Consider the following 72089-nt stretch of genomic DNA (forward strand, 5'->3'; position numbering starts at 1 on the left):
AAGGCATCCTGAAGCCTGGAAAGTCATTAATTTGATTGTCCAGTATTTCCTTCATGAGATATTGCAACACTTAGAAAAAGTGTACAGCGCCCGCAGACAATGAATTTTCAGCACTAAAAAAACGAAACTTCATTAACAGCTAAACCAAACGTTTCCAATGTAAATTTCCACATTTATATAGTGTAAAAAGGCATCCTGAAGCCTGGGAAGTCATTAATTTGATTGTCCAGTATTTCCCTTATGAGATAATGCCTCACATAGCAAATGTGTACAGTGCGAGCTGAAAATGCATTTTCAGCACTAAAAAACCAAACTTTTATAACAGCTAAACCAAACGTTTCCAATGTAAATTTCCACCTTTATATAGTGTAAAAAGACATCCTGAAGCCTGGGCAGTCATTAATTTGATTGTCCAGTATTTCCCTTATGAGATAATGCCTCACACAGCAAATGTGTACAGTGCGAGCTGAAAATGCATTTTCAGCACTAAAAAAACCAAACTTTTATAACAGCTAAACCAAACGTTTCCAATGTAAATTTCCACCTTTATATAGTGTAAAAAGACATCCTGAAGCCTGGGCAGTCATTAATTTGATTGTCCAATATTTCCCTTCTGAGATAATGCCTCTCATAGCAAATGTGTACAGCGCGAGCTGAAAATGCATTTACAGCACTAAAAAACCAAACTTTTATAACAGCTAAACCAAACGTTTCCAATGTACATTTCCACCTTTATATAGTGTAGAAAGGCATCCTGAAGCCTGGAAAGTCATTAATTTGATTGTCCAGTATTTCCTTCATGAGATATTGCAACACTTAGAAAAAGTGTACAGCGCCAGCAGACAATGAATTTTCAGCACTAAAAAAACGAAACTTCATTAACAGCTAAACTAAACGTTTCCAATGTAAATTTCCACCCTTATATAGTGTAAAAATACATCCTGAAGCCTGGGCAGTCATTAATTTGATTGTCCAATATTTCCCTTATGAGATAATGCCTCTCATAGCAAATGTGTACAGCGCGAGCTAAAAATGCATTTACAGCACTAAAAAACCAAACTTTTATAACAGCTAAACCAAACGTTTCCAATGTAAATTTCCACCTTTATATAGTGTAGAAAGGCATCCTGAAGCCTGGAAAGTCATTAATTTGATTGTCCAGTATTTCCTTCATGAGATATTGCAACACTTAGAAAAAGTGTACAGCGCCAGCAGACAATGAATTTTCAGCACTAAAAAAACGAAACTTCATTAACAGCTAAACCAAACGTTTCCAATGTAAATTTCCACATTTATAGAGTGTAAAAAGGCATCCTGAAGCCTGGGAAGTCATTAATTTGATTGTCCAGTATTTCCCTTATGAGATAATGCCTCACATAGCAAATGTGTACAGTGCGAGCTGAAAATGCATTTTCAGCACTAAAAAAACAAACTTTTATAACAGCTAAACCAAACGTTTCCAATTTAAATTTCCACCTTTATATAGTGTAAAAAGACATCCTGAAGCCTGGGCAGTCATTAATTTGATTGTCCAGTATTTCCCTTATGAGATAATGCCTCACATAGCAAATGTGTACAGTGCGAGCTGAAAATGCATTTTCAGCACTAAAAAAACCAAACTTTTATAACAGCTAAACCAAACGTTTCCAATGTAAATTTCCACCTTTATATAGTGTAAAAAGACATCCCGAAGCCTAGGCAGTCATTAATTTGATTGTCCAATATTTCCCTTATGAGACAATGCCTCTCATAGCAAATGTGTACAGCGCGAGCTGAAAATGCATTTTCAGCACTAAAAAAACAAACTTTTATAACAGCTAAACCAAACGTTTCCAATGTACATTTCCACCTTTATATAGTGTAGAAAGGCATCCTGAAGCCTGGAAAGTCATTGATTTGATTGTCCAGTATTTCCTTCATGAGATATTGCAACACTTAGAAATAGTGTACAGCGCCAGCAGACAATGAATTTTCAGCACTAAAAAAACGAAACTTCATTAACAGCTAAACTAAACGTTTCCAATGTAAATTTCCAACTTTATATAGAGTAAAAAGACACCCTGAAGCCTGGGCAGCCATTAATTTGATTGTCCAATATTTCCCTTATGAGATAATGCCTCTCGTAGCAAATGTGTACAGCGCGAGCTGAAAATGCATTTACAGCACTAAAAAACCAAACTTTTATAACAGCTAAACCAAACGTTTCCAATGTAAATTTCCACCTTTATATAGTGTAAAAAGACATCCTGAAGCCTGGGCAGTCATTAATTTGATTGTCCAATATTTCCCTTATGAGATAATGCCTCTCATAGCAAATGTGTACAGCGCGAGCTGAAAATGCATTTACAGCACTAAAAAACCAAACTTTTATAACAGCTAAACCAAACGTTTCCAATGTAAATTTCCACCTTTATATAGTGTAGAAAGGCATCCTGAAGCCTGGAAAGTCATTAATTTGATTGTCCAGTATTTCCTTCATGAGATATTGCAACACTTAGAAAAAGTGTACAGCGCCAGCAGACAATGAATTTTCAGCACTAAAAAAACGAAACTTCATTAACAGCTAAACCAAACGTTTCCAATGTAAATTTCCACCTTTTTATAGTGTAAAAAGACATCCTGAAGCCTGGGCAGTCATTAATTTGATTGTCCAATATTTCCCTTTTGAGATAATGCCTCTCATAGCAAATGTGTACAGCGCGAGCTGAAAATGCATTTACAGCACTAAAAAAACAAACTTTTATAACAGCTAAACCAAACGTTTCCAATGTACATTTCCACCTTTATATAGTGTAGAAAGGCATCCTGAAGCCTGGAAAGTCATTAATTTGATTGTCCAGTATTTCCTTCATGAGATATTGCAACACTTAGAAAAAGTGTACAGCGCCAGCAGACAATGAATTTTCAGCACTAAAAAAACGAAACTTCATTAACAGCTAAACTAAACGTTTCCGATGTAAATTTCCACCCTTATATAGTGTAAAAAGACATCCTGAAGCCTGGGCAGTCATTAATTTGATTGTCTAATATTTCCCTTATGAGATAATGCCTCTCATAGCAAATGTGTACAGCGCGAGCTGAAAATGCATTTACAGCACTAAAAAACCAAACTTTTATAACAGCTAAACCAAACGTTTCCAATGTACATTTCCACCTTTATATAGTGTAGAAAGGCATCCTGAAGCCTGGAAAGTCATTAATTTGATTGTCCAGTATTTCCTTCATGAGATATTGCAACACTTAGAAAAAGTGTACAGCGCCAGCAGACAATGAATTTTCAGCACTAAAAAAACGAAACTTCATTAACAGCTAAACCAAACGTTTCCAATGTAAATTTCCACATTTATAGAGTGTAAAAAGGCATCCTGAAGCCTGGGAAGTCATTAATTTGATTGTCCAGTATTTCCCTTATGAGATAATGCCTCACATAGCAAATGTGTACAGTGCGAGCTGAAAATGCATTTTCAGCACTAAAAAACCAAACTTTTATAACAGCTAAACCAAACGTTTCCAATGTAAATTTCCACCTTTATATAGTGTAAAAAGACATCCTGAAGCCTGGGCAGTCATTAATTTGATTGTCCAGTATTTCCCTTATGAGATAATGCCTCACACAGCAAATGTGTACAGTGCGAGCTGAAAATGCATTTTCAGCACTAAAAAAACCAAACTTTTATAACAGCTAAACCAAACGTTTCCAATGTAAATTTCCACCTTTATAGAGTGTAAAAAGACATCCTGAAGCCTGGGCAGTCATTAATTTGATTGTCCAATATTTCCCTTCTGAGATAATGCCTCTCATAGCAAATGTGTACAGCGCGAGCTGAAAATGCATTTACAGCACTAAAAAACCAAACTTTTATAACAGCTAAACCAAACGTTTCCAATGTACATTTCCACCTTTATATAGTGTAGAAAGGCATCCTGAAGCCTGGAAAGTCATTAATTTGATTGTCCAGTATTTCCTTCATGAGATATTGCAACACTTAGAAAAAGTGTACAGCGCCAGCAGACAATGAATTTTCAGCACTAAAAAAACGAAACTTCATTAACAGCTAAACTAAACGTTTCCAATGTAAATTTCCACCCTTATATAGTGTAAAAAGACTTCCTGAAGCCTGGGCAGTCATTAATTTGATTGTCCAATATTTCCCTTATGAGATAATGCCTCTCATAGCAAATGTGTACAGCGCGAGCTGAAAATGCATTTACAGCACTAAAAAACCAAACTTTTATAACAGCTAAACCAAACGTTTCCAATGTAAATTTCCACCTTTATATAGTGTAGAAAGGCATCCTGAAGCCTGGAAAGTCATTAATTTGATTGTCCAGTATTTCCTTCATGAGATATTGCAACACTTAGAAAAAGTGTACAGCGCCAGCAGACAATGAATTTTCAGCACTAAAAAAACGAAACTTCATTAACAGCTAAACCAAACGTTTCCAATGTAAATTTCCACATTCATAGAGTGTAAAAAGGCATCCTGAAGCCTGGGAAGTCATTAATTTGATTGTCCAGTATTTCCCTTATGAGATAATGCCTCACATAGCAAATGTGTACAGTGCGAGCTGAAAATGCATTTTCAGCACTAAAAAACCAAACTTTTATAACAGCTAAACCAAACGTTTCCAATGTAAATTTCCACCTTTATATAGTGTAAAAAGACATCCTGAAGCCTGGGCAGTCATTAATTTGATTGTCCAGTATTTCCCTTATGAGATAATGCCTCACACAGCAAATGTGTACAGTGCGAGCTGAAAATGCATTTTCAGCACTAAAAAAAACAAACTTTTATAACAGCTAAACCAAACGTTTCCAATGTAAATTTCCACCTTTATATAGTGTAAAAAGACATCCTGAAGCCTGGGCAGTCATTAATTTGATTGTCCAATATTTCCCTTCTGAGATAATGCCTCTCATAGCAAATGTGTACAGCGCGAGCTGAAAATGCATTTACAGCACTAAAAAACCAAACTTTTATAACAGCTAAACCAAACGTTTCCAATGTACATTTCCACCTTTATATAGTGTAGAAAGGCATCCTGAAGCCTGGAAAGTCATTAATTTGATTGTCCAGTATTTCCTTCATGAGATATTGCAACACTTAGAAAAAGTGTACAGCGCCAGCAGACAATGAATTTTCAGCACTAAAAAAACGAAACTTCATTAACAGCTAAACTAAACGTTTCCAATGTAAATTTCCACCCTTATATAGTGTAAAAAGACATCCTGAAGCCTGGGCAGTCATTAATTTGATTGTCCAATATTTCCCTTATGAGATAATGCCTCTCATAGCAAATGTGTACAGCGCGAGCTGAAAATGCATTTACAGCACTAAAAAACCAAACTTTTATAACAGCTAAACCAAACGTTTCCAATGTAAATTTCCACCTTTATATAGTGTAGAAAGGCATCATGAAGCCTGGAAAGTCATTAATTTGATTGTCCAGTATTTCCTTCATGAGATATTGCAACACTTAGAAAAAGTGTACAGCGCCAGCAGACAATGAATTTTCAGCACTAAAAAAACGAAACTTCATTAACAGCTAAACCAAACGTTTCCAATGTAAATTTCCACATTTATAGAGTGTAAAAAGGCATCCTGAAGCCTGGGAAGTCATTAATTTGATTGTCCAGTATTTCCCTTATGAGATAATGCCTCACATAGCAAATGTGTACAGTGCGAGCTGAAAATGCATTTTCAGCACTAAAAAAACAAACTTTTATAACAGCTAAACCAAACGTTTCCAATGTAAATTTCCACCTTTATATAGTGTAAAAAGACATCCTGAAGCCTGGGCAGTCATTAATTTGATTGTCCAGTATTTCCCTTATGAGATAATGCCTCACACAGCAAATGTGTACAGTGCGAGCTGAAAATGCATTTTCAGCACTAAAAAAACCAAACTTTTATAACAGCTAAACCAAACGTTTCCAATGTAAATTTCCACCTTTATATAGTGTAAAAAGACATCCTGAAGCCTGGGCAGTCATTAATTTGATTGTCCAATATTTCCCTTCTGAGATAATGCCTCTCATAGCAAATGTGTACAGCGCGAGCTGAAAATGCATTTACAGCACTAAAAAACCAAACTTTTATAACAGCTAAACCAAACGTTTCCAATGTACATTTCCACCTTTATATAGTGTAGAAGGCATCCTGAAGCCTGGAAAGTCATTAATTTGATTGTCCAGTATTTCCTTCATGAGATATTGCAACACTTAGAAAAAGTGTACAGCGCCAGCAGACAATGAATTTTCAGCACTAAAAAACGAAACTTCATTAACAGCTAAACTAAACGTTTCCAATGTAAATTTCCACCCTTATATAGTGTAAAAAGACATCCTGAAGCCTGGGCAGTCATTAATTTGATTGTCCAATATTTCCCTTATGAGATAATGCCTCTCATAGCAAATGTGTACAGCGCGAGCTGAAAATGCATTTTCAGCACTAAAAAACCAAACTTTTATAACAGCTAAACCAAACGTTTCCAATGTAAATTTCCACCTTTATATAGTGTAGAAAGGCATCCTGAAGCCTGGAAAGTCATTAATTTGATTGTCCAGTATTTCCTTCATGAGATATTGCAACACTTAGAAAAAGTGTACAGCGCCAGCAGACAATGAATTTTCAGCACTAAAAAAACGAAACTTCATTAACAGCTAAACCAAACGTTTCCAATGTAAATTTCCACATTTATAGAGTGTAAAAAGGCATCCTGAAGCCTGGGAAGTCATTAATTTGATTGTCCAGTATTTCCCTTATGAGATAATGCCTCACATAGCAAATGTGTACAGTGCGAGCTGAAAATGCATTTTCAGCACTAAAAAACCAAACTTTTATAACAGCTAAACCAAACGTTTCCAATGTAAATTTACACCTTTATATAGTGTAAAAAGACATCCTGAAGCCTGGGCAGTCATTAATTTGATTGTCCAGTATTTCCCTTATGAGATAATGCCTCACACAGCAAATGTGTACAGTGCGAGCTGAAAATGCATTTTCAGCACTAAAAAAACCAAACTTTTATAACAGCTAAACCAAACGTTTCCAATGTAAATTTCCACCTTTATATAGTGTAAAAAGACATCCTGAAGCCTGGGCAGTCATTAATTTGATTGTCCAATATTTCCCTTCTGAGATAATGCCTCTCATAGCAAATGTGTACAGCGCGAGCTGAAAATGCATTTACAGCACTAAAAAACCAAACTTTTATAACAGCTAAACCAAACGTTTCCAATGTACATTTCCACCTTCATATAGTGTAGAAAGGCATCCTGAAGCCTGGAAAGTGATTAATTTTATTGTCCAGTATTTCCTTCATGAGATATTGCAACACTTAGAAAAAGTGTACAGCGCCAGCAGACAATGAATTTTCAGCACTAAAAAAACGAAACTTCATTAACAGCTAAACTAAACGTTTCCAATGTAAATTTCCACCCTTATATAGTGTAAAAAGACATCCTGAAGCCTGGGCAGTCATTAATTTGATTGTCCAATATTTCCCTTATGAGATAATGCTTCTCATAGCAAATGTGTACAGCGCGAGCTGAAAATGCATTTACAGCACTAAAAAACCAAACTTTTATAACAGCTAAACCAAACGTTTCCAATGTAAATTTCCACCTTTATATAGTGTAGAAAGGCATCCTGAAGCCTGGAAAGTCATTAATTTGATTGTCCAGTATTTCCTTCATGAGATATTGCAACACTTAGAAAAAGTGTACAGCGCCAGCAGACAATGAATTTTCAGCACTAAAAAAACGAAACTTCATTAACAGCTAAACCAAACGTTTCCAATGTAAATTTCCACATTTATAGAGTGTAAAAAGGCATCCTGAAGCCTGGGAAGTCATTAATTTGATTGTCCAGTATTTCCCTTATGAGATAATGCCTCACATAGCAAATGTGTACAGTGCGAGCTGAAAATGCATTTTCAGCACTAAAAAACTAAACTTTTATAACAGCTAAACCAAACGTTTCCAATGTAAATTTCCACCTTTATATAGTGTAAAAAGACATCCTGAAGCCTGGGCAGTCATTAATTTGATTGTCCAGTATTTCCCTTATGAGATAATGCCTCACACAGCAAATGTGTACAGTGCGAGCTGAAAATGCATTTTCAGCACTAAAAAAACCAAACTTTTATAACAGCTAAACCAAACGTTTCCAATGTAAATTTCCACCTTTATATAGTGTAGAAAGGCATCCTGAAGCCTGGAAAGTCATTAATTTGATTGTCCAGTATTTCCTTCATGAGATATTGCAACACTTAGAAAAAGTGTACAGCGCCAGCAGACAATGAATTTTCAGCACTAAAAAAACGAAACTTCATTAACAGCTAAACTAAACGTTTCCAATGTAAATTTCCACCCTTATATAGTGTAAAAAGACATCCTGAAGCCTGGGCAGTCATTAATTTGATTGTCCAATATTTCCCTTATGAGATAATGCCTCTCATAGCAAATGTGTACAGCGCGAGCTGAAAATGCATTTACAGCACTAAAAAACCAAACTTTTATAACAGCTAAACCAAACGTTTCCAATGTAAATTTCCACCTTTATATAGTGTAGAAAGGCATCCTGAAGCCTGGAAAGTCATTAATTTGATTGTCCAGTATTTCCTTCATGAGATATTGCAACACTTAGAAAAAGTGTACAGCGCCAGCAGACAATGAATTTTCAGCACTAAAAAAACGAAACTTCATTAACAGCTAAACCAAACGTTTCCAATGTAAATTTCCACATTTATAGAGTGTAAAAAGGCATCCTGAAGCCTGGGAAGTCATTAATTTGATTGTCCAGTATTTCCCTTATGAGATAATGCCTCACATAGCAAATGTGTACAGTGCGAGCTGAAAATGCATTTTCAGCACTAAAAAACCAAACTTTTATAACAGCTAAACCAAACGTTTCCAATGTAAATTTCCACCTTTATATAGTGTAAAAAGACATCCTGAAGCCTGGGCAGTCATTAATTTGATTGTCCAGTATTTCCCTTATGAGATAATGCCTCACACAGCAAATGTGTACAGTGCGAGCTGAAAATGCATTTTCAGCACTAAAAAAACCAAACTTTTATAACAGCTAAACCAAACGTTTCCAATGTAAATTTCCACCTTTATATAGTGTAAAAAGACATCCTGAAGCCTGGGCAGTCATTAATTTGATTGTCCAATATTTCCCTTCTGAGATAATGCCTCTCATAGCAAATGTGTACAGCGCGAGCTGAAAATGCATTTACAGCACTAAAAAACCAAACTTTTATAACAGCTAAACCAAACGTTTCCAATGTACATTTCCACCTTTATATAGTGTAGAAGGCATCCTGAAGCCTGGAAAGTCATTAATTTGATTGTCCAGTATTTCCTTCATGAGATATTGCAACACTTAGAAAAAGTGTACAGCGCCAGCAGACAATGAATTTTCAGCACTAAAAAAACGAAACTTAATTAACAGCTAAACTAAACGTTTCCAATGTAAATTTCCACCCTTATATAGTGTAAAAAGACATCCTGAAGCCTGGGCAGTCATTAATTTGATTGTCCAATATTTCCCTTATGAGATAATGCCTCTCATAGCAAATGTGTACAGCGCGAGCTGAAAATGCATTTTCAGCACTAAAAAACCAAACTTTTATAACAGCTAAACCAAACGTTTCCAATGTAAATTTCCACCTTTATATAGTGTAGAAAGGCATCTTGAAGCCTGGAAAGTCATTAATTTGATTGTCCAGTATTTCCTTCATGAGATATTGCAACACTTAGAAAAAGTGTACAGCGCCAGCAGACAATGAATTTTCAGCACTAAAAAAACGAAACTTCATTAACAGCTAAACCAAACGTTTCCAATGTAAATTTCCACATTTATAGAGTGTAAAAAGGCATCCTGAAGCCTGGGAAGTCATTAATTTGATTGTCCAGTATTTCCCTTATGAGATAATGCCTCACATAGCAAATGTGTACAGTGCGAGCTGAAAATGCATTTTCAGCACTAAAAAACCAAACTTTTATAACAGCTAAACCAAACGTTTCCAATGTAAATTTCCACCTTTATATAGTGTAAAAAGACATCCTGAAGCCTGGGCAGTCATTAATTTGATTGTCCAGTATTTCCCTTATGAGATAATGCCTCACATAGCAAATGTGTACAGTGCGAGCTGAAAATGCATTTTCAGCACTAAAAAAACCAAACTTTTATAACAGCTAAACCAAACGTTTCCAATGTAAATTTCCACCTTTATATAGTGTAAAAAGACATCCTGAAGCCTGGGCAGTCATTAATTTGATTGTCCAATATTTCCCTTCTGAGATAATGCCTCTCATAGCAAATGTGTACAGCGCGAGCTGAAAATGCATTTACAGCACTAAAAAACCAAACTTTTATAACAGCTAAACCAAACGTTTCCAATGTACATTTCCACCTTTATATAGTGTAGAAAGGCATCCTGAAGCCTGGAAAGTCATTAATTTGATTGTCCAGTATTTCCTTCATGAGATATTGCAACACTTAGAAAAAGTGTACAGCGCCAGCAGACAATGAATTTTCAGCACTAAAAAAACGAAACTTCATTAACAGCTAAACCAAACGTTTCCAATGTAAATTTCCACCTTTATATAGTGTAAAAAGACATCCTGAAGCCTGGGCAGTCATTAATTTGATTGTCCAGTATTTCCCTTCTGAGATAATGCCTCTCATAGCAAATGTGTACAGCGCGAGCTGAAAATGCATTTACAGCACTAAAAAACCAAACTTTTATAACAGCTAAACCAAACGTTTCCAATGTACATTTCCACCTTTATATAGTGTAGAAAGGCATCCTGAAGCCTGGAAAGTCATTAATTTGATTGTCCAGTATTTCCTTCATGAGATATTGCAACACTTAGAAAAAGTGTACAGCGCCAGCAGACAATGAATTTTCAGCACTAAAAAAACGAAACTTCATTAACAGCTAAACTAAACGTTTCCAATGTAAATTTCCACCCTTATATAGTGTAAAAAGACATCCTGAAGCCTGGGCAGTCATTAATTTGATTGTCCAATATTTCCCTTATGAGATAATGCTTCTCATAGCAAATGTGTACAGCGCGAGCTGAAAATGCATTTACAGCACTAAAAAACCAAACTTTTATAACAGCTAAACCAAACGTTTCCAATGTACATTTCCACCTTTATATAGTGTAGAAAGGCATCCTGAAGCCTGGAAAGTAATTAATTTGATTGTCCAGTATTTCCTTCATGAGATATTGCAACACATAGAAAAAATGTACAGCGCCAGCAGACAATGAATTTTCAGCACTAAAAAAACGAAACTTCATTAACAGCTAAACTAAACGTTTCCAATGTAAATTTCCACCTTTATATAGTGTAGAAAGGCATCCTGAAGCCTGGAAAGTCATTAATTTGATTGTCCAGTATTTCCTTCATGAGATATTGCAACACTTAGAAAAAGTGTACAGCGCCAGCAGACAATGAATTTTCAGCACTAAAAAAACGAAACTTCATTAACAGCTAAACTAAACGTTTCCAATGTAAATTTCCACCCTTATATAGTGTAAAAAGACATCCTGAAGCCTGGGCAGTCATTAATTTGATTGTCCAATATTTCCCTTATGAGATAATGCTTCTCATAGCAAATGTGTACAGCGCGAGCTGAAAATGCATTTACAGCACTAAAAAACCAAACTTTTATAACAGCTAAACCAAACGTTTCCAATGTAAATTTCCACCTTTATATAGTGTAGAAAGGCATCCTGAAGCCTGGAAAGTCATTAATTTGATTGTCCAGTATTTCCTTCATGAGATATTGCAACACTTAGAAAAAGTGTACAGCGCCCGCAGACAATGAATTTTCAGCACTAAAAAAACGAAACTTCATTAACAGCTAAACCAAACGTTTCCAATGTAAATTTCCACATTTATAGAGTGTAAAAAGGCATCCTGAAGCCTGGGAAGTCATTAATTTGATTGTCCAGTATTTCCCTTATGAGATAATGCCTCACATAGCAAATGTGTACAGTGCGAGCTGAAAATGCATTTTCAGCACTAAAAAACCAAACTTTTATAACAGCTAAACCAAACGTTTCCAATGTAAATTTCCACCTTTATATAGTGTAAAAAGACATCCTGAAGCCTGGGCAGTCATTAATTTGATTGTCCAGTATTTCCCTTATGAGATAATGCCTCACACAGCAAATGTGTACAGTGCGAGCTGAAAATGCATTTTCAGCACTAAAAAAACCAAACTTTTATAACAGCTAAACCAAACGTTTCCAATGTAAATTTCCACCTTTATATAGTGTAAAAAGACATCCTGAAGCCTGGGCAGTCATTAATTTGATTGTCCAATATTTCCCTTCTGAGATAATGCCTCTCATAGCAAATGTGTACAGCGCGAGCTGAAAATGCATTTACAGCACTAAAAAACCAAACTTTTATAACAGCTAAACCAAACGTTTCCAATGTACATTTCCACCTTTATATAGTGTAGAAAGGCATCCTGAAGCCTGGAAAGTCATTAATTTGATTGTCCAGTATTTCCTTCATGAGATATTGCAACACTTAGAAAAAGTGTACAGCGCCAGCAGACAATGAATTTTCAGCACTAAAAAAACGAAACTTCATTAACAGCTAAACTAAACGTTTCCAATGTAAATTTCCACCCTTATATAGTGTAAAAATACATCCTGAAGCCTGGGCAGTCATTAATTTGATTGTCCAATATTTCCCTTATGAGATAATGCCTCTCATAGCAAATGTGTACAGCGCGAGCTAAAAATGCATTTACAGCACTAAAAAACCAAACTTTTATAACAGCTAAACCAAACGTTTCCAATGTAAATTTCCACCTTTATATAGTGTAGAAAGGCATCCTGAAGCCTGGAAAGTCATTAATTTGATTGTCCAGTATTTCCTTCATGAGATATTGCAACACTTAGAAAAAGTGTACAGCGCCAGCAGACAATGAATTTTCAGCACTAAAAAAACGAAACTTCATTAACAGCTAAACCAAACGTTTCCAATGTAAATTTCCACATTTATAGAGTGTAAAAAGGCATCCTGAAGCCTGGGAAGTCATTAATTTGATTGTCCAGTATTTCCCTTATGAGATAATGCCTCACATAGCAAATGTGTACAGTGCGAGCTGAAAATGCATTTTCAGCACTAAAAAAACAAACTTTTATAACAGCTAAACCAAACGTTTCCAATTTAAATTTCCACCTTTATATAGTGTAAAAAGACATCCTGAAGCCTGGGCAGTCATTAATTTGATTGTCCAGTATTTCCCTTATGAGATAATGCCTCACATAGCAAATGTGTACAGTGCGAGCTGAAAATGCATTTTCAGCACTAAAAAAACCAAACTTTTATAACAGCTAAACCAAACGTTTCCAATGTAAATTTCCACCTTTATATAGTGTAAAAAGACATCCCGAAGCCTAGGCAGTCATTAATTTGATTGTCCAATATTTCCCTTATGAGACAATGCCTCTCATAGCAAATGTGTACAGCGCGAGCTGAAAATGCATTTTCAGCACTAAAAAAACAAACTTTTATAACAGCTAAACCAAACGTTTCCAATGTACATTTCCACCTTTATATAGTGTAGAAAGGCATCCTGAAGCCTGGAAAGTCATTGATTTGATTGTCCAGTATTTCCTTCATGAGATATTGCAACACTTAGAAATAGTGTACAGCGCCAGCAGACAATGAATTTTCAGCACTAAAAAAACGAAACTTCATTAACAGCTAAACTAAACGTTTCCAATGTAAATTTCCAACTTTATATAGAGTAAAAAGACACCCTGAAGCCTGGGCAGCCATTAATTTGATTGTCCAATATTTCCCTTATGAGATAATGCCTCTCGTAGCAAATGTGTACAGCGCGAGCTGAAAATGCATTTACAGCACTAAAAAACCAAACTTTTATAACAGCTAAACCAAACGTTTCCAATGTAAATTTCCACCTTTATATAGTGTAAAAAGACATCCTGAAGCCTGGGCAGTCATTAATTTGATTGTCCAATATTTCCCTTATGAGATAATGCCTCTCATAGCAAATGTGTACAGCGCGAGCTGAAAATGCATTTACAGCACTAAAAAACCAAACTTTTATAACAGCTAAACCAAACGTTTCCAATGTAAATTTCCACCTTTATATAGTGTAGAAAGGCATCCTGAAGCCTGGAAAGTCATTAATTTGATTGTCCAGTATTTCCTTCATGAGATATTGCAACACTTAGAAAAAGTGTACAGCGCCAGCAGACAATGAATTTTCAGCACTAAAAAAACGAAACTTCATTAACAGCTAAACCAAACGTTTCCAATGTAAATTTCCACCTTTTTATAGTGTAAAAAGACATCCTGAAGCCTGGGCAGTCATTAATTTGATTGTCCAATATTTCCCTTTTGAGATAATGCCTCTCATAGCAAATGTGTACAGCGCGAGCTGAAAATGCATTTACAGCACTAAAAAAACAAACTTTTATAACAGCTAAACCAAACGTTTCCAATGTACATTTCCACCTTTATATAGTGTAGAAAGGCATCCTGAAGCCTGGAAAGTCATTAATTTGATTGTCCAGTATTTCCTTCATGAGATATTGCAACACTTAGAAAAAGTGTACAGCGCCAGCAGACAATGAATTTTCAGCACTAAAAAAACGAAACTTCATTAACAGCTAAACTAAACGTTTCCGATGTAAATTTCCACCCTTATATAGTGTAAAAAGACATCCTGAAGCCTGGGCAGTCATTAATTTGATTGTCTAATATTTCCCTTATGAGATAATGCCTCTCATAGCAAATGTGTACAGCGCGAGCTGAAAATGCATTTACAGCACTAAAAAACCAAACTTTTATAACAGCTAAACCAAACGTTTCCAATGTACATTTCCACCTTTATATAGTGTAGAAAGGCATCCTGAAGCCTGGAAAGTCATTAATTTGATTGTCCAGTATTTCCTTCATGAGATATTGCAACACTTAGAAAAAGTGTACAGCGCCAGCAGACAATGAATTTTCAGCACTAAAAAAACGAAACTTCATTAACAGCTAAACCAAACGTTTCCAATGTAAATTTCCACATTTATAGAGTGTAAAAAGGCATCCTGAAGCCTGGGAAGTCATTAATTTGATTGTCCAGTATTTCCCTTATGAGATAATGCCTCACATAGCAAATGTGTACAGTGCGAGCTGAAAATGCATTTTCAGCACTAAAAAACCAAACTTTTATAACAGCTAAACCAAACGTTTCCAATGTAAATTTCCACCTTTATATAGTGTAAAAAGACATCCTGAAGCCTGGGCAGTCATTAATTTGATTGTCCAGTATTTCCCTTATGAGATAATGCCTCACACAGCAAATGTGTACAGTGCGAGCTGAAAATGCATTTTCAGCACTAAAAAAACCAAACTTTTATAACAGCTAAACCAAACGTTTCCAATGTAAATTTCCACCTTTATAGAGTGTAAAAAGACATCCTGAAGCCTGGGCAGTCATTAATTTGATTGTCCAATATTTCCCTTCTGAGATAATGCCTCTCATAGCAAATGTGTACAGCGCGAGCTGAAAATGCATTTACAGCACTAAAAAACCAAACTTTTATAACAGCTAAACCAAACGTTTCCAATGTACATTTCCACCTTTATATAGTGTAGAAAGGCATCCTGAAGCCTGGAAAGTCATTAATTTGATTGTCCAGTATTTCCTTCATGAGATATTGCAACACTTAGAAAAAGTGTACAGCGCCAGCAGACAATGAATTTTCAGCACTAAAAAAACGAAACTTCATTAACAGCTAAACTAAACGTTTCCAATGTAAATTTCCACCCTTATATAGTGTAAAAAGACTTCCTGAAGCCTGGGCAGTCATTAATTTGATTGTCCAATATTTCCCTTATGAGATAATGCCTCTCATAGCAAATGTGTACAGCGCGAGCTGAAAATGCATTTACAGCACTAAAAAACCAAACTTTTATAACAGCTAAACCAAACGTTTCCAATGTAAATTTCCACCTTTATATAGTGTAGAAAGGCATCCTGAAGCCTGGAAAGTCATTAATTTGATTGTCCAGTATTTCCTTCATGAGATATTGCAACACTTAGAAAAAGTGTACAGCGCCAGCAGACAATGAATTTTCAGCACTAAAAAAACGAAACTTCATTAACAGCTAAACCAAACGTTTCCAATGTAAATTTCCACATTCATAGAGTGTAAAAAGGCATCCTGAAGCCTGGGAAGTCATTAATTTGATTGTCCAGTATTTCCCTTATGAGATAATGCCTCACATAGCAAATGTGTACAGTGCGAGCTGAAAATGCATTTTCAGCACTAAAAAAACAAACTTTTATAACAGCTAAACCAAACGTTTCCAATGTAAATTTCCACCTTTATATAGTGTAAAAAGACATCCTGAAGCCTGGGCAGTCATTAATTTGATTGTCCAGTATTTCCCTTATGAGATAATGCCTCACACAGCAAATGTGTACAGTGCGAGCTGAAAATGCATTTTCAGCACTAAAAAAAACAAACTTTTATAACAGCTAAACCAAACGTTTCCAATGTAAATTTCCACCTTTATATAGTGTAAAAAGACATCCTGAAGCCTGGGCAGTCATTAATTTGATTGTCCAATATTTCCCTTCTGAGATAATGCCTCTCATAGCAAATGTGTACAGCGCGAGCTGAAAATGCATTTACAGCACTAAAAAACCAAACTTTTATAACAGCTAAACCAAACGTTTCCAATGTACATTTCCACCTTTATATAGTGTAGAAAGGCATCCTGAAGCCTGGAAAGTCATTAATTTGATTGTCCAGTATTTCCTTCATGAGATATTGCAACACTTAGAAAAAGTGTACAGCGCCAGCAGACAATGAATTTTCAGCACTAAAAAAACGAAACTTCATTAACAGCTAAACTAAACGTTTCCAATGTAAATTTCCACCCTTATATAGTGTAAAAAGACATCCTGAAGCCTGGGCAGTCATTAATTTGATTGTCCAATATTTCCCTTATGAGATAATGCCTCTCATAGCAAATGTGTACAGCGCGAGCTGAAAATGCATTTACAGCACTAAAAAACCAAACTTTTATAACAGCTAAACCAAACGTTTCCAATGTAAATTTCCACCTTTATATAGTGTAGAAAGGCATCCTGAAGCCTGGAAAGTCATTAATTTGATTGTCCAGTATTTCCTTCATGAGATATTGCAACACTTAGAAAAAGTGTACAGCGCCAGCAGACAATGAATTTTCAGCACTAAAAAAACGAAACTTCATTAACAGCTAAACCAAACGTTTCCAATGTAAATTTCCACATTTATAGAGTGTAAAAAGGCATCCTGAAGCCTGGGAAGTCATTAATTTGATTGTCCAGTATTTCCCTTATGAGATAATGCCTCACATAGCAAATGTGTACAGTGCGAGCTGAAAATGCATTTTCAGCACTAAAAAAACAAACTTTTATAACAGCTAAACCAAACGTTTCCAATGTAAATTTCCACCTTTATATAGTGTAAAAAGACATCCTGAAGCCTGGGCAGTCATTAATTTGATTGTCCAGTATTTCCCTTATGAGATAATGCCTCACACAGCAAATGTGTACAGTGCGAGCTGAAAATGCATTTTCAGCACTAAAAAAACCAAACTTTTATAACAGCTAAACCAAACGTTTCCAATGTAAATTTCCACCTTTATATAGTGTAAAAAGACATCCTGAAGCCTGGGCAGTCATTAATTTGATTGTCCAATATTTCCCTTCTGAGATAATGCCTCTCATAGCAAATGTGTACAGCGCGAGCTGAAAATGCATTTACAGCACTAAAAAACCAAACTTTTATAACAGCTAAACCAAACGTTTCCAATGTACATTTCCACCTTTATATAGTGTAGAAGGCATCCTGAAGCCTGGAAAGTCATTAATTTGATTGTCCAGTATTTCCTTCATGAGATATTGCAACACTTAGAAAAAGTGTACAGCGCCAGCAGACAATGAATTTTCAGCACTAAAAAAACGAAACTTCATTAACAGCTAAACTAAACGTTTCCAATGTAAATTTCCACCCTTATATAGTGTAAAAAGACATCCTGAAGCCTGGGCAGTCATTAATTTGATTGTCCAATATTTCCCTTATGAGATAATGCCTCTCATAGCAAATGTGTACAGCGCGAGCTGAAAATGCATTTTCAGCACTAAAAAACCAAACTTTTATAACAGCTAAACCAAACGTTTCCAATGTAAATTTCCACCTTTATATAGTGTAGAAAGGCATCCTGAAGCCTGGAAAGTCATTAATTTGATTGTCCAGTATTTCCTTCATGAGATATTGCAACACTTAGAAAAAGTGTACAGCGCCAGCAGACAATGAATTTTCAGCACTAAAAAAACGAAACTTCATTAACAGCTAAACCAAACGTTTCCAATGTAAATTTCCACATTTATAGAGTGTAAAAAGGCATCCTGAAGCCTGGGAAGTCATTAATTTGATTGTCCAGTATTTCCCTTATGAGATAATGCCTCACATAGCAAATGTGTACAGTGCGAGCTGAAAATGCATTTTCAGCACTAAAAAACCAAACTTTTATAACAGCTAAACCAAACGTTTCCAATGTAAATTTACACCTTTATATAGTGTAAAAAGACATCCTGAAGCCTGGGCAGTCATTAATTTGATTGTCCAGTATTTCCCTTATGAGATAATGCCTCACACAGCAAATGTGTACAGTGCGAGCTGAAAATGCATTTTCAGCACTAAAAAAACCAAACTTTTATAACAGCTAAACCAAACGTTTCCAATGTAAATTTCCACCTTTATATAGTGTAAAAAGACATCCTGAAGCCTGGGCAGTCATTAATTTGATTGTCCAATATTTCCCTTCTGAGATAATGCCTCTCATAGCAAATGTGTACAGCGCGAGCTGAAAATGCATTTACAGCACTAAAAAACCAAACTTTTATAACAGCTAAACCAAACGTTTCCAATGTACATTTCCACCTTCATATAGTGTAGAAAGGCATCCTGAAGCCTGGAAAGTGATTAATTTGATTGTCCAGTATTTCCTTCATGAGATATTGCAACACTTAGAAAAAGTGTACAGCGCCAGCAGACAATGAATTTTCAGCACTAAAAAAACGAAACTTCATTAACAGCTAAACTAAACGTTTCCAATGTAAATTTCCACCCTTATATAGTGTAAAAAGACATCCTGAAGCCTGGGCAGTCATTAATTTGATTGTCCAATATTTCCCTTATGAGATAATGCTTCTCATAGCAAATGTGTACAGCGCGAGCTGAAAATGCATTTACAGCACTAAAAAACCAAACTTTTATAACAGCTAAACCAAACGTTTCCAATGTAAATTTCCACCTTTATATAGTGTAGAAAGGCATCCTGAAGCCTGGAAAGTCATTAATTTGATTGTCCAGTATTTCCTTCATGAGATATTGCAACACTTAGAAAAAGTGTACAGCGCCAGCAGACAATGAATTTTCAGCACTAAAAAAACGAAACTTCATTAACAGCTAAACCAAACGTTTCCAATGTAAATTTCCACATTTATAGAGTGTAAAAAGGCATCCTGAAGCCTGGGAAGTCATTAATTTGATTGTCCAGTATTTCCCTTATGAGATAATGCCTCACATAGCAAATGTGTACAGTGCGAGCTGAAAATGCATTTTCAGCACTAAAAAACTAAACTTTTATAACAGCTAAACCAAACGTTTCCAATGTAAATTTCCACCTTTATATAGTGTAAAAAGACATCCTGAAGCCTGGGCAGTCATTAATTTGATTGTCCAGTATTTCCCTTATGAGATAATGCCTCACACAGCAAATGTGTACAGTGCGAGCTGAAAATGCATTTTCAGCACTAAAAAAACCAAACTTTTATAACAGCTAAACCAAACGTTTCCAATGTAAATTTCCACCTTTATATAGTGTAAAAAGACATCCTGAAGCCTGGGCAGTCATTAATTTGATTGTCCAATATTTCCCTTCTGAGATAATGCCTCTCATAGCAAATGTGTACAGCGCGAGCTGAAAATGCATTTACAAGCACTAAAAAACCAAACTTTTATAACAGCTAAACCAAACGTTTCCAATGTACATTTCCACCTTTATATAGTGTAGAAAGGCATCCTGAAGCCTGGAAAGTCATTAATTTGATTGTCCAGTATTTCCTTCATGAGATATTGCAACACTTAGAAAAAGTGTACAGCGCCAGCAGACAATGAATTTTCAGCACTAAAAAAACGAAACTTCATTAACAGCTAAACTAAACGTTTCCAATGTAAATTTCCACCCTTATATAGTGTAAAAAGACATCCTGAAGCCTGGGCAGTCATTAATTTGATTGTCCAATATTTCCCTTATGAGATAATGCCTCTCATAGCAAATGTGTACAGCGCGAGCTGAAAATGCATTTACAGCACTAAAAAACCAAACTTTTATAACAGCTAAACCAAACGTTTCCAATGTAAATTTCCACCTTTATATAGTGTAGAAAGGCATCCTGAAGCCTGGAAAGTCATTAATTTGATTGTCCAGTATTTCCTTCATGAGATATTGCAACACTTAGAAAAAGTGTACAGCGCCAGCAGACAATGAATTTTCAGCACTAAAAAAACGAAACTTCATTAACAGCTAAACCAAACGTTTCCAATGTAAATTTCCACATTTATAGAGTGTAAAAAGGCATCCTGAAGCCTGGGAAGTCATTAATTTGATTGTCCAGTATTTCCCTTATGAGATAATGCCTCACATAGCAAATGTGTACAGTGCGAGCTGAAAATGCATTTTCAGCACTAAAAAACCAAACTTTTATAACAGCTAAACCAAACGTTTCCAATGTAAATTTCCACCTTTATATAGTGTAAAAAGACATCCTGAAGCCTGGGCAGTCATTAATTTGATTGTCCAGTATTTCCCTTATGAGATAATGCCTCACACAGCAAATGTGTACAGTGCGAGCTGAAAATGCATTTTCAGCACTAAAAAAACCAAACTTTTATAACAGCTAAACCAAACGTTTCCAATGTAAATTTCCACCTTTATATAGTGTAAAAAGACATCCTGAAGCCTGGGCAGTCATTAATTTGATTGTCCAATATTTCCCTTCTGAGATAATGCCTCTCATAGCAAATGTGTACAGCGCGAGCTGAAAATGCATTTACAGCACTAAAAAACCAAACTTTTATAACAGCTAAACCAAACGTTTCCAATGTACATTTCCACCTTTATATAGTGTAGAAGGCATCCTGAAGCCTGGAAAGTCATTAATTTGATTGTCCAGTATTTCCTTCATGAGATATTGCAACACTTAGAAAAAGTGTACAGCGCCAGCAGACAATGAATTTTCAGCACTAAAAAAACGAAACTTAATTAACAGCTAAACTAAACGTTTCCAATGTAAATTTCCACCCTTATATAGTGTAAAAAGACATCCTGAAGCCTGGGCAGTCATTAATTTGATTGTCCAATATTTCCCTTATGAGATAATGCCTCTCATAGCAAATGTGTACAGCGCGAGCTGAAAATGCATTTTCAGCACTAAAAAACCAAACTTTTATAACAGCTAAACCAAACGTTTCCAATGTAAATTTCCACCTTTATATAGTGTAGAAAGGCATCTTGAAGCCTGGAAAGTCATTAATTTGATTGTCCAGTATTTCCTTCATGAGATATTGCAACACTTAGAAAAAGTGTACAGCGCCAGCAGACAATGAATTTTCAGCACTAAAAAAACGAAACTTCATTAACAGCTAAACCAAACGTTTCCAATGTAAATTTCCACATTTATAGAGTGTAAAAAGGCATCCTGAAGCCTGGGAAGTCATTAATTTGATTGTCCAGTATTTCCCTTATGAGATAATGCCTCACATAGCAAATGTGTACAGTGCGAGCTGAAAATGCATTTTCAGCACTAAAAAACCAAACTTTTATAACAGCTAAACCAAACGTTTCCAATGTAAATTTCCACCTTTATATAGTGTAAAAAGACATCCTGAAGCCTGGGCAGTCATTAATTTGATTGTCCAGTATTTCCCTTATGAGATAATGCCTCACATAGCAAATGTGTACAGTGCGAGCTGAAAATGCATTTTCAGCACTAAAAAAACCAAACTTTTATAACAGCTAAACCAAACGTTTCCAATGTAAATTTCCACCTTTATATAGTGTAAAAAGACATCCTGAAGCCTGGGCAGTCATTAATTTGATTGTCCAATATTTCCCTTCTGAGATAATGCCTCTCATAGCAAATGTGTACAGCGCGAGCTGAAAATGCATTTACAGCACTAAAAAACCAAACTTTTATAACAGCTAAACCAAACGTTTCCAATGTACATTTCCACCTTTATATAGTGTAGAAAGGCATCCTGAAGCCTGGAAAGTCATTAATTTGATTGTCCAGTATTTCCTTCATGAGATATTGCAACACTTAGAAAAAGTGTACAGCGCCAGCAGACAATGAATTTTCAGCACTAAAAAAACGAAACTTCATTAACAGCTAAACCAAACGTTTCCAATGTAAATTTCCACCTTTATATAGTGTAAAAAGACATCCTGAAGCCTGGGCAGTCATTAATTTGATTGTCCAGTATTTCCCTTCTGAGATAATGCCTCTCATAGCAAATGTGTACAGCGCGAGCTGAAAATGCATTTACAGCACTAAAAAACCAAACTTTTATAACAGCTAAACCAAACGTTTCCAATGTACATTTCCACCTTTATATAGTGTAGAAAGGCATCCTGAAGCCTGGAAAGTCATTAATTTGATTGTCCAGTATTTCCTTCATGAGATATTGCAACACTTAGAAAAAGTGTACAGCGCCAGCAGACAATGAATTTTCAGCACTAAAAAAACGAAACTTCATTAACAGCTAAACTAAACGTTTCCAATGTAAATTTCCACCCTTATATAGTGTAAAAAGACATCCTGAAGCCTGGGCAGTCATTAATTTGATTGTCCAATATTTCCCTTATGAGATAATGCTTCTCATAGCAAATGTGTACAGCGCGAGCTGAAAATGCATTTACAGCACTAAAAAAACAAACTTTTATAACAGCTAAACCAAACGTTTCCAATGTAAATTTCCACCTTTATATAGTGTAGAAAGGCATCCTGAAGCCTGGAAAGTCATTAATTTGATTGTCCAGTATTTCCTTCATGAGATATTGCAACACTTAGAAAAAGTGTACAGCGCCAGCAGACAATGAATTTTCAGCACTAAAAAAACGAAACTTCATTAACAGCTAAACCAAACGTTTCCAATGAAAATTTCCACATATATAGAGTGTAAAAAGGCATCCTGAAGCCTGGGAAGTCATTAATTTGATTGTCCAGTATTTCCCTTATGAGATAATGCCTCACATAGCAAATGTGTACAGTGCGAGCTGAAAATGCATTTTCAGCACTAAAAAACCAAACTTTTATAACAGCTAAACCAAACGTTTCCAATGTAAATTTCCACCTTTATATAGTGTAAAAAGACATCCTGAAGCCTGGGCAGTCATTAATTTGATTGTCCAGTATTTCCATTATGAGATAATGCCTCACACAGCAAAAGTGTACAGTGCGAGCTGAAAATGCATTTTCAGCACTAAAAAAACCAAACTTTTATAACAGCTAAACCAAACGTTTCCAATGTAAATTTCCACCTTTATATAGTGTAAAAAGACATCCTGAAGCCTGGGCAGTCATTAATTTGATTGTCCAATATTTCCCTTCTGAGATAATGCCTCTCATAGCAAATGTGTACAGCGCGAGCTGAAAATGCATTTACAGCACTAAAAAACCAAACTTTTATAACAGCTAAACCAAACGTTTCCAATGTACATTTCCACCTTTATATAGTGTAGAAAGGCATCCTGAAGCCTGGAAAGTCATTAATTTGATTGTCCAGTATTTCCTTCATGAGATATTGCAACACTTAGAAAAAGTGTACAGCGCCAGCAGACAATGAATTTTCAGCACTAAAAAAACGAAACTTCATTAACAGCTAAACTAAACGTTTCCAATGTAAATTTCCACCCTTATATAGTGTAAAAAGACATCCTGAAGCCTGGGCAGTCATTAATTTGATTGTCCAATATTTCCCTTGAGATAATGCCTCTCATAGCAAATGTGTACAGCGCGAGCTGAAAATGCATTTACAGCACTAAAAAACCAAACTTTTATAACAGCTAAACCAAACGTTTCCAATGTAAATTTCCACCTTTATATAGTGTAGAAAGGCATCCTGAAGCCTGGAAAGTCATTAATTTGATTGTCCAGTATTTCCTTCATGAGATATTGCAACACTTAGAAAAAGTGTGCAGCGCCAGCAGACAATGAATTTTCAGCACTAAAAAAACGAAACTTCATTAACAGCTAAACCAAACGTTTCCAATGTAAATTTCCACATTTATAGAGTGTAAAAAGGCATCCTGAAGCCTGGGAAGTCATTAATTTGATTGTCCAGTATTTCCCTTATGAGATAATGCCTCACATAGCAAATGTGTACAGTGCGAGCTGAAAATGCATTTTCAGCACTAAAAAACCAAACTTTTATAACAGCTAAACCAAACGTTTCCAATGTAAATTTCCACCTTTATATAGTGTAAAAAGACATCCTGAAGCCTGGGCAGTCATTAATTTGATTGTCCAGTATTTCCCTTATGAGATAATGCCTCACACAGCAAATGTGTACAGTGCGAGCTGAAAATGCATTTTCAGCACTAAAAAAACCAAACTTTTATAACAGCTAAACCAAACGTTTCCAATGTAATTTTCCACCTTTATATAGTGTAAAAAGACATCCTGAAGCCTGGGCAGTCATTAATTTGATTGTCCAATATTTCCCTTCTGAGATAATGCCTCTCATAGCAAATGTGTACAGCGCGAGCTGAAAATGCATTTACAGCACTAAAAAACCAAACTTTTATAACAGCTAAACCAAACGTTTCCAATGTACATTTCCACATTTATATAGTGTAGAAAGGCATCCTGAAGCCTGGAAAGTCATTAATTTGATTGTCCAGTATTTCCTTCATGAGATATTGCAACACTTAGAAAAAGTGTACAGCGCCAGCAGACAATGAATTTTCAGCACTAAAAAAACGAAACTTCATTAACAGCTAAACTAAACGTTTCCAATGTAAATTTCCACCCTTATATAGTGTAAAAAGACATCCTTAAGCCTGGGCAGTCATTAATTTGATTGTCCAATATTTCCCTTATGAGATAATGCCTCTCATAGCAAATGTGTACAGCGCGAGCTGAAAATGCATTTACAGCACTAAAAAAACAAACTTTTATAACAGCTAAACTAAACGTTTCCAATGTAAATTTCCACCTTTATATAGTGTAGAAAGGCATCCTGAAGCCTGGAAAGTCATTAATTTGATTGTCCAGTATTTCCATCATGAGATATTGCAACACTTAGAAAAAGTGTACAGCGCCAGCAGACAATGAATTTTCAGCACTAAAAAAACGAAACTTCATTAACAGCTAAACTAAACGTTTCCAATGTAAATTTCCACCTTTATATAGTGTAAAAATGAAGCCTGGGCAGCCATTAATTTGATTGTCCAATATTTCCCTTATGAGATAATGCCTCTCATAGCAAATGTGTACAGCGCGAGCTGAAAATGCATTTACAGCACTAAAAAACCAAACTTTTATAACAGCTAAACCAAACGTTTCCAATGTAAATTTCCACCTTTATATAGTGTAAAAAGACATCCTGAAGCCTGGGCAGTCATTAATTTGATTGTCCAATATTTCCCTTATGAGATAATGCCTCTCATAGCAAATGTGTACAGCGCGAGCTGAAAATGCATTTACAGCACTAAAAAACCAAACTTTTATAACAGCTAAACCAAACGTTTCCAATGTAAATTTCCACCTTTATATAGTGTAGAAAGGCATCCTGAAGCCAGGAAAGTCATTAATTTGATTGTCCAGTATTTCCTTCATGAGATATTGCAACACTTAGAAAAAGTGTACAGCGCCAGCAGACAATGAATTTTCAGCACTAAAAAAACGAAACTTCATTAACAGCTAAACCAAACGTTTCCAATGTAAATTTCCACATTTATAGAGTGTAAAAAGGCATCCTGAAGCCTGGAAAGTCATTAATTTGATTGTCCAATATTTCCCTTCTGAGATAATGCCTCTCATAGCAAATGTGTACAGCGCGAGCTGAAAATGCATTTACAGCACTAAAAAACCAAACTTTTATAACAGCTAAACCAAACGTTTCCAATGTACATTTCCACCTTTATATAGTGTAGAAAGGCATCCTGAAGCCTGGAAAGTCATTAATTTGATTGTCCAGTATTTCCTTCATGAGATATTGCAACACTTAGAAAAAGTGTACAGCGCCAGCAGACAATGAATTTTCAGCACTAAAAAAACGAAACTTCATTAACAGCTAAACCAAACGTTTCCAATGTAAATTTCCACCTTTATATAGTGTAGAAAGACATCCTGAAGCCTGGGCAGTCATTAATTTGATTGTCCAGTATTTCCCTTATGAGATAATGCCTCACATAGCAAATGTGTACAGTGCGAGCTGAAAATGCATTTTCAGCACTAAAAAAACCAAACTTTTATAACAGCTAAACCAAACGTTTCCAATGTAAATTTCCACCTTTATATAGTGTAAAAAGACATCCTGAAGCCTGGGCAGTCATTAATTTGATTGTCCAATATTTCCCTTCTGAGATAATGCCTCTCTCATAGCAAATGTGTACAGCGCGAGCTGAAAATGCATTTACAGCACTAAAAAACCAAACTTTATAACAGCTAAACCAAACGTTTCCAATGTAAATTTCCACCTTTATATAGTGTAGAAAGGCATCCTGAAGCCTGGAAAGTCATTAATTTGATTGTCCAGTATTTCCTTCATGAGATATTGCAACATTTAGAAAAAGTGTACAGCGCCAGCAGACAATGAATTTTCAGCACTAAAAAAACGAAACTTCATTAACAGCTAAACTAAACGTTTCCAATGTAAATTTCCACCTTTATATTGTGTAAAAAGACATCCTGAAGCCCGGGCAGCCATTAATTTGATTGTCCAATATTTCCCTTATGAGATAATGCCTCTCATAGCAAATGTGTACAGCGCGAGCTGAAAATGCATTTACAACACTAAAAAAACAAACTTTTATAACAGCTAAACCAAACGTTTCCAATGTAAATTTCCACCTTTATATAGTGTAAAAAGACATCCTGAAGCCTGCGCAGTCATTAATTTGATTGTCCAATATTTCCCTTATGAGATAATGCCTCTCATAGCAAATGTGTACAGCGCGAGCTGATATTGCATTTACAGCACTAAAAAACCAAACTTTTATAACAGCTAAACCAAACGTTTCCAATGTAAATTTCTACCTTTATATAGTGTAGAAAGGCATCCTGAAGCCTGGAAAGTCATTAATTTGATTGTCCAGTATTTCCTTCATGAGATATTGCAACACTTAGAAAAAGTGTACAGCGCCAGCAGACAATGAATTTTCAGCACTAAAAAAACGAAACTTCATTAACAGCTAAACCAAACGTTTCCAATGTAAATTTCCACATTTATAGAGTGTAAAAAGGCATCCTGAAGCCTGGGCAGTCATTAATTTGATTGTCCAATATTTCCCTTATGAGATAATGCCTCTCATAGCAAATGTGTACAGCGCGAGCTGAAAATGCATTTACAGCACTAATACCAAACTTTTATAACAGCTAAACCAAACGTTTCCAATGTAAATTTCCACCTTTATATAGTGTAGAAAGGCATCCTGAAGCCTGGAAAGTCATTAATTTGATTGTCCAGTATTTCCTTCATGAGATATTGCAACACTTAGAAAAAGTGTACAGCGCCAGCAGACAATGAATTTTCAGCACTAAAAAAACGAAACTTCATTAACAGCTAAACCAAACGTTTCCAATGTAAATTTCCACATTTATAGAGTGTAAAAAGGCATCCTGAAGCCTGGGAAGTCATTAATATGATTGTCCAGTATTTCCCTTATGAGATAATGCCTCACATAGCAAATGTGTACAGTGCGAGCTAAAATGCATTTTCAGCACTAAAAAAACAAACTTTTATAACAGCTAAACTAAACGTTTCCAATGTAAATTTCCACCTTTATATAGTGTAAAAAGACATCCTGAAGCCTGGGCAGTCATTAATTTGATTGTCCAATATTTCCCTTATGAGATAATGCCTCTCATAGCAAATGTGTACAGCGCGAGCTGAAAATGCATTTACAGCACTAAAAACCCAAACTTTTATAACAGCTAAACCAAACGTTTCCAATGTAAATTTCCACCTTTATATAGTGTAGAAAGGCATCCTGAAGCCTGGAAAGTCATTAATTTGATTGTCCAGTATTTCCTTCATGAGATATTGCAACACTTAGAAAAAGTGTACAGCGCCAGCAGACAATGAATTTTCAGCACTAAAAAAACGAAACTTCATTAACAGCTAAACCAAACGTTTCCAATGTAAATTTCCACATTTATAGAGTGTAAAAAGGCATCCTGAAGCCTGGGCAGTCATTAATTTGATTGTCCAATATTTCCCTTATGAGATAATGCCTCTCATAGCAAATGTGTACAGCGCGAGCTGAAAATGCATTTACAGCACTAATACCAAACTTTTATAACAGCTAAACCAAACGTTTCCAATGTAAATTTCCACCTTTATATAGTGTAGAAAGGCATCCTGAAGCCTGGAAAGTCATTAATTTGATTGTCCAGTATTTCCTTCATGAGATATTGCAACACTTAGAAAAAGTGTACAGCGCCAGCAGACAATGAATTTTCAGCACTAAAAAAAACGAAACTTCATTAACAGCTAAACCAAACGTTTCCAATGTAAATTTCCACCTTTATATAGTGTAGAAAGGCATCCTGAAGCCTGGAAAGTCATTAATTTGATTGTCCAGTATTTCCTTCATGAGATATTGCAACACTTAGAAAAAGTGTACAGCGCCAGCAGACAATGAATTTTCAGCACTAAAAAAACGAAACTTCATTAACAGCTAAACCAAACGTTTCCAATGTAAATTTCCACATTTATAGAGTGTAAAAAGACATCCTGAAGCCTGGGAAGTCATTAATTTGATTGTCCAGTATTTCCCTTATGAGATAATGCCTCACATAGCAAATGTGTACAGTGCGAGCTGAAAATGCATTTTCAGCACTAAAAAACCAAACTTTTATAACAGCTAAACCAAACGTTTCCAATGTAAATTTCCACCTTTATATAGTGTAAAAAGACATCCTGAAGCCTGGGCAGTCATTAATTTGATTGTCCAATATTTCCCTTATGAGATAATGCCTCTCATAGCAAATGTGTACAGCGCGAGCTGAAAATGCATTTACAGCACTAAAAAATTAAATTTTTATAACAGCTAAACCAAACGTTTCAATTGTAAATTTCCACCTTTATATAGTGTAGAAAGGCATCCTGAAGCCTGGAAAGTCATTAATTTGATTGTCCAGTATTTCCTTCATGAGATATTGCAACACTTAGAAAAAGTGTACAGCGCCAGCAGACAATGAATTTTCAGCACTAAAAAAACGAAACTTCATTAACAGCTAAACCAAACGTTTCCAATGTAAATTTCCACATTTATAGAGTGTAAAAAGGCATCCTGAAGCCTGGGCAGTCATTAATTTGATTGTCCAGTATTTCCCTTATGAGATAATGCCTCACATAGCAAATGTGTACAGTGCGAGCTGAAAATGCATTTTCAGCACTAAAAAACCAAACTTTTATAACAGCTAAACCAAACGTTTCCAATGTAAATTTCCACCTTTATATAGTGTAAAAAGACATCCTGAAGCCTGGGCAGTCATTAATTTGATTGTCCAGTATTTCCCTTATGAGATAATGCCTCACATAGCAAATGTGTACAGCGCCAGCAAACAATGAATTTTCAGCACTAAAAAAACGAAACTTCATTAACAGCTAAACTAAACGTTTCCAATGTAAATTTCCACCCTTATATAGTGTAAAAAGACATCCTGAAGCCTGGGCAGTCATTAATTTGATTGTCCAATATTTCCCTTATGAGATAATGCCTCTCATAGCAAATGTGTACAGTGCGAGCTGAAAATGCATTTACAGCACTAAAAAAACAAACTTTTATAACAGCTAAACCAAACGTTTCCAATGTAAATTTCCACCTTTATATAGTGTAAAAAGACATCCTGAAGCCTGGGCAGTCATTAATTTGATTGTCCAATATTTCCCTTATGAGATAATGCCTCTCATAGCAAATGTGTACAGCGCGAGCTGAAAATGCATTTACAGCACTAAAAAACCAAACTTTTATAACAGCTAAACCAAACGTTTCCAATGTAAATTTCCACCTTTATATAGTGTAGAAAGGCATCCTGAAGCCTGGAAAGTCATTAATTTGATTGTCCAGTATTTCCTTCATGAGATATTGCAACACTTAGAAAAAGTGTACAGCGCCAGCAGACAATGAATTTTCAGCACTAAAAAAACGAAACTTCATTAACAGCTAAACCAAACGTTTCCAATGTAAATTTCCACATTTATAGAGTGTAAAAAGGCATCCTGAAGCCTGGGAAGTCATTAATTTGATTGTCCAGTATTTCCCTTATGAGATAATGCCTCACATAGCAAATGTGTACAGTGCGAGCTGAAAATGCATTTACAGCACTAAAAAAACAAACTTTTATAACAGCTAAACCAAACGTTTCCAATGTAAATGTCCACCTTTATATAGTGTAGAAAGGCATCCTGAAGCCTGGAAAGTCATTAATTTGATTGTCCAGTATTTCCTTCATGAGATATTGCAACACTTAGAAAAAGTGTACAGCGCCAGCAGACAATGAATTTTCAGCACTAAATAAACGAAACTTCATTAACAGCTAAAGTAAACGTTTCCAATGTAAATTTCCACCTTTATATAGTGTAAAAAGACATCCTGAAGCCTGGGCAGTCATTAATTTGATTGTCCAATATTTCCCTTATGAGATAATGCCTCTCATAGCAAATGTGTACAGTGCGAGCTGAAAATGCATTTACAGCACTAAAAAAACAAACTTTTATAACAGCTAAACCAAACGTTTCCAATGTAAATTTCCACCTTTATATAGTGTAAAAAGGCATCCTGAAGCCTGGAAAGTCTTTAATTTGATTGTCCAGTATTTCCTTCATGAGATATTGCAACACTTAGAAAAAGTGTACAGCGCCAGCAGACAATGAATTTCCAGCACTAAAAAAACGAAACTTCATTAACAGCTAAACTAAACGTTTCCAATGTAAATTTCCACCTTTATATAGTGTAAAAAGACATCCTGAAGCCTGGGCAGTCATTAATTTGATTGTCCAATATTTCCCTTATGAGATAATGCCTCTCATAGCAAATGTGTACAGCGCGAGCTGAAAATGCATTTACAGCACTAAAAAACCAAACTTTTATAACAGCTAAACCAAACGTTTCCAATGTAAATTTCCACCTTTATATAGTGTAGAAAGGCATCCTGAAGCCTGGAAAGTCATTAATTTGATTGTCCAGTATTTCCTTCATGAGATATTGCAACACTTAGAAAAAGTGTACAGCGCCAGCAGACAATGAATTTTCAGCACTAAAAAAACGAAACTTCATTAACAGCTAAACCAAACGTTTCCAATGTAAATTTCCACATTTATAGAGTGTAAAAAGGCATCCTGAAGCCTGGGAAGTCATTAATTTGATTGTCCAGTATTTCCCTTATGAGATAATGCCTCACATAGCAAATGTGTACAGTGCGAGCTGAAAATGCATTTTCAGCACTAAAAAACCAAACTTTTATAACAGCTAAACCAAACGTTTCCAATGTAAATTTCCACCTTTATATAGTGTAAAAAGACACCCTGAAGCCTGGGCAGTCATTAATTTGATTGTCCAGTATTTCCCTTATGAGATAATGCCTCACATAGCAAATGTGTACAGCGCGAGCTGAAAATGCATTTACAGCACTAAAAAACCAAACTTTTATAACAGCTAAACCAAACGTTTCCAATGTAAATTTCCACCTTTATATAGTGTAAAAAGACATCCTGAAGCCTGGGCAGTCATTAATTTGATTGTCCAATATTTCCCTTATGAGATAATGCCTCTCATAGCAAATGTGTACAGCGCGAGCTGATATTGCATTTACAGCACTAAAAAAACAAACTTTTATAACAGCTAAACCAAACGTTTCCAATGTAAATTTCCACATTTATAGAGTGTAAAAATGCATCCTGAAGCCTGGGAAGTCATTAATTTGATTGTCCAGTATTTCCCTTATGAGATAATGCCTCACATAGCAAATGTGTACAGTGCGAGCTGAAAATGCATTTTCAGCACTAAAAAACCAAACTTTTATAACAGCTAAACCAAACGTTTCCAATGTAAATTTCCACCTTTATATAGTGTAAAAAGACATCCTGAAGCCTGGGCAGTCATTAATTTGATTGTCCAATATTTCCCTTATGAGATAATGCCTCTCATAGCAAATGTGTACAGCGCGAGCTGAAAATGCATTTACAGCACTAAAAAACCAAACTTTTATAACAGCTAAACCAAACGTTTCCAATGTAAATTTCCACCTTTATATAGTGTAGAAAGGCATCCTGAAGCCTGGAAAGTCATTAATTTGATTGTCCAGTATTTCCTTCATGAGATATTGCAACACTTAGAAAAGGTGTACAGCGCCAGTAGACAATGAATTTTCAGCACTAAAAAAACGAAACTTCATTAACAGCTAAACTAAACGTTTCCAATGTAAATTTCCACCTTTATATAGTGTAAAAAGACATCCTGAAGCCTGGGCAGTCATTAATTTGATTGTCCAATATTTCCCTTATGAGATAATGCCTCTCATAGCAAATGTGTACAGCGCGAGCTGAAAATGCATTTACAGCACTAAAAAACCAAACTTTTATAACAGCTAAACCAAACGTTTCCAATGTAAATTTCCACCTTTATATAGTGTAGAAAGGCATCCTGGAGCCTGGAAAGTCATTAATTTGATTGTCCAGTATTTCCTTCATGAGATATTGCAACACTTAGAAAAAGTGTACAGCGCCAGCAGACAATGAATTTTCAGCACTAAAAAAACCAAACTTTTATAACAGCTAAACCAAACGTTTCCAATGTAAATTTCCACCTTTATATAGTGTAAAAAGACATCCTGAAGCCTGGGCAGTCATTAATTTGATTGTCCAGTATTTCCCTTATGAGATAATGCCTCACATAGCAAATGTGTACAGCGCGAGCTGAAAATGCATTTACAGCACTAAAAAAACAAACTTTTATAACAGCTAAACCAAACGTTTCCAATGTAAATTTCCACCTTTATATAGTGTAGAAAGGCATCCTGAAGCCTGGAAAGTCATTAATTTGATTGTCCAGTATTTCCTACATGAGATATTGCAAAACTTAGAAAAAGTGTACAGCGCCAGCAGACAATGAATTTTCAGCACTAAAAAAACGAAACTTCATTAACAGCTAAACCAAACGTTTCCAATGTAAATTTCCACATTTATAGAGTGTAAAAAGGCATCCTGAAGCCTGGGAAGTCATTAATTTGATTGTCCAGTATTTCCCTTATGAGATAATGCCTCACATAGCAAATGTGTACAGTGCGAGCTGAAAATGCATTTTCAGCACTAAAAAACCAAACTTATATAACACCTAAACCAAACGTTTCCAATGTAAATTTCCACCTTTATATAGTGTAAAAAGACATCCTGAAACCTGGGCAGTCATTAATTTGATTGTCCAATATTTCCCTTATGAGATAATGCCTCTCATAGCAAATGTGTACAGCGCGAGCTGAAAATGCATTTACAGCACTAAAAAACCAAACTTTTATAACAGCTAAACCAAACGTTTCCAATGTAAATTTCCACCTTTATATAGTGTAAAAAGACATCCTGAAGCCTGGGCAGTCATTAATTTGATTGTCCAATATTTCCCTTATGAGATAATGCCTCTCATAGCAAATGTGTACAGCGCGAGCTGAAAATGCATTTTCAGCACTAAAAAACCAAACTTTTATAACAGCTAAACCAAACGTTTCAAATGTAAATTTCCACCTTTATATCGTGTAAAAAGACATCCTGAAGCCTGGGCAGTCATTAATTTGATTGTCCAATATTTCCCTTATGAGATAATGCCTCTCATAGCAAATGTGTACAGTGCGAGCTGAAAATGCATTTACAGCACTAAAAAAACAAACTTTTATAACAGCTAAACCAAACGTTTCCAATGTAAATTTCCACCTTTATATAGTGTAAAAAGACATCCTGAAGCCTGGGCAGTCATTAATTTGATTGTCCAATATTTCCCTTATGAGATAATGCCTCTCATAGCAAATGTGTACAGTGCGAGCTGAAAATGCATTTACAGCACTAAAAAAACAAACTTTTATAACAGCTAAACCAAACGTTTCCAATGTAAATTTCCACCTTTATATAGTGTAAAAAGACATCCTGAAGCCTGGGCAGTCATTAATTTGATTGTCCAATATTTCCCTTATGAGATAATGCCTCTCATAGCAAATGTGTACAGCGCGAGCTGAAAATGCATTTACAGCACTAAAAAACCAAACTTTTATAACAGCTAAACCAAACGTTTCCAATGTAAATTTCCACCTTTATATAGTGTAGAAAGGCATCCTGAAGCCTGGAAAGTCATTAATTTGATTGTCCAGTATTTCCTTCATGAGATATTGCAACACTTAGAAAAAGTGTACAGCGCCAGCAGACAATGAATTTTCAGCACTAAAAAAACGAAACTTCATTAACAGCTAAACCAAACGTTTCCAATGTAAATTTCCACATTTATAGAGTGTAAAAAGGCATCCTGAAGCCTGGGAAGTCATTAATTTGATTGTCCAGTATTTCCCTTATGAGATAATGCCTCACAGCAAATGTGTACAGTGCGAGCTGAAAATGCATTTACAGCACTAAAAAAACAAACTTTTATAACAGCTAAACCAAACGTTTCCAATGTAAATTTCCACCTTTATATAGTGTAGAAAGGCATCCTGAAGCCTGGAAAGTCATTAATTTGATTGTCCAGTATTTCCTTCATGAGATATTGCAACACTTAGAAAAAGTGTACAGCGCCAGCAGACAATGAATTTTCAGCACTAAATAAACGAAACTTCATTAACAGCTAAAGTAAACGTTTCCAATGTAAATTTCCACCTTTATATAGTGTAAAAAGACATCCTGAAGCCTGGGCAGTCATTAATTTGATTGTCCAATATTTCCCTTATGAGATAATGCCTCTCATAGCAAATGTGTACAGTGCGAGCTGAAAATGCATTTACAGCACTAAAAAAACAAACTTTTATAACAGCTAAACCAAACGTTTCCAATGTAAATTTCCACCTTTATATAGTGTAAAAAGACATCCTGAAGCCTGGGCAGTCATTAATTTGATTGTCCAATATTTCCCTTATGAGATAATGCCTCTCATAGCAAATGTGTACAGCGGCGAGCTGAAAATGCATTTACAGCACTAAAAAAACCAAACTTTTATAACAGCTAAACCAAACGTTTCCAATGTAAATTTCCACCTTTATATAGTGTAGAAAGGCATCCTGAAGCCTGGAAAGTCATTAATTTGATTGTCCAGTATTTCCTTCATGAGATATTGCAACATTTAGAAAAAGTGTACAGCGCCAGCAGACAATGAATTTTCAGCACTAAAAAAACGAAACTTCATTAACAGCTAAACTAAACGTTTCCAATGTAAATTTCCACCTTTATATAGTGTAAAAAGACACCCTGAAGCCCGGGCAGCCATTAATTTGATTGTCCAATATTTCCCTTATGAGATAATGCCTCTCATAGCAAATGGGAACAGCGCGAGCTGAAAATGCATTTACAGCACTAAAAAAACAAACTTTTATAACAGCTAAACCAAACGTTTCCAATGTAAATTTCCACCTTTATATAGTGTAAAAAGACATCCTGAAGCCTGCGCAGTCATTAATTTGATTGTCCAATATTTCCCTTATGAGATAATGCCTCTCATAGCAAATGTGTACAGCGCGAGCTGAAAATGCATTTACAGCACTAAAAAACCAAACTTTTATAACAGCTAAACCAAACGTTTCCAATGTAAATTTCTACCTTTATATAGTGTAGAAAGGCATCCTGAAGCCTGGAAAGTCATTAATTTGATTGTCCAGTATTTCCTTCATGAGATATTGCAACACTTAGAAAAAGTGTACAGCGCCAGCAGACAATGAATTTTCAGCACTAAAAAAACGAAACTTCATTAACAGCTAAACTAAACGTTTCCAATGTAAATTTCCACCTTTATATAGTGTAAAAAGACATTCTGAAGCCTGGGCAGTCATTAATTTGATTGTCCAATATTTCCCTTATGAGATAATGCCTCTCATAGCAAATGTGTACAGCGCGAGCTGAAAATACATTTACAGCACTAAAAAACCAAACTTTTATAACAGCTAAACCAAACGTTTCCAATGTAAATTTCCACCTTTATATAGTGTAGAAAGGCATCCTGAAGCCTGGAAAGTCATTAATTTGATTGTCCAGTATTTCCTTCATGAGATATTGCAACACTTAGAAAAAGTGTACAGCGCCAGCAGACAATGAATTTTCAGCACTAAAAAAACGAAACTTCATTAACAGCTAAACCAAACGTTTCCAATGTAAATTTCCACATTTATAGAGTGTAAAAAGGCATCCTGAAGCCTGGGAAGTCATTAATTTGATTGTCCAGTATTTCCCTTCTGAGATAATGCCTCACATAGCAAATGTGTACAGTGCGAGCTGAAAATGCATTTTCAGCACTAAAAAAACAAACTTTTATAACAGCTAAACTAAACGTTTCCAATGTAAATTTCCACCTTTATATAGTGTAAAAAGACATCCTGAAGCCTGGGCAGTCATTAATTTGATTGTCCAATATTTCCCTTATGAGATAATGCCTCTCATAGCAAATGTGTACAGCGCGAGCTGAAAATGCATTTACAGCACTAAAAAAACAAACTTTTATAACAGCTAAACTAAACGTTTCCAATGTAAATTTCCACCTTTATATAGTGTAAAAAGACATCCTGAAGCCTGGGCAGTCATTAATTTGATTGTCCAATATTTCCCTTATGAGATAATGCCTCTCATAGCAAATGTGTACAGCGCGAGCTGAAAATGCATTTACAGCACTAAAAAACCAAACTTTTATAACAGCTAAACCAAACGTTTCCAATGTAAATTTCCACCTTTATATAGTGTAGAAAGGCATCCTGAAGCCTGGAAAGTCATTAATTTGATTGTCCAGTATTTCCTTCATGAGATATTGCAACACTTAGAAAAAGTGTACAGCGCCAGCAGACAATGAATTTTCAGCACTAAAAAAACGAAACTTCATTAACAGCTAAACCAAACGTTTCCAATGTAAATTTCCACATTTATAGAGTGTAAAAAGACATCCTGAAGCCTGGGAAGTCATTAATTTGATTGTCCAGTATTTCCCTTATGAGATAATGCCTCACATAGCAAATGTGTACAGTGCGAGCTGAAAATGCATTTTCAGCACTAAAAAACCAAACTTTTATAACAGCTAAACCAAACGTTTCCAATGTAAATTTCCACCTTTATATAGTGTAAAAAGACATCCTGAAGCCTGGGCAGTCATTAATTTGATTGTCCAATATTTCCCTTATGAGATAATGCCTCTCATAGCAAATGTGTACAGCGCGAGCTGAAAATGCATTTACAGCACTAAAAAATTAAATTTTTATAACAGCTAAACCAAACGTTTCAATTGTAAATTTCCACCTTTATATAGTGTAGAAAGGCATCCTGAAGCCTGGAAAGTCATTAATTTGATTGTCCAGTATTTCCTTCATGAGATATTGCAACACTTAGAAAAAGTGTACAGCGCCAGCAGACAATGAATTTTCAGCACTAAAAAAACGAAACTTCATTAACAGCTAAACCAAACGTTTCCAATGTAAATTTCCACATTTATAGAGTGTAAAAAGGCATCCTGAAGCCTGGGCAGTCATTAATTTGATTGTCCAGTATTTCCCTTATGAGATAATGCCTCACATAGCAAATGTGTACAGTGCGAGCTGAAAATGCATTTTCAGCACTAAAAAACCAAACTTTTATAACAGCTAAACCAAACGTTTCCAATGTAAATTTCCACCTTTATATAGTGTAAAAAGACATCCTGAAGCCTGGGCAGTCATTAATTTGATTGTCCAGTATTTCCCTTATGAGATAATGCCTCACATAGCAAATGTGTACAGCGCCAGCAAACAATGAATTTTCAGCACTAAAAAAACGAAACTTCATTAACAGCTAAACTAAACGTTTCCAATGTAAATTTCCACCCTTATATAGTGTAAAAAGACATCCTGAAGCCTGGGCAGTCATTAATTTGATTGTCCAATATTTCCCTTATGAGATAATGCCTCTCATAGCAAATGTGTACAGTGCGAGCTGAAAATGCATTTACAGCACTAAAAAAACAAACTTTTATAACAGCTAAACCAAACGTTTCCAATGTAAATTTCCACCTTTATATAGTGTAAAAAGACATCCTGAAGCCTGGGCAGTCATTAATTTGATTGTCCAATATTTCCCTTATGAGATAATGCCTCTCATAGCAAATGTGTACAGCGCGAGCTGAAAATGCATTTACAGCACTAAAAAACCAAACTTTTATAACAGCTAAACCAAACGTTTCCAATGTAAATTTCCACCTTTATATAGTGTAGAAAGGCATCCTGAAGCCTGGAAAGTCATTAATTTGATTGTCCAGTATTTCCTTCATGAGATATTGCAACACTTAGAAAAAGTGTACAGCGCCAGCAGACAATGAATTTTCAGCACTAAAAAAACGAAACTTCATTAACAGCTAAACCAAACGTTTCCAATGTAAATTTCCACATTTATAGAGTGTAAAAAGGCATCCTGAAGCCTGGGAAGTCATTAATTTGATTGTCCAGTATTTCCCTTATGAGATAATGCCTCACATAGCAAATGTGTACAGTGCGAGCTGAAAATGCATTTACAGCACTAAAAAAACAAACTTTTATAACAGCTAAACCAAACGTTTCCAATGTAAATGTCCACCTTTATATAGTGTAGAAAGGCATCCTGAAGCCTGGAAAGTCATTAATTTGATTGTCCAGTATTTCCTTCATGAGATATTGCAACACTTAGAAAAAGTGTACAGCGCCAGCAGACAATGAATTTTCAGCACTAAATAAACGAAACTTCATTAACAGCTAAAGTAAACGTTTCCAATGTAAATTTCCACCTTTATATAGTGTAAAAAGACATCCTGAAGCCTGGGCAGTCATTAATTTGATTGTCCAATATTTCCCTTATGAGATAATGCCTCTCATAGCAAATGTGTACAGTGCGAGCTGAAAATGCATTTACAGCACTAAAAAAACAAACTTTTATAACAGCTAAACCAAACGTTTCCAATGTAAATTTCCACCTTTATATAGTGTAAAAAGGCATCCTGAAGCCTGGAAAGTCTTTAATTTGATTGTCCAGTATTTCCTTCATGAGATATTGCAACACTTAGAAAAAGTGTACAGCGCCAGCAGACAATGAATTTCCAGCACTAAAAAAACGAAACTTCATTAACAGCTAAACTAAACGTTTCCAATGTAAATTTCCACCTTTATATAGTGTAAAAAGACATCCTGAAGCCTGGGCAGTCATTAATTTGATTGTCCAATATTTCCCTTATGAGATAATGCCTCTCATAGCAAATGTGTACAGCGCGAGCTGAAAATGCATTTACAGCACTAAAAAACCAAACTTTTATAACAGCTAAACCAAACGTTTCCAATGTAAATTTCCACCTTTATATAGTGTAGAAAGGCATCCTGAAGCCTGGAAAGTCATTAATTTGATTGTCCAGTATTTCCTTCATGAGATATTGCAACACTTAGAAAAAGTGTACAGCGCCAGCAGACAATGAATTTTCAGCACTAAAAAAACGAAACTTCATTAACAGCTAAACCAAACGTTTCCAATGTAAATTTCCACATTTATAGAGTGTAAAAAGGCATCCTGAAGCCTGGGAAGTCATTAATTTGATTGTCCAGTATTTCCCTTATGAGATAATGCCTCACATAGCAAATGTGTACAGCGCGAGCTGAAAATGCATTTACAGCACTAAAAAACCAAACTTTTATAACAGCTAAACCAAACGTTTCCAATGTAAATTTCCACCTTTATATAGTGTAAAAAGACATCCTGAAGCCTGGGCAGTCATTAATTTGATTGTCCAATATTTCCCTTATGAGATAATGCCTCTCATAGCAAATGTGTACAGCGCGAGCTGATATTGCATTTACAGCACTAAAAAAACAAACTTTTATAACAGCTAAACCAAACGTTTCCAATGTAAATTTCCACATTTATAGAGTGTAAAAATGCATCCTGAAGCCTGGGAAGTCATTAATTTGATTGTCCAGTATTTCCCTTATGAGATAATGCCTCACATAGCAAATGTGTACAGTGCGAGCTGAAAATGCATTTTCAGCACTAAAAAACCAAACTTTTATAACAGCTAAACCAAACGTTTCCAATGTAAATTTCCACCTTTATATAGTGTAAAAAGACATCCTGAAGCCTGGGCAGTCATTAATTTGATTGTCCAATATTTCCCTTATGAGATAATGCCTCTCATAGCAAATGTGTACAGCGCGAGCTGAAAATGCATTTACAGCACTAAAAAACCAAACTTTTATAACAGCTAAACCAAACGTTTCCAATGTAAATTTCCACCTTTATATAGTGTAGAAAGGCATCCTGAAGCCTGGAAAGTCATTAATTTGATTGTCCAGTATTTCCTTCATGAGATATTGCAACACTTAGAAAAGGTGTACAGCGCCAGTAGACAATGAATTTTCAGCACTAAAAAAACGAAACTTCATTAACAGCTAAACTAAACGTTTCCAATGTAAATTTCCACCTTTATATAGTGTAAAAAGACATCCTGAAGCCTGGGCAGTCATTAATTTGATTGTCCAATATTTCCCTTATGAGATAATGCCTCTCATAGCAAATGTGTACAGCGCGAGCTGAAAATGCATTTACAGCACTAAAAAACCAAACTTTTATAACAGCTAAACCAAACGTTTCCAATGTAAATTTCCACCTTTATATAGTGTAGAAAGGCATCCTGGAGCCTGGAAAGTCATTAATTTGATTGTCCAGTATTTCCTTCATGAGATATTGCAACACTTAGAAAAAGTGTACAGCGCCAGCAGACAATGAATTTTCAGCACTAAAAAAACCAAACTTTTATAACAGCTAAACCAAACGTTTCCAATGTAAATTTCCACCTTTATATAGTGTAAAAAGACATCCTGAAGCCTGGGCAGTCATTAATTTGATTGTCCAGTATTTCCCTTATGAGATAATGCCTCACATAGCAAATGTGTACAGCGCGAGCTGAAAATGCATTTACAGCACTAAAAAAACAAACTTTTATAACAGCTAAACCAAACGTTTCCAATGTAAATTTCCACCTTTATATAGTGTAGAAAGGCATCCTGAAGCCTGGAAAGTCATTAATTTGATTGTCCAGTATTTCCTACATGAGATATTGCAAAACTTAGAAAAAGTGTACAGCGCCAGCAGACAATGAATTTTCAGCACTAAAAAAACGAAACTTCATTAACAGCTAAACCAAACGTTTCCAATGTAAATTTCCACATTTATAGAGTGTAAAAAGGCATCCTGAAGCCTGGGAAGTCATTAATTTGATTGTCCAGTATTTCCCTTATGAGATAATGCCTCACATAGCAAATGTGTACAGTGCGAGCTGAAAATGCATTTTCAGCACTAAAAAACCAAACTTATATAACACCTAAACCAAACGTTTCCAATGTAAATTTCCACCTTTATATAGTGTAAAAAGACATCCTGAAACCTGGGCAGTCATTAATTTGATTGTCCAATATTTCCCTTATGAGATAATGCCTCTCATAGCAAATGTGTACAGCGCGAGCTGAAAATGCATTTACAGCACTAAAAAACCAAACTTTTATAACAGCTAAACCAAACGTTTCCAATGTAAATTTCCACCTTTATATAGTGTAAAAAGACATCCTGAAGCCTGGGCAGTCATTAATTTGATTGTCCAATATTTCCCTTATGAGATAATGCCTCTCATAGCAAATGTGTACAGCGCGAGCTGAAAATGCATTTTCAGCACTAAAAAACCAAACTTTTATAACAGCTAAACCAAACGTTTCAAATGTAAATTTCCACCTTTATATAGTGTAAAAAGACATCCTGAAGCCTGGGCAGTCATTAATTTGATTGTCCAATATTTCCCTTATGAGATAATGCCTCTCATAGCAAATGTGTACAGTGCGAGCTGAAAATGCATTTACAGCACTAAAAAAACAAACTTTTATAACAGCTAAACCAAACGTTTCCAATGTAAATTTCCACCTTTATATAGTGTAAAAAGACATCCTGAAGCCTGGGCAGTCATTAATTTGATTGTCCAATATTTCCCTTATGAGATAATGCCTCTCATAGCAAATGTGTACAGTGCGAGCTGAAAATGCATTTACAGCACTAAAAAAACAAACTTTTATAACAGCTAAACCAAACGTTTCCAATGTAAATTTCCACCTTTATATAGTGTAGAAAGGCATCCTGAAGCCTGGAAAGTCATTAATTTGATTGTCCAGTATTTCCTTCATGAGATATTGCAACACTTAGAAAAAGTGTACAGCGCCAGCAGACAATGAATTTTCAGCACTAAATAAACGAAACTTCATTAACAGCTAAAGTAAACGTTTCCAATGTAAATTTCCACCTTTATATAGTGTAAAAAGACATCCTGAAGCCTGGGCAGTCATTAATTTGATTGTCCAATATTTCCCTTATGAGATAATGCCTCTCATAGCAAATGTGTACAGTGCGAGCTGAAAATGCATTTACAGCACTAAAAAAACAAACTTTTATAACAGCTAAACCAAACGTTTCCAATGTAAATTTCCACCTTTATATAGTGTAAAAAGACATCCTGAAGCCTGGGCAGTCATTAATTTGATTGTCCAATATTTCCCTTATGAGATAATGCCTCTCATAGCAAATGTGTACAGTGCGAGCTGAAAATGCATTTACAGCACTAAAAAAACAAACTTTTATAACAGCTAAACCAAACGTTTCCAATGTAAATTTCCACCTTTATATAGTGTAGAAAGGCATCCTGAAGCCTGGAAAGTCATTAATTTGATTGTCCAGTATTTCCTTCATGAGATATTGCAACACTTAGAAAAAGTGTACAGCGCCAGCAGACAATGAATTTTCAGCACTAAATAAACGAAACTTCATTAACAGCTAAAGTAAACGTTTCCAATGTAAATTTCCACCTTTATATAGTGTAAAAAGACATCCTGAAGCCTGGGCAGTCATTAATTTGATTGTCCAATATTTCCCTTATGAGATAATGCCTCTCATAGCAAATGTGTACAGTGCGAGCTGAAAATGCATTTACAGCACTAAAAAAACAAACTTTTATAACAGCTAAACCAAACGTTTCCAATGTAAATTTCCACCTTTATATAGTGTAAAAAGACATCCTGAAGCCTGGGCAGTCATTAATTTGATTGTCCAATATTTCCCTTATGAGATAATGCCTCTCATAGCAAATGTGTACAGCGGCGAGCTGAAAATGCATTTACAGCACTAAAAAAACCAAACTTTTATAACAGCTAAACCAAACGTTTCCAATGTAAATTTCCACCTTTATATAGTGTAGAAAGGCATCCTGAAGCCTGGAAAGTCATTAATTTGATTGTCCAGTATTTCCTTCATGAGATATTGCAACATTTAGAAAAAGTGTACAGCGCCAGCAGACAATGAATTTTCAGCACTAAAAAAACGAAACTTCATTAACAGCTAAACTAAACGTTTCCAATGTAAATTTCCACCTTTATATAGTGTAAAAAGACATCCTGAAGCCCGGGCAGCCATTAATTTGATTGTCCAATATTTCCCTTATGAGATAATGCCTCTCATAGCAAATGTGTACAGCGCGAGCTGAAAATGCATTTACAGCACTAAAAAAACAAACTTTTATAACAGCTAAACCAAACGTTTCCAATGTAAATTTCCACCTTTATATAGTGTAAAAAGACATCCTGAAGCCTGCGCAGTCATTAATTTGATTGTCCAATATTTCCCTTATGAGATAATGCCTCTCATAGCAAATGTGTACAGCGCGAGCTGAAAATGCATTTACAGCACTAAAAAACCAAACTTTTATAACAGCTAAACCAAACGTTTCCAATGTAAATTTCTACCTTTATATAGTGTAGAAAGGCATCCTGAAGCCTGGAAAGTCATTAATTTGATTGTCCAGTATTTCCTTCATGAGATATTGCAACACTTAGAAAAAGTGTACAGCGCCAGCAGACAATGAATTTTCAGCACTAAAAAAACGAAACTTCATTAACAGCTAAACTAAACGTTTCCAATGTAAATTTCCACCTTTATATAGTGTAAAAAGACATTCTGAAGCCTGGGCAGTCATTAATTTGATTGTCCAATATTTCCCTTATGAGATAATGCCTCTCATAGCAAATGTGTACAGCGCGAGCTGAAAATGCATTTACAGCACTAAAAAACCAAACTTTTATAACAGCTAAACCAAACGTTTCCAATGTAAATTTCCACCTTTATATAGTGTAGAAAGGCATCCTGAAGCCTGGAAAGTCATTAATTTGATTGTCCAGTATTTCCTTCATGAGATATTGCAACACTTAGAAAAAGTGTACAGCGCCAGCAGACAATGAATTTTCAGCACTAAAAAAACGAAACTTCATTAACAGCTAAACCAAACGTTTCCAATGTAAATTTCCACATTTATAGAGTGTAAAAAGGCATCCTGAAGCCTGGGAAGTCATTAATTTGATTGTCCAGTATTTCCCTTCTGAGATAATGCCTCACATAGCAAATGTGTACAGTGCGAGCTGAAAATGCATTTTCAGCACTAAAAAAACAAACTTTTATAACAGCTAAACTAAACGTTTCCAATGTAAATTTCCACCTTTATATAGTGTAAAAAGACATCCTGAAGCCTGGGCAGTCATTAATTTGATTGTCCAATATTTCCCTTATGAGATAATGCCTCTCATAGCAAATGTGTACAGCGCGAGCTGAAAATGCATTTACAGCACTAAAAAAACAAACTTTTATAACAGCTAAACTAAACGTTTCCAATGTAAATTTCCACCTTTATATAGTGTAAAAAGACATCCTGAAGCCTGGGCAGTCATTAATTTGATTGTCCAATATTTCCCTTATGAGATAATGCCTCTCATAGCAAATGTGTACAGCGCGAGCTGAAAATGCATTTACAGCACTAAAAAACCAAACTTTTATAACAGCTAAACCAAACGTTTCCAATGTAAATTTCCACCTTTATATAGTGTAGAAAGGCATCCTGAAGCCTGGAAAGTCTTTAATTTGATTGTCCAGTATTTCCTTCATGAGATATTGCAACACTTAGAAAAAGTGTACAGCGCCAGCAGACAATGAATTTTCAGCACTAAAAAAACGAAACTTCATTAACAGCTAAACCAAACGTTTCCAATGTAAATTTCCACATTTATAGAGTGTAAAAAGGCATCCTGAAGCCTGGGAAGTCATTAATTTGATTGTCCAGTATTTCCCTTATGAGATAATGCCTCACATAGCAAATGTGTACAGTGCGAGCTGAAAATGCATTTTCAGCACTAAAAAAACAAACTTTTATAACAGCTAAACCAAACGTTTCCAATGTAAATTTCCACCTTTATATAGTGTAAAAAGACATCCTGAAGCCTGGGCAGTCATTAATTTGATTGTCCAGTATTTCCATTATGAGATAATGCCTCACACAGCAAAAGTGTACAGTGCGAGCTGAAAATGCATTTTCAGCACTAAAAAAACCAAACTTTTATAACAGCTAAACCAAACGTTTCCAATGTAAATTTCCACCTTTATATAGTGTAAAAAGACATCCTGAAGCCTGGGCAGTCATTAATTTGATTGTCCAATATTTCCCTTCTGAGATAATGCCTCTCATAGCAAATGTGTACAGCGCGAGCTGAAAATGCATTTACAGCACTAAAAAACCAAACTTTTATAACAGCTAAACCAAACGTTTCCAATGTACATTTCCACCTTTATATAGTGTAGAAAGGCATCCTGAAGCCTGGAAAGTCATTAATTTGATTGTCCAGTATTTCCTTCATGAGATATTGCAACACTTAGAAAAAGTGTACAGCGCCAGCAGACAATGAATTTTCAGCACTAAAAAAACGAAACTTCATTAACAGCTAAACTAAACGTTTCCAATGTAAATTTCCACCCTTATATAGTGTAAAAAGACATCCTGAAGCCTGGGCAGTCATTAATTTGATTGTCCAATATTTCCCTTATGAGATAATGCCTCTCATAGCAAATGTGTACAGCGCGAGCTGAAAATGCATTTACAGCACTAAAAAACCAAATTTATAACAGCTAAACCAAACGTTTCCAATGTAAATTTCCACCTTTATATAGTGTAGAAAGGCATCCTGAAGCCTGGAAAGTCATTAATTTGATTGTCCAGTATTTCCTTCATGAGATATTGCAACACTTAGAAAAAGTGTACAGCGCCAGCAGACAATGAATTTTCAGCACTAAAAAAACGAAACTTCATTAACAGCTAAACCAAACGTTTCCAATGTAAATTTCCACATTTATAGAGTGTAAAAAGGCATCCTGAAGCCTGGGAAGTCATTAATTTGATTGTCCAGTATTTCCCTTATGAGATAATGCCTCACATAGCAAATGTGTACAGTGCGAGCTGAAAATGCATTTTCAGCACTAAAAAACCAAACTTTTATAACAGCTAAACCAAACGTTTCCAATGTAAATTTCCACCTTTATATAGTGTAAAAAGACACCCTGAAGCCTGGGCAGTCATTAATTTGATTGTCCAGTATTTCCCTTATGAGATAATGCCTCACATAGCAAATGTGTACAGCGCGAGCTGAAAATGCATTTACAGCACTAAAAAACCAAACTTTTATAACAGCTAAACCAAACGTTTCCAATGTAAATTTCCACCTTTATATAGTGTAAAAAGACATCCTGAAGCCTGGGCAGTCATTAATTTGATTGTCCAATATTTCCCTTATGAGATAATGCCTCTCATAGCAAATGTGTACAGCGCGAGCTGATATTGCATTTACAGCACTAAAAAAACAAACTTTTATAACAGCTAAACCAAACGTTTCCAATGTAAATTTCCACATTTATAGAGTGTAAAAATGCATCCTGAAGCCTGGGAAGTCATTAATTTGATTGTCCAGTATTTCCCTTATGAGATAATGCCTCACATAGCAAATGTGTACAGTGCGAGCTGAAAATGCATTTTCAGCACTAAAAAACCAAACTTTTATAACAGCTAAACCAAACGTTTCCAATGTAAATTTCCACCTTTATATAGTGTAAAAAGACATCCTGAAGCCTGGGCAGTCATTAATTTGATTGTCCAATATTTCCCTTATGAGATAATGCCTCTCATAGCAAATGTGTACAGCGCGAGCTGAAAATGCATTTACAGCACTAAAAAACCAAACTTTTATAACAGCTAAACCAAACGTTTCCAATGTAAATTTCCACCTTTATATAGTGTAGAAAGGCATCCTGAAGCCTGGAAAGTCATTAATTTGATTGTCCAGTATTTCCTTCATGAGATATTGCAACACTTAGAAAAGGTGTACAGCGCCAGTAGACAATGAATTTTCAGCACTAAAAAAACGAAACTTCATTAACAGCTAAACTAAACGTTTCCAATGTAAATTTCCACCTTTATATAGTGTAAAAAGACATCCTGAAGCCTGGGCAGTCATTAATTTGATTGTCCAATATTTCCCTTATGAGATAATGCCTCTCATAGCAAATGTGTACAGCGCGAGCTGAAAATGCATTTACAGCACTAAAAAACCAAACTTTTATAACAGCTAAACCAAACGTTTCCAATGTAAATTTCCACCTTTATATAGTGTAGAAAGGCATCCTGGAGCCTGGAAAGTCATTAATTTGATTGTCCAGTATTTCCTTCATGAGATATTGCAACACTTAGAAAAAGTGTACAGCGCCAGCAGACAATGAATTTTCAGCACTAAAAAAACCAAACTTTTATAACAGCTAAACCAAACGTTTCCAATGTAAATTTCCACCTTTATATAGTGTAAAAAGACATCCTGAAGCCTGGGCAGTCATTAATTTGATTGTCCAGTATTTCCCTTATGAGATAATGCCTCACATAGCAAATGTGTACAGCGCGAGCTGAAAATGCATTTACAGCACTAAAAAAACAAACTTTTATAACAGCTAAACCAAACGTTTCCAATGTAAATTTCCACCTTTATATAGTGTAGAAAGGCATCCTGAAGCCTGGAAAGTCATTAATTTGATTGTCCAGTATTTCCTACATGAGATATTGCAAAACTTAGAAAAAGTGTACAGCGCCAGCAGACAATGAATTTTCAGCACTAAAAAAACGAAACTTCATTAACAGCTAAACCAAACGTTTCCAATGTAAATTTCCACATTTATAGAGTGTAAAAAGGCATCCTGAAGCCTGGGAAGTCATTAATTTGATTGTCCAGTATTTCCCTTATGAGATAATGCCTCACATAGCAAATGTGTACAGTGCGAGCTGAAAATGCATTTTCAGCACTAAAAAACCAAACTTATATAACACCTAAACCAAACGTTTCCAATGTAAATTTCCACCTTTATATAGTGTAAAAAGACATCCTGAAACCTGGGCAGTCATTAATTTGATTGTCCAATATTTCCCTTATGAGATAATGCCTCTCATAGCAAATGTGTACAGCGCGAGCTGAAAATGCATTTACAGCACTAAAAAACCAAACTTTTATAACAGCTAAACCAAACGTTTCCAATGTAAATTTCCACCTTTATATAGTGTAAAAAGACATCCTGAAGCCTGGGCAGTCATTAATTTGATTGTCCAATATTTCCCTTATGAGATAATGCCTCTCATAGCAAATGTGTACAGCGCGAGCTGAAAATGCATTTTCAGCACTAAAAAACCAAACTTTTATAACAGCTAAACCAAACGTTTCAAATGTAAATTTCCACCTTTATATAGTGTAAAAAGACATCCTGAAGCCTGGGCAGTCATTAATTTGATTGTCCAATATTTCCCTTATGAGATAATGCCTCTCATAGCAAATGTGTACAGTGCGAGCTGAAAATGCATTTACAGCACTAAAAAAACAAACTTTTATAACAGCTAAACCAAACGTTTCCAATGTAAATTTCCACCTTTATATAGTGTAAAAAGACATCCTGAAGCCTGGGCAGTCATTAATTTGATTGTCCAATATTTCCCTTATGAGATAATGCCTCTCATAGCAAATGTGTACAGTGCGAGCTGAAAATGCATTTACAGCACTAAAAAAACAAACTTTTATAACAGCTAAACCAAACGTTTCCAATGTAAATTTCCACCTTTATATAGTGTAAAAAGACATCCTGAAGCCTGGGCAGTCATTAATTTGATTGTCCAATATTTCCCTTATGAGATAATGCCTCTCATAGCAAATGTGTACAGCGCGAGCTGAAAATGCATTTACAGCACTAAAAAACCAAACTTTTATAACAGCTAAACCAAACGTTTCCAATGTAAATTTCCACCTTTATATAGTGTAGAAAGGCATCCTGAAGCCTGGAAAGTCATTAATTTGATTGTCCAGTATTTCCTTCATGAGATATTGCAACACTTAGAAAAAGTGTACAGCGCCAGCAGACAATGAATTTTCAGCACTAAAAAAACGAAACTTCATTAACAGCTAAACCAAACGTTTCCAATGTAAATTTCCACATTTATAGAGTGTAAAAAGGCATCCTGAAGCCTGGGAAGTCATTAATTTGATTGTCCAGTATTTCCCTTATGAGATAATGCCTCACAGCAAATGTGTACAGTGCGAGCTGAAAATGCATTTACAGCACTAAAAAAACAAACTTTTATAACAGCTAAACCAAACGTTTCCAATGTAAATTTCCACCTTTATATAGTGTAGAAAGGCATCCTGAAGCCTGGAAAGTCATTAATTTGATTGTCCAGTATTTCCTTCATGAGATATTGCAACACTTAGAAAAAGTGTACAGCGCCAGCAGACAATGAATTTTCAGCACTAAATAAACGAAACTTCATTAACAGCTAAAGTAAACGTTTCCAATGTAAATTTCCACCTTTATATAGTGTAAAAAGACATCCTGAAGCCTGGGCAGTCATTAATTTGATTGTCCAATATTTCCCTTATGAGATAATGCCTCTCATAGCAAATGTGTACAGTGCGAGCTGAAAATGCATTTACAGCACTAAAAAAACAAACTTTTATAACAGCTAAACCAAACGTTTCCAATGTAAATTTCCACCTTTATATAGTGTAAAAAGACATCCTGAAGCCTGGGCAGTCATTAATTTGATTGTCCAATATTTCCCTTATGAGATAATGCCTCTCATAGCAAATGTGTACAGCGGCGAGCTGAAAATGCATTTACAGCACTAAAAAAACCAAACTTTTATAACAGCTAAACCAAACGTTTCCAATGTAAATTTCCACCTTTATATAGTGTAGAAAGGCATCCTGAAGCCTGGAAAGTCATTAATTTGATTGTCCAGTATTTCCTTCATGAGATATTGCAACATTTAGAAAAAGTGTACAGCGCCAGCAGACAATGAATTTTCAGCACTAAAAAAACGAAACTTCATTAACAGCTAAACTAAACGTTTCCAATGTAAATTTCCACCTTTATATAGTGTAAAAAGACATCCTGAAGCCCGGGCAGCCATTAATTTGATTGTCCAATATTTCCCTTATGAGATAATGCCTCTCATAGCAAATGTGTACAGCGCGAGCTGAAAATGCATTTACAGCACTAAAAAAACAAACTTTTATAACAGCTAAACCAAACGTTTCCAATGTAAATTTCCACCTTTATATAGTGTAAAAAGACATCCTGAAGCCTGCGCAGTCATTAATTTGATTGTCCAATATTTCCCTTATGAGATAATGCCTCTCATAGCAAATGTGTACAGCGCGAGCTGAAAATGCATTTACAGCACTAAAAAACCAAACTTTTATAACAGCTAAACCAAACGTTTCCAATGTAAATTTCTACCTTTATATAGTGTAGAAAGGCATCCTGAAGCCTGGAAAGTCATTAATTTGATTGTCCAGTATTTCCTTCATGAGATATTGCAACACTTAGAAAAAGTGTACAGCGCCAGCAGACAATGAATTTTCAGCACTAAAAAAACGAAACTTCATTAACAGCTAAACTAAACGTTTCCAATGTAAATTTCCACCTTTATATAGTGTAAAAAGACATTCTGAAGCCTGGGCAGTCATTAATTTGATTGTCCAATATTTCCCTTATGAGATAATGCCTCTCATAGCAAATGTGTACAGCGCGAGCTGAAAATGCATTTACAGCACTAAAAAACCAAACTTTTATAACAGCTAAACCAAACGTTTCCAATGTAAATTTCCACCTTTATATAGTGTAGAAAGGCATCCTGAAGCCTGGAAAGTCATTAATTTGATTGTCCAGTATTTCCTTCATGAGATATTGCAACACTTAGAAAAAGTGTACAGCGCCAGCAGACAATGAATTTTCAGCACTAAAAAAACGAAACTTCATTAACAGCTAAACCAAACGTTTCCAATGTAAATTTCCACATTTATAGAGTGTAAAAAGGCATCCTGAAGCCTGGGAAGTCATTAATTTGATTGTCCAGTATTTCCCTTCTGAGATAATGCCTCACATAGCAAATGTGTACAGTGCGAGCTGAAAATGCATTTTCAGCACTAAAAAAACAAACTTTTATAACAGCTAAACTAAACGTTTCCAATGTAAATTTCCACCTTTATATAGTGTAAAAAGACATCCTGAAGCCTGGGCAGTCATTAATTTGATTGTCCAATATTTCCCTTATGAGATAATGCCTCTCATAGCAAATGTGTACAGCGCGAGCTGAAAATGCATTTACAGCACTAAAAAAACAAACTTTTATAACAGCTAAACTAAACGTTTCCAATGTAAATTTCCACCTTTATATAGTGTAAAAAGACATCCTGAAGCCTGGGCAGTCATTAATTTGATTGTCCAATATTTCCCTTATGAGATAATGCCTCTCATAGCAAATGTGTACAGCGCGAGCTGAAAATGCATTTACAGCACTAAAAAACCAAACTTTTATAACAGCTAAACCAAACGTTTCCAATGTAAATTTCCACCTTTATATAGTGTAGAAAGGCATCCTGAAGCCTGGAAAGTCTTTAATTTGATTGTCCAGTATTTCCTTCATGAGATATTGCAACACTTAGAAAAAGTGTACAGCGCCAGCAGACAATGAATTTTCAGCACTAAAAAAACGAAACTTCATTAACAGCTAAACTAAACGTTTCCAATGTAAATTTCCACCCTTATATAGTGTAAAAAGACATCCTGAAGCCTGGGCAGTCATTAATTTGATTGTCCAATATTTCCCTTGAGATAATGCCTCTCATAGCAAATGTGTACAGCGCGAGCTGAAAATGCATTTACAGCACTAAAAAACCAAACTTTTATAACAGCTAAACCAAACGTTTCCAATGTAAATTTCCACCTTTATATAGTGTAGAAAGGCATCCTGAAGCCTGGAAAGTCATTAATTTGATTGTCCAGTATTTCCTTCATGAGATATTGCAACACTTAGAAAAAGTGTACAGCGCCAGCAGACAATGAATTTTCAGCACTAAAAAAACGAAACTTCATTAACAGCTAAACCAAACGTTTCCAATGTAAATTTCCACATTTATAGAGTGTAAAAAGGCATCCTGAAGCCTGGGAAGTCATTAATTTGATTGTCCAGTATTTCCCTTATGAGATAATGCCTCACATAGCAAATGTGTACAGTGCGAGCTGAAAATGCATTTTCAGCACTAAAAAACCAAACTTTTATAACAGCTAAACCAAACGTTTCCAATGTAAATTTCCACCTTTATATAGTGTAAAAAGACATCCTGAAGCCTGGGCAGTCATTAATTTGATTGTCCAGTATTTCCCTTATGAGATAATGCCTCACACAGCAAATGTGTACAGTGCGAGCTGAAAATGCATTTTCAGCACTAAAAAAACCAAACTTTTATAACAGCTAAACCAAACGTTTCCAATGTAAATTTCCACCTTTATATAGTGTAAAAAGACATCCTGAAGCCTGGGCAGTCATTAATTTGATTGTCCAATATTTCCCTTCTGAGATAATGCCTCTCATAGCAAATGTGTACAGCGCGAGCTGAAAATGCATTTACAGCACTAAAAAACCAAACTTTTATAACAGCTAAACCAAACGTTTCCAATGTACATTTCCACATTTATATAGTGTAGAAAGGCATCCTGAAGCCTGGAAAGTCATTAATTTGATTGTCCAGTATTTCCTTCATGAGATATTGCAACACTTAGAAAAAGTGTACAGCGCCAGCAGACAATGAATTTTCAGCACTAAAAAAACGAAACTTCATTAACAGCTAAACTAAACGTTTCCAATGTAAATTTCCACCCTTATATAGTGTAAAAAGACATCCTTAAGCCTGGGCAGTCATTAATTTGATTGTCCAATATTTCCCTTATGAGATAATGCCTCTCATAGCAAATGTGTACAGCGCGAGCTGAAAATGCATTTACAGCACTAAAAAAACAAACTTTTATAACAGCTAAACTAAACGTTTCCAATGTAAATTTCCACCTTTATATAGTGTAGAAAGGCATCCTGAAGCCTGGAAAGTCATTAATTTGATTGTCCAGTATTTCCTTCATGAGATATTGCAACACTTAGAAAAAGTGTACAGCGCCAGCAGACAATGAATTTTCAGCACTAAAAAAACGAAACTTCATTAACAGCTAAACTAAACGTTTCCAATGTAAATTTCCACCTTTATATAGTGTAAAAATGAAGCCTGGGCAGCCATTAATTTGATTGTCCAATATTTCCCTTATGAGATAATGCCTCTCATAGCAAATGTGTACAGCGCGAGCTGAAAATGCATTTACAGCACTAAAAAACCAAACTTTTATAACAGCTAAACCAAACGTTTCCAATGTAAATTTCCACCTTTATATAGTGTAAAAAGACATCCTGAAGCCTGGGCAGTCATTAATTTGATTGTCCAATATTTCCCTTATGAGATAATGCCTCTCATAGCAAATGTGTACAGTGCGAGCTGAAAATGCATTTTCAGCACTAAAAAACCAAACTTTTATAACAGCTAAACCAAACGTTTCCAATGTAAATTTCCACCTTTATATAGTGTAAAAAGACATCCTGAAGCCTGGGCAGTCATTAATTTGATTGTCCAGTATTTCCCTTATGAGATAATGCCTCTCATAGCAAATGTGTACAGCGCGAGCTGAAAATGCATTTACAGCACTAAAAAAACAAACTTTTATAACAGCTAAACTAAACGTTTCCAATGTAAATTTCCACCTTTATATAGTGTAGAAAGGCATCCTGAAGCCTGGAAAGTCATTAATTTGATTGTCCAGTATTTCCTTCATGAGATATTGCAACACTTAGAAAAAGTGTACAGCGCCAGCAGACAATGAATTTTCAGCACTAAAAAAACGAAACTTCATTAACAGCTAAACTAAACGTTTCCAATGTAAATTTCCACCTTTATATAGTGTAAAAATGAAGCCTGGGCAGCCATTAATTTGATTGTCCAATATTTCCCTTATGAGATAATGCCTCTCATAGCAAATGTGTACAGCGCGAGCTGAAAATGCATTTACAGCACTAAAAAACCAAACTTTTATAACAGCTAAACCAAACGTTTCCAATGTAAATTTCCACCTTTATATAGTGTAAAAAGACATCCTGAAGCCTGGGCAGTCATTAATTTGATTGTCCAATATTTCCCTTATGAGATAATGCCTCTCATAGCAAATGTGTACAGCGCGAGCTGAAAATGCATTTACAGCACTAAAAAACCAAACTTTTATAACAGCTAAACCAAACGTTTCCAATGTAAATTTCCACCTTTATATAGTGTAGAAAGGCATCCTGAAGCCAGGAAAGTCATTAATTTGATTGTCCAGTATTTCCTTCATGAGATATTGCAACACTTAGAAAAAGTGTACAGCGCCAGCAGACAATGAATTTTCAGCACTAAAAAAACGAAACTTCATTAACAGCTAAACCAAACGTTTCCAATGTAAATTTCCACATTTATAGAGTGTAAAAAGGCATCCTGAAGCCTGGGAAGTCATTAATTTGATTGTCCAGTATTTCCCTTATGAGATAATGCCTCACATAGCAAATGTGTACAGTGCGAGCTGAAAATGCATTTTCAGCACTAAAAAACCAAACTTTTATAACAGCTAAACCAAACGTTTCCAATGTAAATTTCCACCTTTATATAGTGTAAAAAGACATCCTGAAGCCTGGGCAGTCATTAATTTGATTGTCCAGTATTTCCCTTATGAGATAATGCCTCAACATAGCAAATGTGTACAGCGCGAGCTGAAAATGCATTTACAGCACTAAAAAACCAAACTTTTATAACAGCTAAACCAAACGTTTCCAATGTAAATTTCCACCTTTATATAGTGTAAAAAGACATCCTGAAGCCTGGGCAGTCATTAATTTGATTGTCCAATATTTCCCTTATGAGATAATGCCTCTCATAGCAAATGTGTACAGCGCGAGCTGAAAATGCATTTACAGCACTAAAAAAACAAACTTTTATAACAGCTAAACCAAACGTTTCAAATGTAAATTTCCACCTTTATATAGTGTAGAAAGGCATCCTGAAGCCTGGAAAGTCATTAATTTGATTGTCCAGTATTTCCTTCATGAGATATTGCAACACTTAGAAAAAGTGTACAGCGCCAGCAGACAATGAATTTTCAGCACTAAAAAAACGAAACTTCATTAACAGCTAAACTAAACGTTTCCAATGTATATTTCCACCTTTATATAGTGTAAAAAGACATCCTGAAGCCTGGGCAGTCATTAATTTGATTGTCCAATATTTCCCTTATGAGATAATGCCTCTCATAGCAAATGTGTACAGCGCGAGCTGAAAATGCATTTACAGCACTAAAAAACCAAACTTTTATAACAGCTAAACCAAACGTTTCAAATGTAAATTTCCACCTTTATATAGTGTAGAAAGGCATCCTGAAGCCTGGAAAGTCATTAATTTGATTGTCCAGTATTTCCTTCATGAGATATTGCAACACTTAGAAAAAGTGTACAGCGCCAGCAGACAATGAATTTTCAGCACTAAAAAAACGAAACTTCATTAACAGCTAAACCAAACGTTTCCAATGTAAATTTCCACATTTGTAGAGTGTAAAAAGGCATCCTGAAGCCTGGGAAGTCATTAATTTGATTGTCCAGTATTTCCCTTATGAGATAATGCCTCACATAGCAAATGTGTACAGTGCGAGCTGAAAATGCATTTTCAGCACTAAAAAAACAAACTTTTTTAACAGCTAAACCAAACGTTTCCAATGTAAATTTCCACCTTTATATAGTGTAAAAAGACATCCTGAAGCCTGGGCAGTCATTAATTTGATTGTCCAGTATTTCCCTTATGAGATAATGCCTCACATAGCAAATGTGGACAGTGCGAGCTGAAAATGCATTTTCAGCACTAAAAAAACCAAACTTTTATAACAGCTAAACCAAACGTTTCCAATGTAAATTTCCACCTTTATATAGTGTAAAAAGACATCCTGAAGCCTGGGCAGTCATTAATTTGATTGTCCAATATTTCCCTTATGAGATAATGCCTCTCATAGCAAATGTGTACAGCGCGAGCTGAAAATGCATTTACAGCACTAAAAAACCAAACTTTTATAACAGCTAAACCAAACGTTTCCAATGTACATTTCCACCTTTATATAGTGTAGAAAGGCATCCTGAAGCCTGGAAAGTCATTAATTTGATTGTCCAGTATTTCCTTCATGAGATATTGCAACACTTAGAAAAAGTGTACAGCGCCAGCAGACAATGAATTTTCAGCACTAAAAAAACGAAACTTCATTAACAGCTAAACTAAACGTTTCCAATGTAAATTTCCACCCTTATATAGTGTAAAAAGACATCCTGAAGCCTGGGCAGTCATTAATTTGATTGTCCAATATTTCCCTTATGAGATAATGCCTCTCATAGCAAATGTGTACAGCGCGAGCTGAAAATGCATTTACAGCACTAAAAAACCAAACTTTTATAACAGCTAAACCAAACGTTTCCAATGTAAATTTCCACCTTTATATAGTGTAGAAAGGCATCCTGAAGCCTGGAAAGTCATTAATTTGATTGTCCAGTATTTCCTTCATGAGATATTGCAACACTTAGAAAAAGTGTACAGCGCCAGCAGACAATGAATTTTCAGCACTAAAAAAAACGAAACTTCATTAACAGCTAAACCAAACGTTTCCAATGTAAATTTCCACCTTTATATAGTGTAGAAAGGCATCCTGAAGCCTGGAAAGTCATTAATTTGATTGTCCAGTATTTCCTTCATGAGATATTGCAACACTTAGAAAAAGTGTACAGCGTCAGCAGACAATGAATTTTCAGCACTAAAAAAACGAAACTTCATTAACAGCTAAACCAAACGTTTCCAATGTAAATTTCCACATTTATAGAGTGTAAAAAGGCATCCTGAAGCCTGGGAAGTCATTAATTTGATTGTCCAGTATTTCCCTTATGAGATAATGCCTCACATAGCAAATGTGTACAGTGCGAGCTGAAAATGCATTTTCAGCACTAAAAAACCAAACTTTTATAACAGCTAAACCAAACGTTTCCAATGTAAATTTTCACCTTTATATAGTGTAAAAAGACATCCTGAAGCCTGGGCAGTCATTAATTTGATTGTCCAATATTTCCCTTATGAGATAATGCCTCTCATAGCAAATGTGTACAGCGCGAGCTGAAAATGCATTTACAGCACTAAAAAACCAAACTTTTATAACAGCTAAACCAAACCTTTCAAATGTAAATTTCCACCTTTATATAGTGTAAAAAGACATCCTGAAGCCTGGGCAGTCATTAATTTGATTGTCCAGTATTTCCCTTATGAGATAATGCCTCACATAGCAAATGTGGACAGTGCGAGCTGAAAATGCATTTTCAGCACTAAAAAAACCAAACTTTTATAACAGCTAAACCAAACGTTTCCAATGTAAATTTCCACCTTTATATAGTGTAAAAAGACATCCTGAAGCCTGGGCAGTCATTAATTTGATTGTCCAATATTTCCCTTATGAGATAATGCCTCTCATAGCAAATGTGTACAGCGCGAGCTGAAAATGCATTTACAGCACTAAAAAACCAAACTTTTATAACAGCTAAACCAAACGTTTCCAATGTACATTTCCACCTTTATATAGTGTAGAAAGGCATCCTGAAGCCTGGAAAGTCATTAATTTGATTGTCCAGTATTTCCTTCATGAGATATTGCAACACTTAGAAAAAGTGTACAGCGCCAGCAGACAATGAATTTTCAGCACTAAAAAAACGAAACTTCATTAACAGCTAAACTAAACGTTTCCAATGTAAATTTCCACCCTTATATAGTGTAAAAAGACATCCTGAAGCCTGGGCAGTCATTAATTTGATTGTCCAATATTTCCCTTATGAGATAATGCCTCTCATAGCAAATGTGTACAGCGCGAGCTGAAAATGCATTTACAGCGCTAAAAAACCAAACTTTTATAACAGCTAAACCAAACGTTTCCAATGTAAATTTCCACCTTTATATAGTGTAGAAAGGCATCCTGAAGCCTGGAAAGTCATTAATTTGATTGTCCAGTATTTCCTTCATGAGATATTGCAACACTTAGAAAAAGTGTACAGCGCCAGCAGACAATGAATTTTCAGCACTAAAAAAACGAAACTTCATTAACAGCTAAACCAAACGTTTCCAATGTAATTTTCCACATTTATAGAGTGTAAAAAGGCATCCTGAAGCCTGGGAAGTCATTAATTTGATTGTCCAGTATTTCCCTTATGAGATAATGCCTCACATAGCAAATGTGTACAGTGCGAGCTGAAAATGCATTTACAGCACTAAAAAAACAAACTTTTATAACAGCTAAACCAAACGTTTCCAATGTAAATTTCCACCTTTATATAGTGTAGAAAGGCATCCTGAAGCCTGGAAAGTCATTAATTTGATTGTCCAGTATTTCCTTCATGAGATATTGCAACACTTAGAAAAAGTGTACAGCGCCAGCAGACAATGAATTTTCAGCACTAAAAAAACGAAACTTCATTAACAGCTAAACTAAACGTTTCCAATGTAAATTTCCACCCTTATATAGTGTAAAAAGACATCCTTAAGCCTGGGCAGTCATTAATTTGATTGTCCAATATTTCCCTTATGAGATAATGCCTCTCATAGCAAATGTGTACAGCGCGAGCTGAAAATGCATTTACAGCACTAAAAAAACAAACTTTTATAACAGCTAAACTAAACGTTTCCAATGTAAATTTCCACCTTTATATAGTGTAGAAAGGCATCCTGAAGCCTGGAAAGTCATTAATTTGATTGTCCAGTATTTCCTTCATGAGATATTGCAACACTTAGAAAAAGTGTACAGCGCCAGCAGACAATGAATTTTCAGCACTAAAAAAACGAAACTTCATTAACAGCTAAACTAAACGTTTCCAATGTAAATTTCCACCTTTATATAGTGTAAAAATGAAGCCTGGGCAGCCATTAATTTGATTGTCCAATATTTCCCTTATGAGATAATGCCTCTCATAGCAAATGTGTACAGCGCGAGCTGAAAATGCATTTACAGCACTAAAAAACCAAACTTTTATAACAGCTAAACCAAACGTTTCCAATGTAAATTTCCACCTTTATATAGTGTAAAAAGACATCCTGAAGCCTGGGCAGTCATTAATTTGATTGTCCAATATTTCCCTTATGAGATAATGCCTCTCATAGCAAATGTGTACAGTGCGAGCTGAAAATGCATTTTCAGCACTAAAAAACCAAACTTTTATAACAGCTAAACCAAACGTTTCCAATGTAAATTTCCACCTTTATATAGTGTAAAAAGACATCCTGAAGCCTGGGCAGTCATTAATTTGATTGTCCAGTATTTCCCTTATGAGATAATGCCTCTCATAGCAAATGTGTACAGCGCGAGCTGAAAATGCATTTACAGCACTAAAAAAACAAACTTTTATAACAGCTAAACTAAACGTTTCCAATGTAAATTTCCACCTTTATATAGTGTAGAAAGGCATCCTGAAGCCTGGAAAGTCATTAATTTGATTGTCCAGTATTTCCTTCATGAGATATTGCAACACTTAGAAAAAGTGTACAGCGCCAGCAGACAATGAATTTTCAGCACTAAAAAAACGAAACTTCATTAACAGCTAAACTAAACGTTTCCAATGTAAATTTCCACCTTTATATAGTGTAAAAATGAAGCCTGGGCAGCCATTAATTTGATTGTCCAATATTTCCCTTATGAGATAATGCCTCTCATAGCAAATGTGTACAGCGCGAGCTGAAAATGCATTTACAGCACTAAAAAACCAAACTTTTATAACAGCTAAACCAAACGTTTCCAATGTAAATTTCCACCTTTATATAGTGTAAAAAGACATCCTGAAGCCTGGGCAGTCATTAATTTGATTGTCCAATATTTCCCTTATGAGATAATGCCTCTCATAGCAAATGTGTACAGCGCGAGCTGAAAATGCATTTACAGCACTAAAAAACCAAACTTTTATAACAGCTAAACCAAACGTTTCCAATGTAAATTTCCACCTTTATATAGTGTAGAAAGGCATCCTGAAGCCAGGAAAGTCATTAATTTGATTGTCCAGTATTTCCTTCATGAGATATTGCAACACTTAGAAAAAGTGTACAGCGCCAGCAGACAATGAATTTTCAGCACTAAAAAAACGAAACTTCATTAACAGCTAAACCAAACGTTTCCAATGTAAATTTCCACATTTATAGAGTGTAAAAAGGCATCCTGAAGCCTGGGAAGTCATTAATTTGATTGTCCAGTATTTCCCTTATGAGATAATGCCTCACATAGCAAATGTGTACAGTGCGAGCTGAAAATGCATTTTCAGCACTAAAAAACCAAACTTTTATAACAGCTAAACCAAACGTTTCCAATGTAAATTTCCACCTTTATATAGTGTAAAAAGACATCCTGAAGCCTGGGCAGTCATTAATTTGATTGTCCAGTATTTCCCTTATGAGATAATGCCTCAACATAGCAAATGTGTACAGCGCGAGCTGAAAATGCATTTACAGCACTAAAAAACCAAACTTTTATAACAGCTAAACCAAACGTTTCCAATGTAAATTTCCACCTTTATATAGTGTAAAAAGACATCCTGAAGCCTGGGCAGTCATTAATTTGATTGTCCAATATTTCCCTTATGAGATAATGCCTCTCATAGCAAATGTGTACAGCGCGAGCTGAAAATGCATTTACAGCACTAAAAAAACAAACTTTTATAACAGCTAAACCAAACGTTTCAAATGTAAATTTCCACCTTTATATAGTGTAGAAAGGCATCCTGAAGCCTGGAAAGTCATTAATTTGATTGTCCAGTATTTCCTTCATGAGATATTGCAACACTTAGAAAAAGTGTACAGCGCCAGCAGACAATGAATTTTCAGCACTAAAAAAACGAAACTTCATTAACAGCTAAACTAAACGTTTCCAATGTATATTTCCACCTTTATATAGTGTAAAAAGACATCCTGAAGCCTGGGCAGTCATTAATTTGATTGTCCAATATTTCCCTTATGAGATAATGCCTCTCATAGCAAATGTGTACAGCGCGAGCTGAAAATGCATTTACAGCACTAAAAAACCAAACTTTTATAACAGCTAAACCAAACGTTTCAAATGTAAATTTCCACCTTTATATAGTGTAGAAAGGCATCCTGAAGCCTGGAAAGTCATTAATTTGATTGTCCAGTATTTCCTTCATGAGATATTGCAACACTTAGAAAAAGTGTACAGCGCCAGCAGACAATGAATTTTCAGCACTAAAAAAACGAAACTTCATTAACAGCTAAACCAAACGTTTCCAATGTAAATTTCCACATTTGTAGAGTGTAAAAAGGCATCCTGAAGCCTGGGAAGTCATTAATTTGATTGTCCAGTATTTCCCTTATGAGATAATGCCTCACATAGCAAATGTGTACAGTGCGAGCTGAAAATGCATTTTCAGCACTAAAAAAACAAACTTTTTTAACAGCTAAACCAAACGTTTCCAATGTAAATTTCCACCTTTATATAGTGTAAAAAGACATCCTGAAGCCTGGGCAGTCATTAATTTGATTGTCCAGTATTTCCCTTATGAGATAATGCCTCACATAGCAAATGTGGACAGTGCGAGCTGAAAATGCATTTTCAGCACTAAAAAAACCAAACTTTTATAACAGCTAAACCAAACGTTTCCAATGTAAATTTCCACCTTTATATAGTGTAAAAAGACATCCTGAAGCCTGGGCAGTCATTAATTTGATTGTCCAATATTTCCCTTATGAGATAATGCCTCTCATAGCAAATGTGTACAGCGCGAGCTGAAAATGCATTTACAGCACTAAAAAACCAAACTTTTATAACAGCTAAACCAAACGTTTCCAATGTACATTTCCACCTTTATATAGTGTAGAAAGGCATCCTGAAGCCTGGAAAGTCATTAATTTGATTGTCCAGTATTTCCTTCATGAGATATTGCAACACTTAGAAAAAGTGTACAGCGCCAGCAGACAATGAATTTTCAGCACTAAAAAAACGAAACTTCATTAACAGCTAAACTAAACGTTTCCAATGTAAATTTCCACCCTTATATAGTGTAAAAAGACATCCTGAAGCCTGGGCAGTCATTAATTTGATTGTCCAATATTTCCCTTATGAGATAATGCCTCTCATAGCAAATGTGTACAGCGCGAGCTGAAAATGCATTTACAGCACTAAAAAACCAAACTTTTATAACAGCTAAACCAAACGTTTCCAATGTAAATTTCCACCTTTATATAGTGTAGAAAGGCATCCTGAAGCCTGGAAAGTCATTAATTTGATTGTCCAGTATTTCCTTCATGAGATATTGCAACACTTAGAAAAAGTGTACAGCGCCAGCAGACAATGAATTTTCAGCACTAAAAAAAACGAAACTTCATTAACAGCTAAACCAAACGTTTCCAATGTAAATTTCCACCTTTATATAGTGTAGAAAGGCATCCTGAAGCCTGGAAAGTCATTAATTTGATTGTCCAGTATTTCCTTCATGAGATATTGCAACACTTAGAAAAAGTGTACAGCGTCAGCAGACAATGAATTTTCAGCACTAAAAAAACGAAACTTCATTAACAGCTAAACCAAACGTTTCCAATGTAAATTTCCACATTTATAGAGTGTAAAAAGGCATCCTGAAGCCTGGGAAGTCATTAATTTGATTGTCCAGTATTTCCCTTATGAGATAATGCCTCACATAGCAAATGTGTACAGTGCGAGCTGAAAATGCATTTTCAGCACTAAAAAACCAAACTTTTATAACAGCTAAACCAAACGTTTCCAATGTAAATTTTCACCTTTATATAGTGTAAAAAGACATCCTGAAGCCTGGGCAGTCATTAATTTGATTGTCCAATATTTCCCTTATGAGATAATGCCTCTCATAGCAAATGTGTACAGCGCGAGCTGAAAATGCATTTACAGCACTAAAAAACCAAACTTTTATAACAGCTAAACCAAACCTTTCAAATGTAAATTTCCACCTTTATATAGTGTAAAAAGACATCCTGAAGCCTGGGCAGTCATTAATTTGATTGTCCAGTATTTCCCTTATGAGATAATGCCTCACATAGCAAATGTGGACAGTGCGAGCTGAAAATGCATTTTCAGCACTAAAAAAACCAAACTTTTATAACAGCTAAACCAAACGTTTCCAATGTAAATTTCCACCTTTATATAGTGTAAAAAGACATCCTGAAGCCTGGGCAGTCATTAATTTGATTGTCCAATATTTCCCTTATGAGATAATGCCTCTCATAGCAAATGTGTACAGCGCGAGCTGAAAATGCATTTACAGCACTAAAAAACCAAACTTTTATAACAGCTAAACCAAACGTTTCCAATGTACATTTCCACCTTTATATAGTGTAGAAAGGCATCCTGAAGCCTGGAAAGTCATTAATTTGATTGTCCAGTATTTCCTTCATGAGATATTGCAACACTTAGAAAAAGTGTACAGCGCCAGCAGACAATGAATTTTCAGCACTAAAAAAACGAAACTTCATTAACAGCTAAACTAAACGTTTCCAATGTAAATTTCCACCCTTATATAGTGTAAAAAGACATCCTGAAGCCTGGGCAGTCATTAATTTGATTGTCCAATATTTCCCTTATGAGATAATGCCTCTCATAGCAAATGTGTACAGCGCGAGCTGAAAATGCATTTACAGCGCTAAAAAACCAAACTTTTATAACAGCTAAACCAAACGTTTCCAATGTAAATTTCCACCTTTATATAGTGTAGAAAGGCATCCTGAAGCCTGGAAAGTCATTAATTTGATTGTCCAGTATTTCCTTCATGAGATATTGCAACACTTAGAAAAAGTGTACAGCGCCAGCAGACAATGAATTTTCAGCACTAAAAAAACGAAACTTCATTAACAGCTAAACCAAACGTTTCCAATGTAATTTTCCACATTTATAGAGTGTAAAAAGGCATCCTGAAGCCTGGGAAGTCATTAATTTGATTGTCCAGTATTTCCCTTATGAGATAATGCCTCACATAGCAAATGTGTACAGTGCGAGCTGAAAATGCATTTACAGCACTAAAAAAACAAACTATTTATAACAGCTAAACCAAACGTTTCCAATGTAAATTTCCACCTTTATATAGTGTAGAAAGGCATCCTGAAGCCTGGAAAGTCATTAATTTGATTGTCCAGTATTTCCTTCATGAGATATTGCAACACTTAGAAAAAGTGTACAGCGCCAGCAGACAATGAATTTTCAGCACTAAAAAAACGAAACTTCATTAACAGCTAAACTAAACGTTTCCAATGTAAATTTCCACCTTTATATAGTGTAAAAATACATCCTGAAGCCTGGGCAGCCATTAATTTGATTGTCCAATATTTCCCTTATGAGATAATGCCTCTCATAGCAAATGTGTACAGCGCGAGCTGAAAATGCATTTACAGCACTAAAAAAACAAACTTTTATAACAGCTAAACCAAACGTTTCCAATGTAAATTTCCACCTTTATATAGTGTAAAAAGACATCCTGAAGCCTGGGCAGTCATTAATTTGATTGTCCAATATTTCCCTTATGAGATAATGCCTCTCATAGCAAATGTGTACAGCGCGAGCTGAAAATGCATTTACAGCACTAAAAAAACAAACTTTTATAACAGCTAAACCAAACGTTTCCAATGTAAATTTCCACCTTTATATAGTGTAGAAAGGCATCCTGAAGCCTGGAAAGTCATTAATTTGATTGTCCAGTATTTCCTTCATGAGATATTGCAACACTTAGAAAAAGTGTACAGCGCCAGCAGACAATGAATTTTCAGCACTAAAAAAAACGAAACTTCATTAACAGCTAAACCAAACGTTTCCAATGTAAATTTCCACCTTTATATAGTGTAGAAAGGCATCCTGAAGCCTGGAAAGTCATTAATTTGATTGTCCAGTATTTCCTTCATGAGATATTGCAACACTTAGAAAAAGTGTACAGCGCCAGCAGACAATGAATTTTCAGCACTAAAAAAACGAAACTTCATTAACAGCTAAACCAAACGTTTCCAATGTAAATTTCCACATTTATAGAGTGTAAAAAGGCATCCTGAAGCCTGGGAAGTCATTAATTTGATTGTCCAGTATTTCCCTTATGAGATAATGCCTCACATAGCAAATGTGTACAGTGCGAGCTGAAAATGCATTTTCAGCACTAAAAAAACAAACTTTTATAACAGCTAAACCAAACGTTTCCAATGTAAATTTCCACCTTTATATAGTGTAAAAAGACATCCTGAAGCCTGGGCAGTCATTAATTTGATTGTCCAATATTTCCCTTATGAGATAATGCCTCTCATAGCAAATGTGTACAGCGCGAGCTGAAAATGCATTTACAGCACTAAAAAACCAAACTTTTATAACAGCTAAACCAAACGTTTCAAATGTAAATTTCCACCTTTATATAGTGTAGAAAGGCATCCTGAAGCCTGGAAAGTCATTAATTTGATTGTCCAGTATTTCCTTCATGAGATATTGCAACACTTAGAAAAAGTGTACAGCGCCAGCAGACAATGAATTTTCAGCACTAAAAAAACGAAACTTCATTAACAGCTAAACCAAACGTTTCCAATGTAATTTTCCACATTTATAGAGTGTAAAAAGGCATCCTGAAGCCTGGGCAGTCATTAATTTGATTGTCCAGTATTTCCCTTATGAGATAATGCCTCACATAGCAAATGTGTACAGTGCGAGCTGAAAATGCATTTTCAGCACTAAAAAACCAAACTTTTATAACAGCTAAACCAACCGTTTCCAATGTAAATTTCCACCTTTATATAGTGTAAAAAGACATCCTGAAGCCTGGGCAGTCATTAATTTGATTATCCAGTATTTCCCTTATGAGATAATGCCTCACATAGCAAATGTGTACAGTGCGAGCTGAAAATGCATTTTCAGCACTAAAAAAAACAAACTTTTATAACAGCTAAACCAAACGTTTCCAATGTAAATTTCCACCTTTATATAGTGTAGAAAGGCATCCTGAAGCCTGGAAAGTCATTAATTTGATTGTCAAGTATTTCCTTCATGAGATATTGCAACACTTAGAAAAAGTGTACAGCGCCAGCAGACAATGAATTTTCAGCACTAAAAAAACGAAACTTCATTAACAGCTAAACCAAACGTTTCCAATGTAAATTTCCACATTTATAGAGTGTAAAAAGGCATCCTGAAGCCTGGGAAGTCATTAATTTGATTGTCCAGTATTTCCCTTATGAGATAATGCCTCACATAGCAAATGTGTACAGTGCGAGCTGAAAATGTATTTTCAGCACTAAAAAACCAAACTTTTATAACAGCTAAACCAAACGTTTCCAATATAAATTTCCACCTTTATATAGTGTAGAAAGGCATCCTGAAGCCTGGAAAGTCATTAATTTGATTGTCCAGTATTTCCTTCATGAGATATTGCAACACTTAGAAAAAGTGTACAGCGCCAGCAGACAATGAATTTTCAGCACTAAAAAAACGAAACTTCATTAACAGCTAAATCAAACGTTTCCAATGTAAATTTCCACATTTATAGAGTGTAAAAAGGCATCCTGAAGCCTGGGAAGTCATTAATTTGATTGTCCAGTATTTCCCTTATGAGATAATGCCTCACATAGCAAATGTGTACAGTGCGAGCTGAAAATGCATTTACAGCACTAAAAAAACAAACTTTTATAACAGCTAAACGAAACGTTTCCAATGTAAATTTCCACCTTTATATAGTGTAGAAAGGCATCCTGAAGCCTGGAAAGTCATTAATTTGATTGTCCAGTATTTCCTTCATGAGATATTGCAACACTTAGAAAAAGTGTACAGCGCCAGCAGACAATGAATTTTCAGCACTAAATAAACGAAACTTCATTAACAGCTAAAGTAAACGTTTCCAATGTAAATTTCCACCTTTATATAGTGTAAAAAGACATCCTGAAGCCTGGGCAGTCATTAATTTGATTGTCCAATATTTCCCTTATGAGATAATGCCTCTCATAGCAAATGTGTACAGTGCGAGCTGAAAATGCATTTACAGCACTAAAAAAACAAACTTTTATAACAGCTAAACCAAACGTTTCCAATGTAAATTTCCACCTTTATATAGTGTAAAAAGACATCCTGAAGCCTGGGCAGTCATTAATTTGATTGTCCAATATTTCCCTTATGAGATAATGCCTCTCATAGCAAATGTGTACAGCGCGAGCTGAAAATGCATTTACAGCACTAAAAAACCAAACTTTTATAACAGCTAAACCAAACGTTTCCAATGTAAATTTCCACCTTTATATAGTGTAGAAAGGCATCCTGAAGCCTGGAAAGTCATTAATTTGATTGTCCAGTATTTCCTTCATGAGATATTGCAACACTTAGAAAAAGTGTACAGCGCCAGCAGACAATGAATTTTCAGCACTAAAAAAAACGAAACTTCATTAACAGCTAAACCAAACGTTTCCAATGTAAATTTCCACATTTATAGAGTGTAAAAAGGCATCCTGAAGCCTGGGAAGTCATTAATTTGATTGTCCAGTATTTCCCTTATGAGATAATGCCTCACATAGCAAATGTGTACAGTGCGAGCTGAAAATGCATTTACAGCACTAAAAAAACAAACTTTTATAACAGCTAAACCAAACGTTTCCAATGTAAATTTCCACCTTTATATAGTGTAGAAAGGCATCCTGAAGCCTGGAAAGTCATTAATTTGATTGTCCAGTATTTCCTTCATGAGATATTGCAACACTTAGAAAAAGTGTACAGCGCCAGCAGACAATGAATTTTCAGCACTAAAAAAAACGAAACTTCATTAACAGCTAAACCAAACGTTTCCAATGTAAATTTCCACATTTATAGAGTGTAAAAAGGCATCCTGAAGCCTGGGAAGTCATTAATTTGATTGTCCAGTATTTCCCTTATGAGATAATGCCTCTCATTGCAAATGTGTACAGCGCGAGCTGAAAATGCATTTTCAGCACTAAAAAACCAAACTTTTATAACACCTAAACCAAACGTTTCCAATGTAAATTTCCTCCTTTATATAGTGTAAAAAGACATCCTGAAGCCTGGGCAGTCATTAATTTGATTGTCCAATATTTCCCTTATGAGATAATGCCTCTCATAGCAAATGTGTACAGCGCGAGCTGAAAATGCATTTACAGCACTAAAAAACCAAACTTTTATAAAAGCTAAACCAAACGTTTCCAATGTAAATTTCCACCTTTATATAGTGTAGAAAGGCATCCTGAAGCCTGGAAAGTCATTAATTTGATTGTCCAGTATTTCCTTCATGAGATATTGCAACATTTAGAAAAAGTGTACAGCGCCAGCAGACAATGAATTTTCAGCACTAAAAAAACGAAACTTCATTAACAGCTAAACTAAACGTTTCCAATGTAAATTTCCACCTTTATATAGTGTAAAAAGACATCCTGAAGCCCGGGCAGCCATTAATTTGATTGTCCAATATTTCCCTTATGAGATAATGCCTCTCATAGCAAATGTGTACAGCGCGAGCTGAAAATGCATTTACAGCACTAAAAAAACCAAACTTTTATAACAGCTAAACCAAACGTTTCCAATGTAAATTTCCACCTTTATATAGTGTAAAAAGACATCCTGAAGCCTGGGCAGTCATTAATTTGATTGTCCAATATTTCCCTTATGAGATAATGCCTCTCATAGCAAATGTGTACAGCGCGAGCTGAAAATGCATTTACAGCACTAAAAAAACAAACTTTTATAACAGCTAAACCAAACGTTTCCAATGTAAATTTCCACCTTTATATAGTGTAGAAAGGCATCCTGAAGCCTGGAAAGTCATTAATTTGATTGTCCAGTATTTCCTTCATGAGATATTGCAACACTTAGAAAAAGTGTACAGCGCCAGCAGACAATGAATTTTCAGCACTAAAAAAACGAAACTTCATTAACAGCTAAACTAAATGTTTCCAATGTAAATTTCCACCTTTATATAGTGTAAAAAGACATCCTGAAGCCTGGGCAGTCATTAATTTGATTGTCCAATATTTCCCTTATGAGATAATGCCTCTCATAGCAAATGTGTACAGCGCGAGCTGAAAATGCATTTACAGCACTAAAAAACCAAACTTTTATAACAGCTAAACCAAACGTTTCCAATGTAAATTTCCACCTTTATATAGTGTAGAAAGGCATCCTGAAGCCAGGAAAGTCATTAATTTGATTGTCCAGTATTTCCTTCATGAGATATTGCAACACTTAGAAAAAGTGTACAGCGCCAGCAGACAATGAATTTTCAGCACTAAAAAAACGAAACTTCATTAACAGCTAAACCAAACGTTTCCAATGTAAATTTCCACATTTATAGAGTGTAAAAAGGCATCCTGAAGCCTGGGAAGTCATTAATTTGATTGTCCAGTATTTCCCTTATGAGATAATGCCTCACATAGCAAATGTGTACAGTGCGAGCTGAAAATGCATTTTCAGCACTAAAAAACCAAACTTTTATAACAGCTAAACCAAACGTTTCCAATGTAAATTTCCACCTTTATATAGTGTAAAAAGACATCCTGAAGCCTGGGCAGTCATTAATTTGATTGTCCAGTATTTCCCTTATGAGATAATGCCTCAACATAGCAAATGTGTACAGCGCGAGCTGAAAATGCATTTACAGCACTAAAAAACCAAACTTTTATAACAGCTAAACCAAACGTTTCCAATGTAAATTTCCACCTTTATATAGTGTAAAAAGACATCCTGAAGCCTGGGCAGTCATTAATTTGATTGTCCAATATTTCCCTTATGAGATAATGCCTCTCATAGCAAATGTGTACAGCGCGAGCTGAAAATGCATTTACAGCACTAAAAAAACAAACTTTTATAACAGCTAAACCAAACGTTTCAAATGTAAATTTCCACCTTTATATAGTGTAGAAAGGCATCCTGAAGCCTGGAAAGTCATTAATTTGATTGTCCAGTATTTCCTTCATGAGATATTGCAACACTTAGAAAAAGTGTACAGCGCCAGCAGACAATGAATTTTCAGCACTAAAAAAACGAAACTTCATTAACAGCTAAACTAAACGTTTCCAATGTATATTTCCACCTTTATATAGTGTAAAAAGACATCCTGAAGCCTGGGCAGTCATTAATTTGATTGTCCAATATTTCCCTTATGAGATAATGCCTCTCATAGCAAATGTGTACAGCGCGAGCTGAAAATGCATTTACAGCACTAAAAAACCAAACTTTTATAACAGCTAAACCAAACGTTTCAAATGTAAATTTCCACCTTTATATAGTGTAGAAAGGCATCCTGAAGCCTGGAAAGTCATTAATTTGATTGTCCAGTATTTCCTTCATGAGATATTGCAACACTTAGAAAAAGTGTACAGCGCCAGCAGACAATGAATTTTCAGCACTAAAAAAACGAAACTTCATTAACAGCTAAACCAAACGTTTCCAATGTAAATTTCCACATTTGTAGAGTGTAAAAAGGCATCCTGAAGCCTGGGAAGTCATTAATTTGATTGTCCAGTATTTCCCTTATGAGATAATGCCTCACATAGCAAATGTGTACAGTGCGAGCTGAAAATGCATTTTCAGCACTAAAAAAACCAACTTTTTTAACAGCTAAACCAAACGTTTCCAATGTAAATTTCCACCTTTATATAGTGTAAAAAGACATCCTGAAGCCTGGGCAGTCATTAATTTGATTGTCCAGTATTTCCCTTATGAGATAATGCCTCACATAGCAAATGTGGACAGTGCGAGCTGAAAATGCATTTTCAGCACTAAAAAAACCAAACTTTTATAACAGCTAAACCAAACGTTTCCAATGTAAATTTCCACCTTTATATAGTGTAAAAAGACATCCTGAAGCCTGGGCAGTCATTAATTTGATTGTCCAATATTTCCCTTATGAGATAATGCCTCTCATAGCAAATGTGTACAGCGCGAGCTGAAAATGCATTTACAGCACTAAAAAACCAAACTTTTATAACAGCTAAACCAAACGTTTCCAATGTACATTTCCACCTTTATATAGTGTAGAAAGGCATCCTGAAGCCTGGAAAGTCATTAATTTGATTGTCCAGTATTTCCTTCATGAGATATTGCAACACTTAGAAAAAGTGTACAGCGCCAGCAGACAATGAATTTTCAGCACTAAAAAAACGAAACTTCATTAACAGCTAAACTAAACGTTTCCAATGTAAAT

This window comes from Idiotropiscis lumnitzeri, unplaced genomic scaffold (genome assembly GCF_059441095.1).
Source record: "Idiotropiscis lumnitzeri isolate Australia: NSW breed Sydney's pygmy pipehorse unplaced genomic scaffold, RoL_Ilum_1.0 HiC_scaffold_31, whole genome shotgun sequence".
Taxonomy (NCBI): domain Eukaryota; kingdom Metazoa; phylum Chordata; class Actinopteri; order Syngnathiformes; family Syngnathidae; genus Idiotropiscis; species Idiotropiscis lumnitzeri.